This window comes from Amphiprion ocellaris, chromosome 10 (genome assembly GCF_022539595.1).
Source record: "Amphiprion ocellaris isolate individual 3 ecotype Okinawa chromosome 10, ASM2253959v1, whole genome shotgun sequence".
Lineage (NCBI taxonomy): Eukaryota > Metazoa > Chordata > Actinopteri > Pomacentridae > Amphiprion > Amphiprion ocellaris.
Window position 1 is genome coordinate 23,725,340 of NC_072775.1, and position 72,089 is coordinate 23,797,428.

At 39.0% G+C, this 72,089-nt stretch overlaps 3 protein-coding genes across 5 annotated transcripts; 2 read left to right on the forward strand and 1 right to left on the reverse strand.

Annotated features, from left to right (window-relative positions):
- Positions 1–834: 834 nt before the first annotated feature.
- fam110b (family with sequence similarity 110 member B) lies at positions 835–44,963 on the forward strand. 3 transcript variants are annotated; one of them, XM_023261657.3, is made up of 5 exons: positions 835–958; positions 30,364–30,511; positions 32,616–33,283; positions 35,258–35,670; positions 36,431–44,963. In XM_023261657.3, the coding sequence occupies exons 3-5, from the start codon at positions 33,161–33,163 to the stop codon at positions 37,338–37,340; spliced, it is 1,446 nt and encodes a 481-aa protein (XP_023117425.1). In that variant the 5' UTR covers positions 835–958; positions 30,364–30,511; positions 32,616–33,160; the 3' UTR covers positions 37,341–44,963. The 3 variants fall into 3 exon arrangements, with proteins under 3 accessions (XP_023117425.1, XP_035800061.1, XP_023117426.1); XM_035944168.2 differs by lacking the exon at positions 835–958 and adding an exon at positions 14,449–14,705; XM_023261658.3 differs by lacking the exon at positions 835–958 and adding an exon at positions 23,495–23,601.
- A 4,599-nt stretch (positions 44,964–49,562) lies between these two features.
- LOC111562873 (THAP domain-containing protein 6-like) lies at positions 49,563–50,727 on the reverse strand. The gene is made up of 4 exons (XM_023261650.1): positions 50,717–50,727; positions 50,354–50,546; positions 49,886–49,999; positions 49,563–49,775 (listed from the first exon to the last, which is right to left on the reverse strand). Exons 1-4 carry the CDS (start codon positions 50,725–50,727, stop codon positions 49,563–49,565), a joined length of 531 nt encoding a protein of 176 aa, XP_023117418.1.
- A 5,711-nt stretch (positions 50,728–56,438) lies between these two features.
- atg10 (ATG10 autophagy related 10 homolog (S. cerevisiae)) lies at positions 56,439–64,267 on the forward strand. The gene is made up of 7 exons (XM_023261662.3): positions 56,439–56,942; positions 59,175–59,281; positions 59,384–59,536; positions 59,790–59,940; positions 61,987–62,084; positions 62,173–62,270; positions 63,194–64,267. The coding sequence occupies exons 2-7, from the start codon at positions 59,177–59,179 to the stop codon at positions 63,315–63,317; spliced, it is 729 nt and encodes a 242-aa protein (XP_023117430.1). The 5' UTR covers positions 56,439–56,942; positions 59,175–59,176; the 3' UTR covers positions 63,318–64,267.
- The last annotated feature ends 7,822 nt before the right edge of the window (positions 64,268–72,089 follow it).

The window sequence follows — 72,089 nt, forward strand, 5'->3', positions numbered from 1 at the left end:
GGGCGAAGGCAGGCTTCAACCTGGACAGGTCTTTCACAGGGCTGTTTAAAAATCACATAGCAGTATTTTTTTCAATTACAACACGGTGCCATGGTGATCCAGGGGTTAGGACTGTTGCTCCAGCAGCAGTAAGGGTCTGTTTTTGGAATCAGAATCAGAATGAGTTTTATTGCCATTGTTCATGAGGTTCACAAACGAGGAATTTGACTCGGTGCAATGCTGCTACATTAAACATTTAACAAATAGTAGAGATAAAAATAAAGTAAATACTATAATAAAAGCTAACATCTATATTAAAGATAAAAATAAATACTATAATAAAAGCTAACATCTATATTGAAGATAAAAATAAAGTAAATACTATAATAAAAACTGACATCTAAGTACACTGTACAACAAAAAAGTGACTAAGTGACAAAAAAGTGACTAAGTGATCTGTTTTAGATCTGTAATGGACTAGAGATTTGCCTCTAGCCCACTGTCATCTGGGATAGACACCATCACCCATGACCCCTTACAGCATAAAACGTGTAACTAATAGATGGATAGATGTTTTACAGTATTCATTCGTGATACAACACAGCAGACAACAAAACAACTAGAAAATCATTTAAAGTGGTTCACTGATACATATTTTTAAAATTAGCATATGTTTGTTCTTTCTACATAGGAAATAATGTAATGCTGTGATATATATACACACACACATCTGGGCAGCATTATCAAGGTGAATCTTCACTCACATCCTTACATAACCGTCACAACCACGTTGACTGTTGAAAATATTGGAGTATTATGTTGAAGGTGTTGACCGGAAGCTCCAGTGCTTTTCCCGGTGAATCGACAGCGGTGTTGCTGGCTGTAACAGGATGCTGTCAGACTCAGGCCGAACAGACGCACCGACCTAACGGAGACAACCCGCAACAGCATCCTTTGTTTTCTGGAGCTGGAGAGCAAGGTAAGGACATTAACTAGCTTGGTAGCGATGGCAACCTGTCTGTCTGCCTTACCAATGATGACTGAAACATTACTGAGGTCGCTGACGATACGCTGGAGTTGTGTTTTTTTCTCTCTTCATTTCCAGTCATGTCCAAACTATGGCTATTGTTCGGCGTGCTGTCATTCAGGCAGCATATAGGAAGATTTCATGTAACGCTGCATTAATGAGTTTAGCTGAGGGGCTAACGTGCGGCTGGGCTCTGTGCTACTGTGCTGTGTAAACAGCTGCTGGAGTTTCAGGTGGCGGTACGGGGCTAGCTTGCAGCGCAGGAGCAGACATTGTAGAACATCCATGGCTGCTGCTGAGGTGGTGCTGGGGGGGAGGAGGAAGAGGAGGGGGGAGGGACGTTGGGGGGGACATTGCGTTGCACCACCACCCTCGGCACGCGCACGCAAACACAGGTGCAGCTGGTGTGTGGGTGCTGATGTGGGTGCTGGTGTGTGGGTGCTGGTGTGCAGCTCCGGACACATCCAGCCACTGAGCAGCTCTCTGCTAACAGCACACAGGGCCGGGCCTGCTGTGTTTTGGGGCTGTTGGACGCTGTCCGGGCTTTAAAAGGCTTATTGACTATTATGGTCAGCCTGTGTTCAAATTCCCGTGGACACCCCACTGTTTATTCTAGATGTGGTGGTTATGTTGGTATTTTGTGACAGCAGTACTTCAGTATTGGTTCCAGTATGGTTTTCAGTAAGGACTAGATCACATAGCTGAAACATTTATCATGACAAAATCTTTTATTTAATTTCATATTGATAATTGCTGCTTTTTTTTTTACTGACCTATTTTTGAAAACAGATCAGGAGGTGGGAAAAAAAGTCAAAATTTATTTTGCATTCAACCACCAAGTACATACGCTACCGTACAAAAGTTTGAGGTCACCCACACAATTTCATGTTTTCCATGAAAACTCGCACTTTTATTCAGGTGCTAACATAATTGCACACGGGTTTTCTAATCATCAGTTAGCTAACACAATGTAGCATTAGAACACAGGAGTGATGGTTGCTGGAAATAGACCTCTGTACCCTTATGTAGATATTCCATTAAAAATCAACCGTTTCCAGCTAGAATAGTCATTTACCACATTAACAATGTCTAGACTTCATTGAAAAAAAACTTTCAAAAATAAGGGCATTTCTAAGTGACCCCAAAGCGATAGATAGATAGATAGATAGATAGATAGATAGATAGATACTTTATTAATCCTGAGGGAACAACAAAAAACAACAAGAAGACCAAACAGGCAAGTTAGTGACCAGATTAACATTAACATTCAATTCAATTCAGTTTTATTTATATAGTGCCAATTGCAGGTGAAATTGTCTCAAGATGCTTTACAGAACCCATATGCCTGAACCCCCAGAGCAAGCCCTAAGGTGACAGTGGCAAGAAAAACACCCTTTTAACAGGGAAGAAACCTTGAGCAGAACCCAGGTTTTTATGTGGGGGGACCCATCTGCCGCCTGGCCGGTGGGTTGAGAGGGACAGAAGAGGTAGAGAGGTAGAGTATATACTAACATTAAGGTTAGTATATACTCTAAAAAAACTTGCTGTTCAATACTATAAACAAAACACTTCTCATTTTAGAATCTATAGAATACTAAATGTATTAGAAGTCAATATACAGTATTTACACATTTCAAGGCATAGTGATTTAAAGTGATCTAAAGTGATTTGACAGGTAGTAAGGAAAGCTGTTGTAGTAAACTACATAAGGTGCACAGACATTCTACAATCACATTGGATCAGTCTTAACAGTAGTGCCAGTGGTAATGGTATTGCTGGACTAAAAACACACAAAACTACATGCAACTATATGCATATCATAATAATTAACAAGGACAAAGAAATGATATCAGCGTATACACATTATGTTATAATAACAAGTAAAACTCAGAAGAACAAGGAAGGGGAAGCTGCTGCACTGTGATTCGCCTCGACGTTGTTTAACCTGACAGGGCCCTGCTCTGGTCTTCATGTGCGGCAGACCAACAGGAGTGTAGCTGTAGGTGGTGGGGACACAGGGCCTTAGATGTTTTTAGACTGTGAAGCCCATCTCCCAAGGACTTCCATTAGGGGAGATATGTGGGCGCCAACGGAGGTGATAAGAGGCCTTGTTTGCTGCTAACTAGTGAGCCGTTGAAGACTTGCATGGAAGCCTGAAGGAAGGCAGCACATGTTAAATTTGTTCATGCAATCGAACTTTGCGTTTTCTTTCGTGTTTGTTGGTTTCGCAGGGAAACAAGCGCTGTTATAAAAATGGACAATCCATTGACAAAAAAAAACGAGCACAACTGCCTGACTGCACGATCCAAATCCTTGGTAGCAATTGAAATTTTCGATGTGGTAGGTTGCTGCCCAGAGGTTGTTGGTTTTTTTCCCCCAAAGTGAGGAGAGTTTTTAAAGCAGTAGGACACAGAAGAAAATCTGAAGCCAAAACCTATTTATTTAAGATGGAAAGTGTAAAGAAACATCTTTAACAGGGTGAAAACAAAAAATCACACTGTCCAAAATTATTCATACAATAATAAATTGCAAACCCCTCTTTTTTTATCATAGCTTCCAAGTGATTTTTGTAATTGCTCACAAGATTCTTGCAAGTATCTGCAGGAATTTTGGACCCTTCCTCCTTTGCAAATGTTTCAAGATCCTTCAGGTTGGAGGGTTTATGTGCTGTCATCCGTTTCTTGAGCTCCATCCATAGGTTCTCGATGGAGTTTAAATCAGGACTCTGACTTGTCATTGTCCTGGAACCATTTCTTTACCACCTTGGCTGTATGCTTCGGATCATTGTCCTGCTGATAGGTCCAACGCTCCCCCAGGTTCAGGTTCTCTGCTGCCTGCTTGATGTTTTCTTTGAGAATCTTGATATGCTGATCTTTCCTCATGATGCCTACCACTTTGACCAAGTTGCCAGGTCCGTTTGCAGAAAAGCAGCCCCACAACATGATGCTTCCACTTCCATATTTCACAGTCGGGACCGTGTTCTTTGGCTTGTAGATGTCGGCCTTCTTTTGCCAGATGAAAGCCACATCTCTGTGCCCAAAAAGCTAAATTTTTGTTTCAACTGACCACAGAACTAGATGACCAGAAGCTTTTGTCTTTCTCTACGTACGTCTTTGCGGAGGTCAGACGAGCTTTAACATGCTTTGGTTGAAGCAGGGGAGTCTTTCTTGGGCAACTTCCATAGACTACTTTGATGCAGTACCCGCTGGAGTGTCTGCTTTGATAGAGTCACACCACTTGCACTCAGTTCCTTCAGGACAGGCTTAGTAGTAGTCCTTGGATTGTTTTCAACATCTCACTTAATCTTTCTGGCAAGCCGAGGTGACACTACTGACTTCTGACCGTGTCGTTTGAGGTTTTTGACTGTGTGAAATTTTTGGTACATCTTGATGATACTTTGTACTGTTGCCACTGGCACCTGAAATTGTTTGCCATTTTTTTGTACCCTTTTCCTTCTTTTTTGGCATTTACAGCGTGTGCTCTCAGGTCTTCACTGAGTTGTTTGGTCTTTGCCATGGCAAATCTTGCGTTGATTTGAAAATGACTGAAATGTCACAAGCAAGTCGACTTTTATACTCAGAAATGTTGAAAACAGTAGTAAACTCTTTAGACCCTTAGAAAGAATAGTTTGTTTGAACATCCTATGGCGATCTGTCTTGATATCACTGGGGTATGAATAATTTTAGACATGGTGACTGTCAAAGTTTAATTTAACACCTGTAACAGTGTTGCTTCACATAACATAATTGGTCATGGTTCTAGACTTGCCCACATTTATGTCAAATCTGGGGTGAAATACTGATGATTAACTGAAAAAATTAAGAAATTCCTTATATTTGACAGAGGTATGAAAAATTTTGGGCTTAAGTGTATAACGCCAGCCTACATGTGATGAGGCAGACAAGGTGCCATAAGACTGAAGAAGAAAGAAGAGGGCACAGACAGGTTTCTTTGTCATCACCACTAAAGTCTCTAATTCTTCAAAATCCTACCCAAAATATTTTCAAAAATAAAGACAGGTGTAGCATATTTTGAATGAATTTAGACCATTTGAGCCAATAGTGCAGTTTTACCTTTTGATAGCAAGTTCATTATAATAATACAGAGTCAGCACTGACTGTACTGTTAAATGTCACGCAGTGCAAAAGCTCTTTGTAGCCCTGGGGGTCCACTCAGAGAAGAGAAGTTGCGAGGACAGTGGCTAGTTCCTGGACGGCTGCAGCTTGTGATGATTTATACGGGGCAGTGGATGAGCACTGATGGCTTGCTTGGAGCACACACAGCTGACTTAATGTAATGTCAAAGAACAGCGTTATGGCCTGTAAAAGACACATTCAAGCCTACACAGAGCACTGCAGAACAAAATGGACAGCAAATTCCTATTACTCAATGATACTAGTTGTTTCTGTGTGAGACATAATGTTGTCATGTAATCTAGTTTGCTATCCAGTTGCTTGTCGTTATGAAAGTACGGTTCAAAGTAGGACTGAAATGATTTGTCAAGTTATTTGAGTAATTTAATTACTAAAATTCCTCGAGGCAAAATTCTCTGAATGACGGCTTTGTTTAATCCACTACATAAATGACCTCAGGTCACTAACTGTCTGATCGCAGTCCGAATCCGGACCCATACTTCATCCTATACTCAATTACATCCTATAATCAATTAATTATGATGAGACTTTAAATTTGACAGGACGCTTATATTTTAACCGAGAACTCCAGCAATTCCAGTGTATCGCGAACAGTTGTATTAATGGAGAACAATGAGGAATATAAAAATTTATGACGCTTAAAAGCTTCTACTGTAAAATATGTAAGACAGGAATTCTTGCAGAAAACTGTTCATGTGTTAATATATTTATTTTACCGATCATTGCAGCTGATTATTTCTAACAGACAGCTGCACAATAAAACTATCAAACTTCATATATTCGAACATGATATTGTACTGAAGTGCATGTAGGTCTGACACCATCTCGTAATGAAAGAAATCACTTTAATTTGTGGCCACAACAAAGGGAAACTAATGTTACTGATAGAATATTCTCTGTAATAAATATTAACAAACTAATCAGTTTTCTTATTTGTGTTCTATCAGCTGCAGTACCAGCAGTTTAAATGGACTAAACACAGACATATTTATGTGATTTCTGCATCACCAAATAAATACATGTGGGTTTCCCATGGCTTTAGTTTTAGTTGAATATCCCTGTACTATAATATATATGTACAATACATCGCAGATGTCCACTCATGTTCCACCAGGATGGTTATTTCTGTTGCACAGCGTGTTCACTTCCGATTTTGATGCTGTAACGCACATGCCAAGTACGGAATCCGATTACTCAATTTAATTGCCAGAATAGTTGATAGAATACTTGATTTGTAAAACAATTGATAGATTAATTGCTGCAGCCCTAGTTCAAAGTGGTTATTAGGAGCTCTTGGTTTGGGGGTCATGTGAACAAACTTTTGCCTGCTTGCCTCTCTTGATGGTATATTTCAGAAAATGTCATTCACAAAATTGCAGTAAACAAAACAATGGCATTTATTGCAAAAAAAAGTCTCTACTGCCAACATTAATTGGTGAGAGACATGTAAAACTAGGGCTGGGCACGTAGGTACAATTACTTGCGAGAGGGCCATAGTTATATCTTGTAGTCACATAGCAGACTGTTTTTTCAAACTACACTCTAGGGGATTTAATCTCTTTTTTTAGTTGTGCTGAAATTTGCAGCTATAAATAGACAATTGTCTTCAGATAATAAAATATCACATATGAATTTCAGGGTATCTTCAATTAGAAACCTATCCAGGTCCGCTGTGAATTGATTTCATTCCATTTTGCCATCTCCTTTATTAATGTAATATTGTCAACGGAAGACCAGAAGTGCCTTGGTTTATCCAGATTGTCAAGAAATGCACACATTTTAATTTGATCTATTTCTATATATTATTGGTATATGTCAGAGTAGTATTGTTTTTACTGTGGCTTCACTGTGTATGAACTTATGTTAAAACTACAGTAGACTGCACAATTATCCCCCACTTTAGCATATAACATGTCAGAAGCTCAACTTTTAAGATAACCATGTGTGGGTTAGTGCTCGTAAATGTGTTTATATTTTGGTGCTTATTTTAAACCTTTATTATTATAAAACATATAAAATTGCAAGGAAGCTGATTTCTGATATCAGACCTTTAAATTAAACATAAGTGTAAAAATAGTACTATGATTTTAATGTGATGTTTTCATAAATGCATGGTTTTTCATTTTAGTTTGGTTAATTAGCAGCTCTTAGTGTTGCCTTTTTCTCTGTAGTTAACAAAAACTTGAAGGATTAAAAGTATTCTGTAAGCACCATCTTTTTCTCAGTGTTTTCCATGTTGTACACACTCATATATCCTACAGTCTGCTCTACAAGTTAGATTTTTGGGTTTTCAAGCTCCTTGACCTAGTTATGGAGTGAAGGAAAAGTCATGGAAATTTACATGAAAGCCACAGTAAGAGCCTTGCTGACAGTGTATTGCACCTGTGTGAAGTCTTGATGAGTAATGCTAGATAATTTAGCACAGGCAAACACAGTCAGGGATTTTCCAGCTTTGACTGGGGCTTTAGGTCCATTGCTGCAGTGTCCAGGAACAGCTAAGGGATGATGTGGTCAAAATTGGGCAATACTAGTGGATGCAACACATTACAAGATAAGCTACAGTTGAATGATGTTGAAATGATGATTAAAGACATGGTTTATGTGTCGTCATTTACTACAAAAAATCATACCTTTTCGCCAACACAAGTCAAACAATGAGGCAACCACTTTCTGGGGAAATGGTATATTATTCTGTTCCTTTAGGGGGTGCGCATTGAATGACAGTGAACAAACTGGTATTATTGTTGGACTTGTGATATTATCAATGAACGGGTAATAGAGTACTGAGACTACTCACTATTCATACTAAATGTTAGCACCAAGCCCCTGCTGGCTTTGTACAGTGACTTTTGCAAGAAGGTTTATTCAAACTGGATAGCTTTGTCGTCAGTGAAGACAGAAAGCGAGAAAAACTGTGTTACGTTCTGCAGCTTTAAAGCCACACACACATACAGTGCCATGTAAAAGTATTTACCCCCCTACAGAAATCTTCTAATTTTGCAGATTTGTCACACCTTAAATCTTTCAGATCATCTTTCAAACTAATTTTGATGTAACACAAAGATAACCCAACAAAACACAAAATGCAGCTTTTGAATGGTGATTTTTGTTTTTAAGGAAAAATGTTGTCCAGCCCATCCTGCTCTATGTGAAAAAGTAAGTGCCCCGTTAGCTACCAATCTACTAAATGACCCAATTCATTTGGCAATTGGGTTAAATTTCACCAGCCATACTCACATATGATTAATGCTGCGCTTGTTGAATCTAAACATTACTAAATAGAACCTGTCTGGCATTGTGAAGTAGCTAAAGGGTCTCAAAAAGTAGCATGATGCCATGTTCTAAAGAGATTCAAGAAAAGATGCCAAGTAAAGCCATTGCCGTGTACAGACGTGCTCATTAGTTTACATACCCTGGCAAAATTTGTGAAATACATTGCTTCACTGGCCACACTGCCTGTAGACACCATGGTCCTGTTATCACACTTGAAGTTGTTTTGTGGCACTTGTCCAGGTTTCTGGGGGTTGAAAGGTTGTTTTCTCCTGACTAGATCCATGCTTGTGTTGTATGTACTCTCAGATGTATGTCACTTTGGATAAAAGTGTCTGCTAAATGAAATTGTAGGAATTGTAAATATTTTTGATCATGGAAAAGCTTTTCTTTCATTTATGGTTAGCTGTCAGACAAAGATCTGTTGTGTAGGACTAGATGTTGATATAACTGATCATGCAAGCAGCCCTGATCAAAAGTATACATACCCTTGAAATTTTGGCCTGATAATATGCATGCAAGTTGACACAAACAAGGTTTAAATGGTTAGTAAAGGTAAATGTCCACACTTGTCACCTGTTTGAATGTAGCTAGTGTCTGTTTATATATATATATATATATATATATATATATATATATATACACACACACATACACACATACACACACACCTGTATAAATACACATCCGCACAAAGATTTGCAACCTTTTTTTCAGTGTGCAAGTTTCAAATTTCACATGGTCGTATTTCGTATTGTGTGAGCTGTATTTGTGTCGCTCTAACCAGCACAGGCAGCTACTGTCTCATCCCATTGATGGAAAGTCGTACTTTTATAATTTTGGTGTACTGTAGTATTTGCACCTAAAAATACTGTCTTCTCATGAAATGTGGAGTGCACCCAAATGCACTGTTTTTTTCCGTTCATAGAAAAAAATTTAGAAAAAAATCACTTGATTATATATTGGACAAATATGGCATTAGAATGCCCTAGTTTAACTCTGTTCAAGGTCACTTTTGGTCACACACCTGTCTGAGCACCACAGCTACCAAGCATCTACTACCGCAGCCTCCAATGTTTGGCAGTTAGGGAACATTGATAAATTGTAGCATCTATCAATTAGAAAATGTTAAGCAAGTGATTTGTTTTGCCAGTGACAAGGTAGCATATAGTAATTTACCATCTTTTAATCTTTTAACCTTGTGCAGCATTTCACTGTCCCCACACATACCTGCAGACACACTCTTGATTTAGGTTTTCCTCTCAACATGTCATTTAATTCCCTTCTCTGACAATAACTGTTGTAGCTTTAGTTAGTTTAATGATTTCTATACATCAGCCCCTGACTTTTCTGTGTCAACTGATAATTTCCAGAAAATCAGTGCACACACTCTTACTGTTACACATGCACACGTGCTTGTACACACAGACATGTACACATACACACATGACACTGGAAGTGTTTGCATATATTTCATTTGTTTATATTACCATTTGGAAGATACACTGTGTGTGAGGTCTTTAAAAAGTGCTTCCTGAGTACCTTCTTTTTTTTTTTTTACGTAGGGCCTTTTCTCAGTACGGCCGAGTAGCCTCTTACAGTCATTCTGTATATTGACTCTCCACTTGTACCTGGAACTAATCTCTTGTGTTTGTACAGAAAGTGATAGGGGTGTTTCATGACGCATGCAGACACTATATTATACCTATGAATCTATAACTAAGTTAAAAACGTATATTTAGTTTATTTATGCTCTTATTTATTGATTTTCCAAACTACAAAATGGTGTTGAAGTGGTTTACCATGCACTTTTGATATTCTGTTGTATTGTAAAGAGATTTGGGATTTGCAAATGGCATTGTTTCAAATTTAGATTTGAAATCGACTTATTGTTCAGAATGAGATTGTGTGTGTCTTTGTGTGTTCTTCGCATATTTTGACAACTGTCCAATATACTTTCTACTTCAGATGGGGCAGGTATATCACTATGGCCTCGATGAAATGCAGTGTTGAATGTTGCGTGTGTGCGTGTGTGCGTGTGTGCGTGTGTGCGTGTGTGTGTGTGTGTGTGTGTGTGTGTGTGTGTGTGTGTGTGCGCGCGTGGGCGTGTGTGTGTGCACCAGGATGGTGGGGGAGGGACTTCCAGATGGCTGCCCCAATCAGATTAGAGATGTTAAACCTTTCTGCTTTGGCACCCCTGATAACAAAGGCGGGTGCTGTCATCATTCTGTCCAACAAAAAGCTAAAGTGGAGCACCAAGTAGCTGAAGCTACGTGGGCTCCCCTCTCCACACCTACTGTCAGCAACAGTTCTGCCTGTGTGATGATTTTGGCATTTAGCTTCAATGTATCCTGCTGTAAATAATGCTGTGTAACTTTATGTAAGAGTTAAAACTGTTTCCCTCTTACAAATAATAGGATGAATTGAAAGAATCAACGGTCTCTATCAATTGAATACACTGTGGGTTTTGCTGTTGTAACCTTTGGTCTGGTTGGTGAGCAATTTTCATATATTGATGTGGCTGTGAAATGCTGTGTTTCCCGTTTATTGTCCTATTCCTTTGGCTAAGTCACCTTAGCATTATGACTGTTTTGAAAGAAGATTTAGGTGTAGAGGTTGACCAATTTATTTTTCTGGTATTGATGTGATTGCCAGTAATCGAAGAACCTGGTACTTGAAATTTCAAACTGATATACACTACTGTTCAAAAGTTTGGGCTCACCCAGACAATTTCTTGTTTTCCATGAAAACTCGCACTTTTATTCATGTCTTAACATAATTGCACAAAGGTTTTCTAATCATCAATTATCCTTTCAACACCAGTAGCTAACACAATGTAGCATTAGAACACAGGAGTGATGGTTCCTGGAAATCGGCCTCTGTACCCCTATGTAGATATTCTATTATAAGTTAGCCGTTTCCATCTAGAATAATCAGTTACCGCATTAACAATGTCTAGACTGTATTTTTGATTAATTTAATGTTTTCTTCATCAAAAGAAACAGTTTTTCTTTCAAAAATGAGGACATTTCTAAGTGACCCCAAACTTTTGAACCGCAGTGTACATTTGCAGTAAAAATCAAAGTCTTGCTATCAAAATTTAAAATTACATAAACTTAAAAAAAGATGTTAAAATGCTCTTGGTGTGTATGTGTTTAACTTGTTTCAAGGATTCAATAAGTGGCAGGTTAGTATATGTTATATGTAGATAACTTAGTTATATCATGTCCTTGCTCTCAAATATAGTACAAACAAATGTGCTTATGTTGTGGCAAACATTTTTTCGCCATTGGAGTTAGATGAGGTCATGTGAAGGACAATGACAATTGTTTAAGTTTTCTTTATCTTTTTAGCTGATGTACCAATATGGCAAACATCTTCAAAGACAAAGACAACATTTCACTAACACTAACTAACGTTCTATTGCAAAAACATCAGGCATTCACAAGGATGGAGATCAACAGCAATTGTTGTAAATGATCAACTGGATTTCCTGTAAAATATTGAAAGTGGGTGAATAAAATGAGTACTGAAGTACAGCTGCACATCAGCTGCAAGCAACAGTGTGGAAGGTGAAGGACCATGAATGTGTAAAGAGCTGATGTTTGTGAAGAGTTCTCCCAGTTCTAAGTAGAAATGGAGATGTATGAACACATTTTGGGGCCATGACTAGCCACAAACAATAGACCTCCAGTCTGTTGTTTATGACTTATTGTCACATCTTCACTTTTAAATTCAACTACTGATTTAAAAAATAGCTTCTTTCAAAAATTAGGGTCTAGGATTTGAGGCTGTTTGTATTCAGTAGTCAGTATGGTATTATTTCAGCTTTAAGTTGATCTCTGTGTTTTAAGCCACATTTTATAAATGTCAGGGAAAATCCTGGTTCGTGGTTGGAGGTTCTGTTCGATCATTTACAAGATGGCTTTGAGACAGGAATTACTCCCATCAGCCATAACTACTTGTGCTACCAAAACAGCTCGGATCTGTTGGTGATGTCTTATAGTGTCTGGCACCAGGATGTGGGCAGTGTATCCTTTGGGTCCTAAAGGTTTCAGGGAACATGCCTCTGTGGGTGGTTGGTCTGTAGCAATGTTTCGGTGAGTGGTACTAGTCAAAGTCACATCTACACAAATGTTAGGACCCAAGATTTCCTACCAGGAAATTGAACTGTAACAAAATGATCAATGTATCTGACTTCACTAGACAGTTTCAATGATTTGGCTAATCTGTGCATATATTACACTATATACAGAAGGCAGAGAAAGTACATTACTGCAGCTAGTATGACTTCACCTGAAATCCATTGTTTGCTTAAAAATTAGAATTCAAATTTAAAGTTAATTTTAGCTTACAAAGATAACAACAAGAAAAGCACTCAGAGAGCGCAGTACTCCACCAAGGCTGTTCATTCCCTCATATGGCATTGTCAGAAAATGCAGCCCCCCTTTTTTTTTTTTTTTAGAAATGCAGCATTTGTTTATTTGTTATTGATGTTCAGAAATCACAGCAACACAGAAAGTGGCCATTTAATATAGATGTATCCACAAACAAAATGACCTTGCACTGAGCACAGGTGTGTGTTCTGCATGTGTACATTATGTTACAGATACTGAATCATGTGACCTAAATATGCAGCGGGCGGCGGGAATTGCCGAGACTCAGAAACACCCCCACAAATCAATTGCTTCTTCTATCATTTCCGACAGATAAGTCTCGAAATTGTTTTACGTCAATGTCTGTCAATCATGTTATCGTCAGCAGGCAGCTGACATAGTGTTCACTTGTAGTCATAGTTACAGTGACGCCATGCCGCTATCTTGCAGATACAAATCTTTAAAAAATTATTGTGGATCCAGACTATAAGCCGCATCACTGCCAAAATCTAATCACTTGGTCCTTGTGTCAGTTCTGACCTCCTGTGAAAACTTCATCCAAATCCGTTAGTCCATTTTTGAGTAATGTTGCGAACAGACAGACAAACGTACAAACAAACCAACGCCAATCGCCACGTATCTCATAATTATGTATCACATGGACACATAATATGTGATATGACCGTATACTGTGATACAATATAAGTCTATCTTCTGCCATACCATTTATACCACATTGTCCCTTTAAAACAAGTTGGTGTATGGTTTCATTTTGTGTCACCCAAGATGCTGATTCAATTGTGCGTGTATGTCAATTTTTGTGTGCAGGCCTGTGTGTGTAGGTATTGGGTCACTGGATTGAGGCCACTAAAGCCAGAGTTCAGCCAACTAACTGTCTATCTGTGGCACTGGCGCCTGGATTAACCTTTGTGCTGCGTTGATCTAGTTAACAATAATTCTGTGGCAGTGCAGCTAGTACTATCACTGATCCTAGAGCTGACCTCAAGGGTGTGCAGCAGAAAAGACAAAAATTTTGGACAATTTTCACATTTATTTATTTATTGCTCGAGAGCAGATGTTAAAAATAAATGGCCTCTGTGAACTTGTTTGAAACCTGTTTAGAAGTGTTTGGACAATACTGTCTCTTGTTTCCTTGTTTGCTTCTCGTAGGGATTAGTCTCTGATCTGATGTTGGCATTGCTTCTTCTGGAATTCCAGCCAATATCACGCTGCCCTGAAGCACGCTACAGGCCTAAATACCAAGCTGCTTTTTCTTCTCTCCTCCTCTTCCTTCTTTCTAGAGATGTCAGCCCCTGTTTGTTCAGCAGTCAGTCTGGTCAAGAAACAGAAGCACTGGCAGCATCAGTTCAGAAACTAATCTAACTGAAAATAAAACTAAAAGATTGAGGAATGGACTGTTCTGTCAAAATGGTTTCAGAGATGTTTACTGAGCCTATTAATTTCTGGTGGGCTGGTGAAGAAAAACCTGTTCTCGATTGTCACGGTGATTAAGGGGGTAGGGTAAGTCTGTAAGACTTGATCTGTGGCAGAGGTAAACTCCTTAGCTTGGGCAGACATCAGCTTAGCAGTTGTGCGTCTCTTCTTCAGTGCTCCCTGCTGCCTCACAGGGTTGCTTTCCTTTATTTATCAGATTTTTTTAGCGGTACAATAATCTTTGGTTCTTAAAAACAAACACCTCTTGAAATGCAACTTTTTGTCTTGATTTCTGTTAGTGAAATCTGATTGCAAAACTTTCGATGCTAATTTTTGACTCACCGTGAATCAAGGCAGGCCTGCTGTTACCATGGGCAATTCTGTGTACTGTGATTGCGTGCTTTATAATTCGCCAAGTTATCAAATTCCTGATAACTGTGTGGAATTCCAGGAACTGCTCTTATGGTAAGTCCACTGGTTTGAATGTAGAAGCTTTATGTTCTCTGGACCTAATTATATGAGTCTCTTGTTGTAGGTGAGCACAACCGAGATTTATTGAGACTGACTGCATTTCATTTGATGATGTCACTGTGTGTCATGGGAATACTTTAACTGATAAACACATTAATCAGAAGTAGTCTTCATGATTTAAGAAAAATCAGGCAATACATTTAAAACGTTTAGTAATTAAACATGGTTAGCCGTATTGTTAGCAGACAGGTTAATTATCGGGCTGCAGCTACAGTACAGGAATATTGTACGTATATAGGATAGTACAGCGGTATTCAACTAAAACTAAAGCTGCGGGAACCTGACATGTATTTAGTTGATGATGCAGAAATCACATAAACATGTTTTTATATTTGGTCCATTTAAACTGCTGGTACTACAGCTGATAGAACACAAATAAGAAAACTGATTAGTTTATTAGTATCTATTACAGAGGATAATCTATCAGTAACATTAGTTTCACTTTGGTTTGGCGCACGAATTAAAGTGATTTCTTTCATTATGAGACAGTGTCAGAGCTACATGCACTTCACTACAATATCATGTTTGAATATATGAAGTTTGATACTTTGATTGTGCAGCTGTCTGTTAGTCTGTCAGTAACATGAATACATTAACACACATTTAACAGTTTTCTACCAGCATTCCTGTCTTACATAATTTCCAGCAGAAACTTTTAAGAGTAATAAATGTTATGTCCCTCATTGTTTTTCATTAAAACAACCTATTGACTGAAGATGATGCGATCGGTTTATTTTGTGCGGAAAATGAGTCAAGTGATGTGTTAAACATCCTCGAATTTGAAGCAGAAAGTTTGAGTTAACAAAGAAAGTAACACCTTCGTACCTGTTAACTCTGACTGATGTTTTAGTTTTTGTCAAGCCAACTGACACAGATAAAGCCAGACTATGTCCAGCTGCTTTCGTAGTTCAGCCTCTGATCTGATTAACACCGTAAACGCTAGAAAAGTTGCGCCGGTGAAAATACAAGCGTCCCGTCAAATTGAAAATGCCCTTACAATTTATTGATTATGGATCAGGGTCCGAATAGGATGAAGTCTGGGTCCGGATGTAGTGGAGACTCAATTCAGTGAATTTTGCCTCGAGGAATTTTAGTAATCGAATTACTCAAATAACTCAAGGAATCATTTCAGCCCTCGTTAATTAAGAGCCCATTTTTATTTACAGTGAATGCTGTATTTGTGTTTGTGATGGCAGCCTTCACTCGTTGAGCAAAAAGAAAAAGATAAGGTTAGAGAACCTGTCTGGTGTTTGTAAGTCTTTTGAAAGGCTTCTGTTCAGTTTCAGTCAACACACAATCTGCCAGCAGTGACATAAACCGATTTCTGTATTTCCTATATTATTCCCTTTATCATCACACGCTTATGTACTTATAGTATGAAATGTGGGATGGCGTAATTGCTATTGTCATTTTTTGTTGATGAATTATAATCTGTAGTTTTTACTCAGCACTGCCCACACAAACTATTACTAGTCCAGTATTGAGGATCTACACCCATGTCTTCCCTCTAAATACCCGTTGATTCTCTCTTCACCAGACCTGTGCGAGAGGAAACTCGCTGGAAGAACATTGTGGACTTGTAGAAGGGTTTATGGTTCATGCCTTTCCTATTAATATTTCATTTCTATATATACTCAATATTACAGAAGTTTTATTCTTTAATATGCCTTCCCTCCAATTAAGGGTAGCAATATTCACTTCTCTCTCCATATCTATTAGGTTAATACAGCCACACTATATTCCTCTCCTATACCAGATACATGACTCTCATCTTTTGCTTGTTAAAATGCTTTTGTTCATCATCTGTGATATCATTTTTACACTCAGTCAGACATACTGTCTGCTGATTGGCTGTTGACAGCTCTTTCAGCAGGAGAGTCAATCACACTGAATTGTACAGGATAGATCAGACAATATGAACCTGCATCTGGTTCAAAGGAAACTAATCCAGGTTCATTTAGGATTGGAGCAGAAAACAGAAACATGTTTTGTAGTCTGACATTTACAGCCTGCCATGCTCTTATGAAGTCGCTAAATAAATATTCAACTGACATCTTTTAGAGTGAATCCCAAATATTTATTGAACAGCACTGTGTTACTGTCTCCCATGCAAAACCATCAATGTTTCATTTGACTATCTTTTCCTCTGTGATTGGCATGCAACCTGTTCAGGGTGTTCCAGCCTCTTGTCCACTGCCAGCTTGGATAGACTCTCCTGTAGGAATACACTGCTATGTTTTTTTTAAAGGCCAATATATCTATTATTGCCAAACAGGAAAGTCCATTAACTGATACATGTAACCGATATACACAACCGTTGAAAAGTTTGGGGTCACCCAGGCAATTTCATGTTTTCCATGAAAAGTCACTCTTTTATTTATGTGATAACATAATTGCACAAGAGTTTTCTAATAATCAATTAGCATTTCAACACCATTAGCTAACACAATGTAGCATTAGAACACAGGAGTGATGGTTGCTGGAAATGTTCCTCTGTACCCCATGTAGATATTCCATTAAAAATCAGCCGTTTCCAGCTAGAATAGTCATTTACCACATTAACAATGTCTAGGCTGTATTTCTGATTAATTTAATGTTATCTTCGTTGTAAGAAACTGCTTTTCTTTCAAAAATAAGGACATTTCTAAGTGACCCCACACTTTTGAACAGAAGTGTACGTTAAAAATTATGTATTAACAGCATGTGATAGCAGGGAACCTCTAATTCTTAACTGGGCTCCTTATGAATAATGGTTATTATAACTAAATATGTACAACAGAAATAGGAAAATAGGAGTGATGCCATTTTAGTGTGACATGACTCTACGGTGCTCTCCTGTTTATTGTGAGATTGATTGATTGAGGTCAGTAACAGTGTGTCTTCTGCATTTCTTTACACTGTTCTTCTGTGTTCTTAATCTTTCTTTGTTCTTTTTAATTACCACTAAAGTCTATGTCCTGAAACATTATCAATTATTGTTTACCAGACACTGTTTCAGGGTAATCTGTGGCTTAATTGGCTGCTAGCTGCTAACCATTAGTGTGATCTCAGCCACTATGAGAGCAGCTAATTTCCTGATACGAGGCAATGGCTGTGCGTCTTGTTCAGTTTTTACATGTTGTTTCTCTGCTAGTCTGATGTGTCTGTCAGAGTAGGGTGTTAAAGTTAATCAGATTTAAGAAGATGTTATGGTACTGAAGATAAAGTTAACCGCAAGCTAAGAAGTACAGCAGGCCTCTAAGCAATAATCGTAGACTTGTATCGTCAGCAACGTAAGTTCCACCTGCACCACTTGCTAACACCTACAAGTAAATTATTGGGGTCTTTTCTGTATATCTGCTACACTATGCATGCTTGTGGAAAACTGAGATGGTTTTTTTATACTTTCAACCATGTCTGCTACCTCACCTACCCAACACAGCAATTACATTACTTTATGATAATTGGTTAATAAAAATACCAATACCACTTATCTGAAAATGTCAAATATCACTGTGATATCAGTTATACATGCCATATGTCTATTTTTGTTGCGTTCAGTCACCATGATGACTAGCTTGCCCCTGTATGCTACAAGCTTGTGTGCAATACAGGTGAAACTACTGCAAATTCATTTTAAGAAAAAATGCAATTATTTTTTGTGTTAACGGGACAAAGTGGAACATTTTCCGATCAGATGAGCTTCTTATTTTGTTTGTAGGCCGAAATGAGCACTGAAAATATTCATGTCATGTTGACCTAATGAATAAACCACATAAACTGAAAACTTAGACACCATTTGACAGGGTTACATATCAGCATTTCTTTTTTTTATACTTAAGAGTCAACATACCCCATCCTAACCTAATGCTAAAACTAATAATGGAAGTACAAAGGTAGAAAAGAATAGACAATTGGAAACAGATCGACTAGGAAACAGAGTCAAGCTGGTCTTCTTTCAACTGACTGTTTGATTGTGTAACTCTGAGAGCACAGCCCTTGTAGAATTACATCATATCATTGGCATTTCAGTTGTGTAACAATTTGATTAATAGAATTCCTGACAGCAGCACTAGTTTACCAAACTCTGGCTGCATCCAGCCCCTGGTCAAGAGGGTCAGCAGATGCAGGCTGACCCATACAAAGAGATAGATGTCAGTCTGAATAGAATATAACAAAATGAGTGGACGCAAACTGAACTTATACCAGTTACAGATGTACTACTTCCTTCACCCACTTTCTCTTAAAAAAAAATAAAATAAAAAAAACCCGAACACCCGCAGGACCATTGTACAAGCCCAGTTGTGACAGTTTCACTGGCTGGGGGATTCACTCTCTCGGTGCCACACTCTGCTCAGGGACGCACCAACTGGTTTTTCTCTCCTAAATTTGATTTAGATGCTTCAAATCTTTCTTTATTATTTTTAGTTGTTACATGTTTGACAGTGGCTTGGTGGTTAGCACTTTCGACTTGCAGCTAGATCTGCGGTTCACGTCCCCCACCTTCCAGGGATCTTTCTGCATGGAGTTTGCATGTTCTCCCAGTACATGTGTGGGTTTTCTCCGGGTATTTCGGCTTCCTCCCACAGTCCACTAACATGCTGAGGTTAATTGGTGACTGTAAATTGGTCACTCTAAATTGTCCGCAGGTGTGAATGTGAGTGTGATTGTTTGTCTGTATATGTAGACTGGTGACCTGTTCAGCGTGTCCCCTGCCTTCACCCTAAGTCAGCTGGGATAGACTCCTAATGCAGATTGAGCAGTGTATAGATGATGGATGGATGGATGGATGGACATCTTTTACAACTATCTGTTTTCTCTAAGTATGAACAATATTGATAATATGGATCAATGTATGACAAACATTTCTTGAATATGAATAGGAACATAGGACAAACTGTCCTGAAATTTTTTTCTTGTGTTGTGATGATTCATTCTGTAATCATTTCAAATGGAGCCAGCACAGTGCCATTGCCATGCTTTATGTCACATTTGCATTTCCATCCATCACAAACATCTGATGGACAGGAAGGAGCAGTTGTCACTCAACATTGTCATTCTCCTGGTCTCTTCCCCCACATTTCTTCCCGACACTGCACAATCTGAAAAAAAAAAAAAACAAATCTCTCTGTTGAACGAGCAAACCTAATTTATTATATCTAATCACCAACAATGCAATATTGGTGTGTTACATAGGGCAAATCACATCCGGCGGGCCAGATCCAATTCTTAGAGAAATACTGGCAGGCTTAAATAGACATAGTTCAATAATGTATCTACATTTTTTGTAGATTTTCATTTTTGTCCTGGTGTTTGTTATATATCTGTCATTAATGCAGAACCATTCAGCACATTTCCCTTCATTCTCTGCCTCTCTCTGTGTTATTAAAAGACTGACTTAGTGCACTCTGTCTCAGTGGGGATCTCAGTTATATAAAAATGTAATAATGCTGATACCATACACACACACATATACACACACTGCCCGTTTACTCTAGTTGAAAGCCTGTAATAAGATTAGAGAACAGTTGAACAAACTGGGAAAGAGACAGAGGAATGGGCAGGTGACAGCGGGGTTATTCATTTATCATTCACTATTTGAGCACACAGTACACGGACAGTAGACTTACTCATTGGCATTATGCATTCCCTTGATTTTTACCTGAACCTTTATTATCATAGCCTAATCTAAGCCTACTTGTACCATCTACCCTAAAGCCGAGTCTTAGAAACAGCTGCCTCTACCTGGTGGGACTTCAGTTTTTGTCACCTCACTGACATAGTTTCCCATGGATTAGTGTACAGTCAGGTTAAAGTCTCCACTGGAAATAGTAAACATCAACACACACACACACACACACATACACACACACACACACACACACACACACTGTAGCTTTGTACAACTTAGAAATCCAGGGATTTCATACAGGGGTCCACAGATTGATACATTAATTCAGAAAATCAATGTAACACTCCTTGGCCAAAAAATACATCTGAACCACATTTATTGAGCAGTTTCTCAATAATTTAATGTGATGCAATAACAATTTGCTCTTGTTCACAGATGCTCTGTGTGATTTGACAATTTTTACAAATTTAATATAAACCACCAAGAAAGATGTATAGATGTACAGCAAGCACAAAGAGACAAAATCTCAGTGTCTCATTTTTGTGTCTGAAAATGCTGCATTTGTGGTAGCTGCTTTGTTTCTGTTTCATTCTGGGTGTCCTCCTATGCTGCAGAGGTGGCAGACTTTTTTAATGTTTTCTTTCACGTTTATGTATTAATTGTGTAGGACAATTGATTAACAGGAGGGTACATACATAACAGCACAAGCTAGAGACACAATAAGCTTGAGTAATAAAATTCCCAAGTAAGTAAAGTAGACATACACTACTGTTCAAATGTTTGAGGTCACTTAGAAATGTCCTTATTTTTGAAAGAAAATCTTTTTTTTTTCAATGAAGATAACATTAAATGAATCAGAGATACAGTCTAGACATTGTTAATGTGGTAAATGACTATTCTAGCTGGAAACGGCTGATTTTTAATGGAATATCTACACAGAGGTACAGAGGAACATTTCCAGCAACCATCACTCCTGTGTTCTAATGCTACATTGTGTTAGCTAATGGTGTTGAAAGGTTAATTGATGATTAGAAAACCCTTGTGCAGTTATGTTAGTACATGAAAAAAGTGTGAATGGTAGTGTATGTTTAGACTTTTCTATTTTACTACACATGCCAGAATGTGTATGTGTGTACAGATTTTGTGTATAAGGATATGGGGAAAAAAGAGAAGGAAATGAGCAAAAATGGCATTAACAATAATAAAAAATAATGGCAGGCCCTTTTATATAACTGTTCTGAGAGACCAGTTGTTTCATAATCTGTTCATACTGATGTGATATGTACAGAATTACAGCGTCCACCCTGTAATCCTCTTCCATGTCAGTAAGTAGACCATTTATTTAAATATGTATCAGATAGTTTTATTGGGTTTCATTCATTACCTTTAATTTAATGCTTGCATTTTGACAAAAAAAAATATTGTACATCTCTCTGACTCCAGCTAAAACGTATTGCTTTGTGTTTGGAAAATCAAACATACTGATGTAAAGCATTTTCATAGCAGAGTGTAATACCACACATAGGTGAAGTTCAGTGAAATCAGAGCATGATTTTTAAGCAACACTTTCAATATCAAATCAATAGTTGACTGACTGAAACTAGGGGTTGTCAAAGTCTGACATGGTGGACCTCCTCTTAGCACCTATATGTTATCTGTCACTCCCATTGGTTTTCTTTGTCTTCTATTCTTTGTCTTGCATCTATTTCCGGAATAATGCATTTGGAACTGTAGTTTACATAATGCTTTAGAGACAGCAATGAGTTTAAGGTTGCCATTGTTTCAGTTTGTTAGCAGTGGAAAACAAGTCAAGCCTTCTTTTTTGCTAGTTTGTTTATATTATTTGGAATTGGCACCAATAAAAGTAGCTTACTTGTGCACTAGTAATTGCTGTGTGCAGTGGACTCACGTGTACAGATTAGGGATTGACCAATATGTTTTTAGGGCTGATGTCAGTGTTGATTATTGGTAATCAAGAGAGGTCAATTACCGATATATGGAACACATTTGGAATGCATTAAATGTTATATAATAACAGCATGTGATAGCTGAGAGTCTGTCATTCATAACTAGGTTTCTTCATTCATAAAGATTACTATTACTGAATTTATACATATATACTGTACATTAAATGGCATGTATTAAGAAAATGTGAAAGCAGGAAGCCTATTCTTCATAACTATGTACCTTCATTAATAGTAATTACTCTAACTGAATGTGTCCAACAGAAATAGGTATGATGATGTCAGTATGTTACGTGAAACTACAATGCTTTACTGTGAGATTGATTGATTGAGATTGATTGTCTCCTGCAGTTATGTCTGTACTTCTGTTTTTGTTGATCTTTCACTGTTGTATTATTTTTATTGTTCATTAGGCCAGTATCTTAAAGCATTATTAAATATTGCCTCCTTCACTTAGCCACTAGCCATTAGTGTAGCCTTAGCTCCTGTCGAAGTAGCAAAATTCCTGATTTGTGGAGATGGGTGTGCTTCCTGTTCAGGTTTTGCAGGTTGTGTCTCTGCTAGACAGATGTGTCTTCAGAACTGACTGTTAAAGTTAACCTTAGATTAGGAGGATGTTATGGTACTCCAGGTAGCGTTAGTCACAGGTCAAGAGGCACAGCAAGCCTCTCAGTGATAGCCTTACCGTAGCGCTGTTGGCAAAATAAGAATTTCATACACTAAATCTGCAAACACATGATGTTTGTCAACTACAGCAATTGCGGAACTGGGGCATGGAACACATAACATTGCTGCTTCAATGTGTTAGAATGATGGATCTTTTTTTCCCTGCTTCCTGCTCCATCCATGGTTTTTTTTCCCAAAATGTACATTGAGGTCTAGGACAAGACAAAGTAAAATCTACAAATATCTGCAAACATGAGCTTTGACTATTACCTTTTTAAAAGCCTGTAAATGCTGGTGGTATGGTTAGGTACCGCATAGTGAACAGCACACTTAGAATTTGACAGAAATATCAGTATCGATATCTGTCATGGGTTGGACCCTGTCGTGGGGCCCTTGCTGTGGGCTCCTGCTCTGTGGCAGGCTGTCCTCCTCTGTACCTGCTGATAGTGTGTGGGAGGAGGAGTGGAGCAGGAGTGGATTAGCAGAAGAACAGACTAGGGTGAGCTGATGGATGAGAGACTGAAGGAAGAATGGGGAGAGGAAGGACAAGTTACAGGAGAACCAAGATGACTTTGTTGTCTCTGCAAAGGTCAGCATTAAGAATTCATTAACTTGTGTGTGTCCGTGTTTGTATGTATGTGTGTATTTGGAGTGTTCATGATTATTCATTATCAAGGACTGAATTGATGTCAAACAATGATTAAGTACTCGGGTATCTACAGTTTTTTTTTTTTTTTAGATGACTGTACTGTGTGAACTATCATCACCCTGATGGTATTGTATCTCTGGTGGTCACAATGAGATTTTGAATGTTTGATTTGAATGTTTCGGGTAGTCTATCGATTATTCTGGCGATTAATCGAGTAATCAGATTCCACGCTTGGCATGCACGTTACAACAGAAATAACCGTCCTTGCGCATCATGGGCAAACATCTAGCATTCTTGTCTTCCATAATTTCCAGCTGCAGCTTTTTACCATCATAAATTGTATGTTCCTCATTGTTTTCCATTAAAACAACCTGTTGACTGAAGCAGCTGAACATCACTGGTTCATTTTGTGCGGAAAATGAGTCAAATGATGCATTAAATGCTCTTGTTTTGTGTGGATGCGTTTGAAGCAGAAAGTCTGAATTAACAAAGAAAGTTGAAAACCACCTTCATACCTGTTAACTCTGACTGATGTTTTAGTTTTTCTTGAGTCAACTCAAACAGAGGAAGTCTGACTTCATAGTTCAGCCCTCTGATCCGATAAATGCCGTAAACACTAGAAAAGCTGCGTGTTTAAAAGAGAAGCATCCTGTCAAATTTAAAATCCCCGTATAATTTATTGATTATAAGTCCAGATCTGAATAGGATGAAGTCTGGGTCCGGACTCAGACCGTGGTCCATCAGTTAGTGACCTGAGGTCTAGTATATAGTGGAGTAAATGAAGCCTCGATTCAGAGTTTTGCCTCAAGGAATTTTAGTAATCAAATTACTCCAACAACTCGAGGAATCATTTCAGCCCTAGTGGATATGGTAATTTGATGTGTTTTCTTGAAACGAAGTGAAAAATTGGGACGGTAATGAGGAAGTAAAAGGACGAAAGGAAGTGGACATGGTAATATAGCATCAGTGTCGCTGGAATGCTGTAAAAGTTGAGGCCAAATCAGCTTTGACTAGTAGTGCATCATGCTCTTTATGCAGTCACAGTTGTCAGTATGTAGCTTTGTACTGTTGGCTTCCGTTGATCAGGGCTAGTTTTGTGAGTATCCTGAACACACTGTTTGGATTTTTGATGATTTATCTCTTGTTGGTTTGGCCAAAATTAACCTCTTCTAATACAAAAATCTGTGTTGCTGCACAGTTTGTAAACAAATCATGATTTTCTTGATACTGACTACTAACTTAGATTTCCTGTCGATGGCATGAAAGACGGCGAACTTCACACTTGACTGGCCAGCAGTGAATCTGAGGCAGTATTTCTCTGGCTGTCTTGCAAATCCTGTCTCCCTTTGTTGGATTAGTATACCCTTGCTCCAATTTAACCCACTATGTTCAAACATCCCGACATATTATTTACAAAAGTTGTAACAAAATCAGTGCACATTACATCTGTGAAAGAAGAAGAACAGGGAGAGGAGGGAAAGACAGAAGGAGCTCAGATAGTTCTGAATGAAACAATGTTAAAAAAGTTCAAAGAGGAAAAAAGGTTGAGTAACAGCAGCCACAACATGGTCCAGAACGCCGTGTTCTGTAGGACTAGCTACACACTAGTGATGTAACATTTGTGTTTTTAATACTGCTGAATCAGGCTGGAGGAGCTCGACATCCATTATCACTGAGCTGGAAAAGACCCCATCACAAACAGACCTGTGCACACACACACACACACACACACACACACACACACACACACACACACACACACACACACACACACACACACACACACTGACAGACAGCTCTGACATCTGCTGTCTTCTCATGTTTAAGTGACAGTGGCTGTCTAACAAGCTGAACACCTTCAACATGATTCAGTTTGAAAACCTAATACCCAAAGTGGTAGTTCTGAAAAGGTGACAGGAAAGTCCCACTGTAAAACATAAATGTTGTTATGTATAACCTTTGTGTGTTTATTGTAAATAGTTTGTGCTTGCTGATGCAGTACTTGCTTTGTCTACATAAGGCTGCACTAATCAATACTCTATGACTACAACAGTCAGTGCAGGTCCCAGAGCATTATCATAAATTTCTCCTCATTCACAAAAGCTACCCAGCTACTGGTGTACATACTTCCCTGCCACTGTATTTGTGCTGCTGGTGTGACAGTCATGAAGCTATATTTTGGTTAGATCACATGACTTTGAAATTTAAAACTGGACTGGAAATGAGCATTAAGAAGAAAGCATGTTCCTTGTTGGGACTGTCATAAGTCTATACATAACCTTTGTGGACTTCATAGAAGTGTTCAATACGGTCAATTGTGAATTCCTTTTCACCATACTTGGAAAATTAGGCTGCCCCCCAAAGTTCAGAAGTACTATGAAGAAGCTATATGCTAATGTTCATGCTAGACTCCTGGTTGATGGTGTAATGACATAGGCTTTTCAGTATAACAGTGGCATTAAGCTGGGCTGCAAACTGGCATCTACGCACTTTGGAATTTATGCAGCAGTCCTACTATGGCTCACCTTATAAAAAATCAAGCACACTTGCAGTATACAAATCAGATTCCACCATGGTAGTGTTCTTTTCAGTTCACACAGGCTCAAAGCCAACATGAAAGTGCTTACAGAATTAATCAGAGAGGCTCAGTATGCTGATGACATTGCAGTTTTCAGTAATACACTGCTCAAAAAAAATTAAAGGAACACTTTTTAATGTAAGTATTGCATCAAGTCAGTCAAACATGTGGGATACTGTGCTAGTCAAGTAAGTAACAGAGGTGGTTTTTAGTCAGTTTCAGCTGTTTTGGTATTCATGAAATTAACAACAGGTGCACTAGAGGGGTAACAATGAGACAACCCCTAAAACGGGAATGAGTTTACACGTGAAGGCCACTGACATTTTTTCCCTCCTATGTTTTCTGACTGTTTTTCACTAGTTTTGCATTTGGCTAGGGTCAGTGTCACTGCTGGTAGCATGAGGCGATACCTGGACTCTACAGAGGTTGCACAGGCATTAGTTCTCTGTCTGTGTGCATGCGTAGGCTTTCTCTGTGTTCTCTGGCTTCCTCCCACAGTCCGAAAACTTGCTGAGGGTGACTGGTAACTCTAAATTGTCTGTAGGTGTGAATGTGAGTGTGATTGTTTGTCTCTATATGTAGCCCTGCGACAGACTGGTGATCTGTCCAGGATGTCCCCTGCCTTCACCCTAAATCAGCTGGGACCCTAATGAGGATTAAGCAGTGTAGAGATAATGGATGGATGGATAGATGATCATGTGATTTCATGGTAGTGCTGTCACATGTTGCCAGATCTTAGCAGTTAACTACCGACCAGTAAGTTATCATTGCTTCAAGATTAGCCTCAAACTTATGACGCTGACATACAATATGATCACATACAGAAAGTATTTCACCAAGAGTCAGCATCTGCCCTTGAGCATTTAAAGGGGAAAACTTCTCTAATGCAGATCCAAAGTGCAATGTCCTGCAGAATAAACAGAAGTTTTGACAGACTGCTGTGAAGTGTAAACTAATACGTGTTGCTGACTTTTAGGGTGTGTAGCTTGTTTTTCCCCGTTAATGAATGTACAGTAGCAGAACCACTGCTGTTTGTGTTTCCCAGTGTGTAGTTGTTGGACAGCTAGCAGGTTATTTGGTAGGACTCCAGCTCCCACTGAGTGACCATCTGGACCTCTGGGCTAGTGAATATACTGCACTACAGTAGTTATTGATGTGGAACCAATCAGTGCAGAGCCAAGTGGTGATATCAGCTAGTAAAAGAAAGAGGTTAGAAGGTACAATTCTGCAATGGCAACAGCTGGAGGGAAAACCACACAGTAACTGTAAACTGTAACTGTTCCTTCTGGCTTTTGTTATGTTCCTTGGTGTGTTTGTGTGTAGGTAGGGTAGGTTGTGTTTTTTTTTTTTTCCTGTTTTCTCCCCTTTTTCTCAGGGAGTGGCCAGATGCACCTGCAGCTACTTCACAATCAGTGGAGACTGATAAAAGCCAAGTCACCCTGATCATCGTTGCCAGTGGGCCAGATCAGCTGCTAGTGTGCTGAGTCAGTGTCGTAGCGTTCTGCTAAAAGCCAAGAGTGTGGTGCTTTGATTTGGGATTGGCTTTGTATTTAAGAAGCTCGCTTTGTGTCGAATTTAGTTTTCTTATTTTTTGTAAATAAATTATTTTTTGTTACACGATCAGTTTTCCTACCTCTTTAACAGTTTTTCTTTATATTTTTTACTCCCCTCATTCCCTAGTTCTCGGGAAAGTAACATATTAGACACACTGTTACAAAAAGAGTCATGATCAGCATGTAATATTTGGTATTTAAAGTGTAAGACTAGGCTCCACAGAAAGTTTCGTTACATTGTAAGAGACCCTTACAGTCCCATTCAGCTGTCTGGTTATCTCGTCCTCACAGTGAAGGCAGAACAGCGCTCTGATTTCTGCTTTGGACAGATTTCCAGCTAACTGTGTAGAATGTATTTGTCATTATCCAAAATATTCTTTCTCTTTGTAGCCTGACCACATGCATCTGATTGAATGCTTAGAATTAGTTTTCAGCTTTTTTTTTTTTTTTTTTTTTTTTTGGTCTTCGGCAGTCATGATTGGTATAGATACAGTCACGTTTATACATAAAAATGCCCTCCATCATTTTGCTGTCATCTTGTGCATTTCTGTAAATGTAAATATAAACTGCACTCATGAAGTGACACAACATCTCCATGTCAGATGTGCTAAGATGTAGAGAAAAGGTGAGCAGGGTGTTTCTTCAAGCGTAAGAGCAACATGTAAAATTTCAATCTGATTAATAGACAGGGATGTATAGCTGAAAGGGGCTTTAGAGGGCCAGTGATGCGTAAAACCAAAGCAAGGACTAGATAATGCACAGAACCAGTGAGCAGGGTTGACGGTGACTGAAGTGGGCACTTTGAGATCTAGTATTTGAATCTGATGTCGATGTGTGGTAATATGAACACTTTCACTGAACAGTTGAACCATGTTTGTAGCCCATTTTAGTAACTGCGCTCCCTTCACAAACAAGTCTGAATAATACCATAGTAAACAATTTGGAATGTGCATAAAGGCAATGAGGTGTTACAACCGAGGCTTATATGGTCATGGCAAAGAGGCGCAAATTATAATTTCTCATTTATTTTAATATTTTATGTGATATTTTCAAATAGTTTCAACTGGCTCTGTACTTGTATTTCAGCTACACCAGCACTGAAGAGACAGAGTGGTCTGAAGGAGGCTCAACTTCAGTTGGAATTTCTGTCAACTTTGTCACTGCAAAAGGATTTACACTCCACTCTTGTGTACTTCGTCTACTAATCAGGGAAATATTCACACAACTGCATGTGCATTCCACTGAGATGAGCCCTGGGAACTTCTAGCTGGATTGCAGCAAACTAAGAAGTATGAAATGTAAAAAAATGTAAAAAACTAGAGCACAGCATATGAGGAAAAGAACCTGGAGAATGGCACCTGACTTAAACCTTGTATGGCAGGGATCTACTACCACAGAGTGTTATTTGTGACTGTTGGTTGGAGAGCCTTACACCATCTGCAGAGCAGCGGAAGCATCTCTGGTGCTCCGTGTGTGTCCAAACAAGGGGTGTTGAGGCGCTGTCATGAGCTGTAGGTCACCCATGGTTTGGCAGCACTGAGCCCAGCACAAAGTCACTGTCGCTAAGTGCATAAAATGAAGGACAATAAATGCGTTGTGTAAAAATACACTTCAGCTTGCAGTTTTGGTCAGTTGTCTCTCTTTTTACTCTGTTTTCATGCCAACTTGTACACACTGACCATTTTTTAGTTATACACTACCGTTCAAAAGTTTGGGGTCACCAATCCCTAAAAAAACAATTTCTAATCATCAATTAGCCTTTCAGCACCATTATCTAACACAATGTACCGTTAGAACACAGGAGTGATGGTTGCTGGAAATGGACGCAGAGACATGAGAGAGAGGGCACAAGCAACTGGGAGGAAAAGGTCCGTCTACGCGGAACTAATTAGCTGAACTATTGTTTTAACATCATCCTGTTTTCGCGACGCACAACAATACTCAAACTGTGCAATTACAGTAACCGTCCCCTGTTCATGCTACTCCACCCACGATATTAGCTGTCAATGGTTGCGGAGAATGGAGAAATATTTGACCAGGACTGTTTCGACCCTGGGCCGCTGCACCCTTCCTCCTCTGTTATAATCTGTATTGTGTTCAGCTGCAAACCTGTCAGACACCTTCGTCCGCCCCTCCTCCGTGTTGTTGCCCCGCCTACAACCCCTGGAACTGAATTTGAATTGGACCAGGAGGAATGCAAAATGCTCGTTCATGCAGCATTCGGTGGCAGTATTTATTAGGAGAGGTTAAGCTGCCCAGTGTATTTTGGAACATTTGTGCTTGTGGTTAGGATGTGAGTGGAGGTAAAAGCTATCCAGACTTCAGAAGAAACACTACTAGAGAATTCTTTGCTAGTTTTCAGTTAGAGGTGCTGCTGCTGTGTATTTTAGTTTAGAGTTTATTTTCTTTTAGTTTTTATAATATCAACTTCTGAGCTATGTTCGCTTTCTGTTATGTTTATTTCAATAGCACTCATCTGCTTTTAACCACCTCGATTTCTCTGTTGTTGTGCCCATACTCTCTTTTAAAAATAAATGAATGTTTTGACATCTGTGTTTTGTTTATTTACAGTGTTGACGTCGACTGACAACCTGCAGCATTTACAGGAGAAGAAAGAAGCATCCAGCTCCAATAGCCAGTAGCAAAAGCTTGGAGCATGGAAGGAACCAACAGATTGAAGCAGGACTCTTGTGCTCACCACTAGGACAGCTCCGAGCTGGTAACACCTTTCTGTTGCTTTGTTTTGTTTTGTTTCTTTCTCTCTCTCTCTCTCTCTCTCGCTCTCTCTCTCTCTCTCTCTCTCTCAAGACTATCATGTGTTTAGAGAGATAGTTTGTGTGTGTGCATGATGTGTGCCTGCGTATGTCAGATGATTTGTAATTTTGAGTTTTGAAAGCAATAGAAGTGCAGGCTAATCAAAGCAGTATTTCTTCGAAACAGTAGTTATACTGTATATGAACGTACAGAGTACAGCTGCCTGCCTCTATGCATGCTCCTAATCCAAGTTAAGACAGTCCTTCAGTGTATGTTTATCAATGTTGTGTTTGTTGTAAACTCGATGCAGATGGCCAATTTCACTGCTGAAATTATATAATCTGTTACAGTCACAGATCCCTGAAAAGCCTGCATTAAAAATCTCAGATTGTAGTGTTCTTTCCTCAGTGCATCAGACATCTGAACATTAAAAACAGAACCCTAGCCTTCACCACTCCAAACAGGATCAAAAGAGTGATACTGACACAACTACTTTTGTTCCATCAATTTAAAGGTAAAGTCAGATATTCCAGTATAATACACATTTTGTCAAATTATGTGAATATCTGCTCACACTTTGCTAACTATCTGTTCTCTTCTGAAAGAACAATTTCATGTTAGCACACAGTCCTGACTCTGTAACTGCAAAACAAACTAATTGACTCAGACCAAGCTACACAACACTTTTCTGGAATGTCCTCTGCATGTTTGTATTCATGCATGCAGGACAGGAGGGAAGGGGGCAGTGGGATTGACACAGACAGGAAATCTGGCTCATGCTAACCGTGGAACCTGTTTAGATTTAATAAAATTTTATTACTCCACCAAGGAACGCGCCGGCGTTATGTGACGGTCGGCGTTGGTTTGTCTGTCTGTTGTCTTCAACTTAAATAAAATATAAATATACTAATAACCGAGTCCACAATCTCTGTACAGGAACCTCATAGAAATATTCTAACAAGCGATGTTCAAAGGTCCACTTTCTAGGTTTTATAGCCCTTAAGTTGTGTCCGGATAGTACTTGCAAAAAAACTGCACTGACAGCTTCATTCAACACATCAGTAACACCAACCTACACAACACTAGTGAATATGAAGAGGGTGGTAAGGTGTTGTTGCTACATGCTTGTGTTCACGGGGCGTCTACCAGCTATAGCCGCATGCACAGACCAATATTTGATCCTGAACTCTAACCACCACTTACACTACCCAAACTCAGTGGTGACGGAAACGGACACTATGCACACTTGCACTTACACCGTCCTGCACAGAGTACAGCATCAGGTCAGTAAGCAGGAGGAAAGAGCAGGAGGGGCCGCCGGTCTGTAGGTCATCAGGTACAAGGAATGGAGAATGAAAATATTAATCTAAGTAAAATCACAAAAATCCAGCACATCCCCCATCACTCTGTGGCATGTTTACTGTCCGTCCCTCCTCAGTGTACTGTTAGTAAGGAGTCACCACCACCATGCCAATTCACAAATGCTCCAGGCCAGTCTTCCTAACATCAATATTTTGTACTCATCAAAGTGCCTCAGGCCCCTACACTTGCCACTTCCAACACTTTGATTGTGAGCAATGACTCCTCACTTGATACCTAATATATCCCCTGGTGATTCAGGTAGTTGCACAGGAGCTGGAGCCTATCTGAGCTGACATTTGGTGAGAGGTGGGATACACCCTAGACAGGTCACAAGTTCATGACTTGGTTAACACTAAGAGACAGACACTATGCACACTCCCACCTACAGGTAATTTAGAATCACTTGTTAACCTGTCATGCATGTCTTTGGACTGTGGGAAGAAGCTGGAGCACCCAGAGAAAACCCACTTAGGAACAGGGAGATCATGCAAACTCCACACACAAAAGCCCCCGCCAACCAGAAGGTTCCAACTCAGAACCTTCTTAGTGGGAGTTAACAGTGCTAACCGTTGCCGTCAAGTGTAATCTAAGCGTGTTTCTGTCTCCAAGCTATTGCTTCTCTGGTTGCTCTGTTTGTGATGTCATAGCATGACTCTGACCACTTTGACTGTTTCTCTCTCTCTGTTTTTTGTATTTTTCTATATCAGATCGTGTGGCAAGCTGAAGAGGAAGCTAAACCGAGGGTGGAGAGGCAGCAGGGCTGTCTTTTCCCATCATCCACGGCCTTCCTTTGGCCCTTCTGTAGCACTCATCAACACCACTGCCCTGTAACACTCATCAATCTTTGTGCTGCTTTTCATTCTGTTGTTGGAGTTGCTCGCTCTCTTCTTATCTACTTGTCTTTTCATCTGGCTGGATTAATAGGTCAGCAGAATCTAAGCACCTCAAACCAGTAAAAACCTCTCACTACAGGTCAGTGAAGTGAGCTGTTAAAGTTGTAGAGCTGCCAGCAGAAAGCAATCATCCCAATGCAGAAGCATATGTGACTGCAGTACTTCACCAGCCCCCCCAAACCTAGAGTCTGGCTCAGTCCCACAGGTGATGAGGAGGGCCAGGGGCTTCATGTCTTTCTAGACTTTCTCTTCTCCACCTTTTGTCTTCATGCTTTGGGGGTCCTCCAGTGTCCCCGCCCTCTGTCAACCCCCCCGCACCCACCGCCACCACGGCCAGCCACCCCAGTCGCCTCGTTGCCATGCCGACAGAGACGCTGGCTCCAGCCCTGCCAGATAGCAAGGCTGCTGGCCCTGCGGCGCCCTTCAGCTCCTCTGTACCCCTTCGCATCCTCAACAAGGGCCCTGAGTACTTCAGGAGACAGGTACTTTGTGTGTGTCTGTGTTGCAATACATATACTGCTGTACAAATTCATCTCTTATAGGGGGCGGGTGTCATTATAGTCACCCTTATAGCAAAACCAGATCTTCTCATGACCATCCTACCCTGAATTGATCTGCAAGGTATTGAACCTCTTTCCATCTCTTGTGTACAAATGAATTCTTTGAAAAATTCTTGCTTTTCATCAGGAGTAGGTTATGTGGTTTAAATGCCTTGAGATTGTTGAGATCTTGAGGCAGTTTAGTGATTGGGTGATCATTTAGTGTAGTTTCCACCTCAGAGCATATTTTTTAATCCTTCATCATCCAAACTTTGCTGATGAAGAATAGAACCTGATCTTGAAGGTGGGTTCAAATCCACTTGATATGTTTCTCCACTAGAGCTCTTTGAATCCAATGGTGATTTAAAGCTGCACAAGCCTTCTTCAATTCACTTTCATTTCCAACAAAGTTGTTACTATTGTCAGATCTAATAAGATTGACTTGTCCTTTTGTGCCGAATCACCTGCGTATTAATATACAAATCTAGTCCAGAGAGTATGGGAACTCCAAATGCCCCGCTCTGTTTGCCGTGATGATTGGATGCTCTGTGAGCTGCCTCAGGTAACCTTCCTTATCTAGTTTAAGATCGTCTAGGGACAAAGTTTGACCTCCCAAGCCACAACAATGAGATTTGTGAAATTACAGAATTTATCCTCCACATCACCGTGAAAATAGTAAAAAAAAATTTTTGCTTGAATATTTATTCATTAAAGATTTGTCTTTTTGTAAGCAGCATAAAAGGACTGTGATTTTGTTATACAATCTTGTGATAGTTAAACTGAATCTTAAAAAAGAAACCTAGATCAACAGCTTATGCACAAAAGCACAGGGATACTGATAAGCATATTGATTATGCTTTCAAGCAGTCAGTCAGCTTTTTCAGATTTCGCTCCTGCTTTGGGTGCTGTAGCTGTGTGTCTTTTATTCTGTATTATGTCTTTAAAATCTTTCTATTTCTATTTCTCTAATATTGTGTTTTGCTCTTTGTTAGTAAATTACATCACTCTGTTGACAGTAGATCTGTCCATGTTTGTGATTGGTCATCTGTTACCAACTTCTTCTCTTTCACGTGAATGCATCAGAGTGTGCAGAGGGTTTATAAAGCCTTAAAATATCTATAAATAATAAAATAAATATAAGGTCGCTACTTTGTGGCTTTTCGCGTGTCGTGGGAGTTTCTTTAACCTGACTCCCACGATAGACGAGGGACCACTGTACTAGTTTTACTGAACTTGCTTCGTTGTTCATGCCCCTGGTCTGCCGTCACCACAATGATTATTGAAAAGGCAAAGCAGTGTCGACCCTTCCTGAGATTTCTCAGGAAGAACATCCTGAAAAAGAAGATGCTGCTGGCTTTTTACCGGAACATCAAGGACATCGTAACATTCTGCATCTCAGTATGATTTGCAATGTTGCATGTTCAGCTGCAGTCAAAAACACTTTGCTTCTATGCATCTCACACTTTATTTAATGCAAATTCAGTATCTACTAATAATGTTTACTGTTGTGTAATACCGTATTTCATGTAGCTTCTGATTATAGTCTACACTCTAGTGCAATAATACAGCTAAACCTGTGCAACATGATATCAATATGAAAGTAAGTTGTACTCCTTTATCCATTCATGTTACTTACAGTGCCTCATCTCTACAGTCTGCTTTTTGGTGGTATTGATACTATGTACACAGTACTGTTTATCTGAATGGCACTGATATAAGAAAGCCATACGCTTGGCTGCTTGCAGCTATTTATGGCATCCTTCACTTAAAAACTCTACTAGTGATACCTCTCTCCCGATACATGCAGAGTTTGCTTCAACCTTGAAAATGTTGGGACAAATGGACAGGATACAGTTGTATAGAAAATGAGTGAGCCATATTTTCATTAACATGTACCATTTTTAATCTGTGTCTCAGGTGGAGCCGAACCCAAAGCGTCTCAGTGCTGTTGAGAGATTAGAAGCTGACAAGGCCAAGTATGTCAAGAGCCAGGAAGTTATTAATGCCAAGCAGGAGCCAATCAAACCACCCGTGCTGGCTAAGCCTCCCGTTGGTCACACCCTTCTGTCGAAGAGAGGCTCTGGGATTGGTGGAGGAGGAAATGGAGGTGGAATACCTTTTAAAGCCTCCAACAACAACGCCAAGTCAGACACGTGTGCAACAAGCAGTGGCAGCAGCAAACGGGAGAATTTAAACTTGGAGATCCTAAAAAATCTGCTAAACTCATCATCCTCCTCAGGAGCAGGATCTGAAGGACTAGGAGGTGGAGCTAAGAGTGCTGTGCTGATGAGGTCATCAGGGGGAATGGCCAGGAGTTGGACGCCATCTGGGTAAACTAATATACTATATCTGCATCTTGCATAAATGACATAGTAATGTTTATAAGCTGTTTTTGTGGTCAGACATGTCAACTTGATGCACGGCATAACAAAAAGACATCACATGCCTAATTTGCCCACACGTGGTCAGTAACAGTACACTCTTCCTACCATTTGTTCACTTCCCCTGTTGTGTCACACCTGCATTCGCTAAAGCTTCATGAGCTAAGCTCACAGAACATATACGTCTGACTGGGCCATTTTCTGGACTAGTGGTAAAGGTGGCAAATTACTTGACTGATATACACTACCATTCAAAAATTTGGGATCGCTTAGAAATATCCTCATTTTTGAAAGAAAAGCATTTTTTTTCAATGATGATAACATTACATTAATCAGAAATACAGTCTAGACATTGTTAATGTAATAAATGACTATTCTAGCTGGAAATGGCTGATTTTTAATGGAATATCTCCATAGGGGTACAGAGGACCATTTCCAGCAACCATCACTCCTGTGTTCTAATGCTACATTGTGTTAGCTAATGGTGTTGAAAGGCTAATTAACGATTAGAAAATCCTTGTACAGTTAGCAAATGAATTAAAGTGTGAGTTTTTATGGAAAACATGAAATTGTCTGGGTGACCCCAAACTTTTGAATGGTAGTGTAGATATTAAAATTATTCAGCCAGTGTTATTAAATAGTAAAATGTTTAGTTCTTAGCCCTTTCTACTGTATTTCATGGATGTATATTTGTGTTTTCTGCTTGTAGGATGCCCTTAACCTACCGATCTACAATGACACTTAATGAACAACCATCAGACATAGCTCCAAGCCCCAGCACCTCACACTCCCTGCGATCCTTCTCCCATTCCCTGAAGGTCCCCCCGATCAACAGCGGGGGGCGTCGCAGTCCACAACAGGGAGCAAACCTCAATCTCAGCAGACGAGTCCTGGATGAGAGAGGAGGTGAAGGAGGAGTTATCGAACGTTCTCGCTCCCCACTACCACCTCTGCTCACCTCCCACTCGTCTTCCGACCTTCTGCGACTGTGTAACGGCAAGCCACTCCGCACAGCACGATCCAGTAGCTCCTCAGCTCCACCCCTTCCTCCAAAACCTAACCCTGCCTCCCTCCCCCCTCCTGCCCTTTCTTTGTCTTTGCCCCCGACTCGTCCAACTCCATCTCCCTCCCCCTGTGATAACACCACTCCTCAATCGCTACCGTGTGATTTTGGGTACCCTTCCAATACAACAGCTGATCCCAACCTGGAGCTTGAACTTGGTTCATCTGTGGCTCGTCGCCCCTCACTACACAGATCTAAATCAGACCTGTCAGACCGATACGCCCGGGCTGGAGCTGACGTGGAACGCTTTTTTAACTACTGTGGCCTCGACCCCGAGGAGCTGGAGGGGGTTGGTCCAGAGAACTTTGCGAGAGCGAACTCAGACATTGTCAGTCTGAACTTCCGATCAGCTTCTATGATCTCCTCCGACTGTGACCGATCGCGACGATCTTCCAATGATGGGCTATCGGACGGAGATGAGGGTGAGGATGAGGAGGAGGAGGCCGGGGAGCGTGTGCCATATGGCATCTCAGCTGTGGAGCGAAATGCAAGGGTCATTAAATGGCTGTATAGCATTAAACAAGCCAGAGAGACACAAAAGGTCTCACATGTTTAGGATAATGGAGGTACTGTAATATACAGACAAACTGCCTTGTGTCTCAGAATTAGTAGGTGGACCATCATTTTTCACAGGTTTAGAAACTGTAATGTTGGGGCTGAACTGCAAATTTGTCAGAAATGTGTAGATGAATGGATGGAAGATGTAACCCAAATGAGGTAAGAAAACAAAATGACTGAAAGGACAAAATAAGGAAAAGGACATTAATACTTCTAGGTTTAGAAGAAGATGAATACTAACAACAGAGAGGAATTAAACTTGGACAGTCATATGAATAAAATGTACTGTCTCAAGAGACAGAGTAACGAGTTAACTGTCTCTCTATGGACAGTATAAGCCAACAGACTAAGCCTGTTAGTTTGCTCAAGCAACAAGAACAAGAGCTAAATGCACTACGAACATTCAAGGACCCAAAACATGACCGCCTCACCACAGAGGAATAAAGGCCTTTCTCACAGAAGAAATTTTGTCTCATCAATCATAGGTATGACTGACATTCCAATAAAGTGTAGTATGATTTCAGACCTCTAAATCGTTACATTTCTGATCTGTTCAGCTCATCTTCCTGTATAGGAATATGATAGCTAACTAGCTGTCTCTTTAACAAAACAAAAAACTAACATGACAACAGATTGTTGTAAATTGAACTAAAATACTCAGACTGACTGGAAATCCACACTGAAAAGTAAAACGTGAGCATAAATGCTTTTGAAATGTTCTGTCTGTTTAATTTGCTGTGTCTCCTGGAGAGCTCTGCAGTCATCCGCTACTCCAACTGTCTCCACATGGCTGAAGGCAGACATTTATGGAATAACAGCTGTTTCATATGGACTACACAGAATTGTTGTGTCTCAGTCAGACATTACAGAAACACTGTAGTTCACTCAACAACAAAAAAGAATGAAACTGACAGTTAAAACAAAAAAGCATGTAGGGTAGGTGAGCCACTCCTCATGTGGGTCATGAAGTTAGTGTGGATGGGTAGATGTGATTAAGCGAATCTGCAATAAGTCTGAGGAGTGATGGATACCTGAAAACACTAAAAGCACTTTCTTGGATCAATAGCAGGACTGATACAAAAAATTTAAATATATAATTAAAACAGTTACCAACTAACAAGTTATTTTCAATGCACCTGAATGCAGCCCGTGTATCCTAATCCTAAATCATGTTGTAGGACGAATGTGGTACTGTTTATTCACAGTGCTTCCACTGCCTCTCTGAGTGACCAGCTAACAGCTAACTTCATGTTGTGGTAATATTACTGTAAGGGTTTTATTGACAGTTTTTATTTTTCGGGAGTGATGATCTGCACATCACAACTCTCTACTTTCCTTCATTTTACTTTAGCAAAAAAAGCAATAGCCTAGTTCATAGCAACACAGGGATTGTAATGTAGCCAAATGACAGTGATGTTCACAACAACTCTGCTGATGTACAACGCCTGTTGCTATTTCCTATGAACAGTATTTTATTTATTTTTTATTTTTTTAAAAGGTGACAATCTCTATCGACTTCTTGCAAAGTTAAGGCCTTATAACAGCTGCTACCATTGATACATTTGCTACTGATTGGTCAAGGCAAAAACTTAAAATGGTATTTCAGTCTGACTGTAAGGTTTATTAAATATTTTAGTTCTTTTAGTTTGTTAATTTTTTGAGCTCATCTCGGTCGAAATGTCAAAATGTCTGCTGTGAGAAAGGCCATTATCATACTGTTGGTGTTGACGAAACAAACTTTGGAAAAGGTGCTGACATCTTTGCAAAACAGATATGAACTCTTTGTAAAAGTATTAAGTCGGAGATGCTGGTACGCTGTGCGACCATATTGACGTCAGCTCAGTGAAGTTACTTGATATTTGTAATAGATGACTGTTAAAGGAATTATGGATTAATTGAGTGCTAGTGGAGGCTATCAATGAATCAAGTTGTTAACCATGACATTGCAAAATGTTCAGGAACCTACATGGTGGTACGCTAGCCTTTGCTAAGCTTTAGGTTGTGCTAAGCTAAATATTGTGCTAAATGAAGGTCTTGGTGTGTGTAATGAGTGAAAGATGAAGGAAACAGAATTACACCCAGTAGCTGGGTGGATACACACATAATATAAAATATAGTCTTACGAGCATACAGCATTAAGGTTACACTATCATATTAGGCTGGTTTTTGCCTTTATTGTCAGATTTATCATCAACCCATTCATTTCACTGGAGAGCTTTAGTGTCCAAAGATAGGATGTGGTTATTTGGAGGCTGTTGCACACTGACAAAAACCCTGGCATTTGTTATTGAAATAGAAATGTGGTCAAATGATTAACTTGAACGGTGCAACACATCATTAATGGCACTGGCTTAAGATGCTCTAAAACATGACCTTTATGATTCAGGTTGAATTCTGATGTGTTTAGGCTGTTGTGATCAGTGCCATTCAAACTCAAGACCAGCTGCAGATCAAAGAAATGCACCAAGACAGCCTAGGTGTTCTCAGTCAGCTTCCAATCAGACTTTGTGGTTCCCTTTTGGTTTACGCATGTGGTAGTACGTATTTGGTTTTAACAGGAATTTAAAAAATAAACTACTGTTAAATGTATATGGTACATACACTATCGTTCAGAAGTTTGGGGTCACTTAGAAATGTCCTTATTTTTGAAAGGAGCATTTTTTTCAATAACGATAGCATTAAATGAATCATAAATACAGTCTAGACATTGTTAATGTGGTAAATGACTATTCTAGCTGGAAACAGCTGATTTTTAATGGAATATCTCCATAGGGGTACAGAGGAACATTTCCAGCAACCATCACTCCTGTGTTCTAATGCTACATTGTGTTAGCTAATGGTGTTGAAAGGCTAATTGATGATTAGAAAACCTTGTGAAATTATGTTAGCACATGAATCAAAGTGTGAGTTTTCATGGAAAACATGAAATTGTATGGGTGACCCCAAACTTTTGAACGGTTTTGTATGCCTTTTCAACAAGTTCACATCAATGATCTTTTACTTTAAGCATTTAAATTTTGTTGAACTTTTATCTCACCGGGTTGCTGAGTGGATGCTAGTTAGCCAATCTTGTGGACATTAGTGTGTCCCACTGTACAGTACTTTTTATTTAAAGAGAAAAGATTTTATTTATTTAACAGTTGTGAGTTGAAAGTGTGTAATTTTCAAATTGCAAGAACCATCATTTTTTGTGTGTTTTAAATCAGGAAGGTCAGGGATGTCCAATCAAAAGAGCAGCTGTTGCTGTTAGGTTTAGTCAGCTGTAATTGTAAAGACCTGCTTGTTAGTTCAGTGAGTCTGGCAAACTACTGCAGGAAATTCTCACCTGCTATCTTGTGAGTGTACTTTCTGCATGCTGTATTTTGTATGTAAGATAGTATTCTTCTATAATTTTGATAGAGATTTGAGAGCAAGTTTAGTCTTAATGCTCTTCAAAAGGACAGCACTTGAACACAGTGCACAGAATTTTCTGTGTAAATAATCTGTGCCATAGTGCCATTGCATTTTCAAATACAAACAGGTGTGTCTTCATTTTATGGGTCAAGTTCTAGTAGTGATAAATGATCGGGCTCTTCAAACTCACGGAAGCAAGAATAATTAATTCCCTCATCCATAAAAAAGTGCACACACTCCTGCTCCTCATTTCTACCTGTCCACTATACATGAGATTGGCTTAAAGTCTCAACTAAAAAATGCTTATGACCAATTAAATGCTCAGTCACTGTTTTTTTTTTTACTTCAATGCAAACCGAAAAGAAACAGTGAAATGTCTTACATCCAGACAGGTGACAAATTAAACAAAAACCGATAATAACATGTCTCAGTAAGGGTTTTGGTCACAACCTGAATGTGCCTTGCTTGGTTGATGGTGATGGAGAACACTGTCTAGCAGGTTGGTCCATAATCTCCCATAAATTCTCAGTTGGGTTGAGATCTGGTGACAGTAAAGATCGTAACATATGATTCACATCATTTTCATACCCATCAAATCATTCTGTGACCCCATGTGCCCTATGCATGAGGGCAGTGTCATCCTGGAAGAGACCACTCCCATTTGAATAGAAATATTTCATCACAGGATTAAGATAATCAGAAGAGTTTTGTATTGATGTGCAGTGACCGTTTCCTCTAACAGGACATGTCTCCTACCGTATAACAGAGCCAGGGGTTTGAGTCTTTCTTTATTTTGTCACCTGACTGTATATCCACAGTTTAGAATTTACGAAAATGTTAAAGAAGCAGAATTTCCAGAGTATGTCAGTGATAGCACTGGACACTAAAGCTCTCCTCTTAAAACGGTGTCAGTCAAAGTCTCATTATGCAGTCCACCAGGCACTATAAATCTACACTGAAAGCAATATTAATGATATAGCGACATATTACAGCACAATATAGTGTAGGAAGGTGGATGGGAGAGTGTGATCTTGTATGTCAGCGTTTATGGTTGTGTATGCTGATTGCCTCCTCCAGTCCCACACACACAGAAGGAACCCCAGCAGTGCTTCTGCATTACGTCAAAGAACACTACAGGCTGCGCTCATGATGAACAAGCTTGTGGATGCTCTGCTTTCTCTCTCGCCACATCTTTGTCTGTCTCAGTCCTCAAAAGCAAGCCACAGGAATCCTGTTGCTTAATTCCTGTCTTCTTCCCGATACTGAATGAGGATGGATTACCAAGTTTGCCTCCGCCCTCATCCACTGTGTACATATCTGCAAGTTGCTGACGTGATTCAAGGCCCGAAGCCATATAGATGAGAAAACAGCTTCTCCATCAGCAGCTACCAGCTGTCAGTGTGTGTGTCTACCCCTCCACCTCCCTTTACCTCACCTTTAATCTGCTGCAGGTCTGGGCCAGTGTGTCCAACAACGGCAACAACCCTGCTGGCTTCACTTTACTTCACACCAAGGACCAGACAATATTGCTGGCATGGTTGAACCACCACCGAGGCAAGTTTTGTCTATTTTGGAATGAACATGAAAACATTATGGTGTGTAGAGAAGAGCTGAATGAGATGACCCAGTAGTAGTTTAATGTTGAGTCCTCAGAGAGTTTTCCAATTCCAAAAATTAAGGACAATTGCAACCAAAGAACACTGACGACGTATTAAAATCTGAATGCTCATCAGTAATAGAAATTAAAGTATATGGATTTACATTTGGGTTTTCTTCAAATATGTTGCAGTGCTCATAATGTACGATTCAGTACCTGTATAGCTGAAATGATAGACAAAAGTGTTGTTTTAACTCTTCTAAGGCACATCTAAGAAACAGGTTACTTGACTGTGCATGTACACTACCAGTCAAAGGTTTAAGAACACCCCAGTTTTTCCAGTTTTTTTTAACTGAAAATTATGCAATTCAATTTCTCTGAAATGAAAGCATAGAAAAACAAACAATTGAAGTTTAAAAAGAAATCATGGAATCAATTTATAAACCGCAATGTATTCTAAATTTTTGACTCCTCAAAGTAGCCACCTTTGGCAGATATAACAGCTGAACACACTTGTGGCATTCCTTACACAATGGAAATCAAATATTCTTCAGAAAGTTCTTCCCAACTCTGTTGCAGAAGTTCCCATAAGTTTACCCCAGTTTCTGAGTGCCTTTTGATGTTGAAGAAAACTGTACTCACTGACACCTTAATTGACTTTCTTTACAATTTCTCTGTAGGAAAGACCTACATTTTTAAGTGTTATGATGGTCTGTCTCTCTTCTATTGCTAATTGCCTTTTCCTCACCATTTTTATAGCAACACACTACTTTCTGCTGTACAATACAGTTCAAATCATGCTCTGGAGGGTATGGTACCACACTGTGTTCCAGCACTACTTTTATGCAGACAGAGGGGGTTGTAAGTCATCAAGAAAAGTTGGGACACCTGTAGGATTTGGTAGCATCAACTTTCAAGGCTTGGTCAACCTCCATTGCTGCAGGACAACTTTAAGTTGTTAATCCATTTCTTGTTCCATGAAAAAAAGCCTTTTTGAATAATTCTGAAGTGAGCATTATTTTTCAGTTTTGGGTAACCTTTTATTTAACCTCTGGTAGTTCACCTCTTACCTTTGTACAGTTTCAAGCTATTCATTTGACTTGAACTATTTGAATTTCTATTTTTTTTTTTTTTTTTTTAAAAACTGAAATATTGGGGTGTTCTACAACTTTTGACTAGTAGTGTATGTACTTACTGGACTGAAGCTATAACCAATAACGCATCATTTAGTAATTCCCCTTTTTATTGGAAAGTAACTTTTGTCTGCTTGCCTTCAATTCCAGGCTTAGCAGCCCTGACCCACACACCTGTTGTTGTGTGGACCTTATTATTTTTTAGAAATGTGTGACCCTGTGTTTAATATCACTCAGACAAACTAAAGCAGCATGCATGCACACAAGACATATTGTTCTCTACAACTGTGAAAAGCACAATCTCTGAAGTCACATGAGTTAAATGCAGGTTAGTTTACCACTCAAACCAAAAGGGATTAAACCCTTTGAAACAGCATTTGGCTCATGCAACACCAAAACTCTGGAAGATTAAATGACAGGTTAGTGAAGCCTCAGTATGCTTCAAAACAAAGTCCTCTTCAAGTCCTGCAACAGCGTCTGAAATCTCATGTCCAACCCTGTAAACAGAAATGTGCCTGGCAGGTTTTATTTTTACATTTATAAGGCAGGCTAAATCGATGGGTTAGAAATATGTACAAAATAATTACTGTGACCGATGCTAAGTAATAGTTTGACATACATTGGGGCATGTGAATATTGTGTCTAGAAAATCCAAACTAGTCCTTCAAAAACACTAAACGTATTGTTCCCAAACTGTCATGAAATGCTTCTACAATCATTATTATTCTCCTGACAATGGTTTATTGGATTCCTGCACACAGTAATCACAGACCCATGTTCACGAACAAACTGACATTGACAAAAAAGCATATGAGGTGTAAGAAGTTTTAGCTTTTAATACATCCCATTTTCTTCCTAAATAAGACTAGAGTTGAAGTGAAGTGAAGTGAAGCCAGCTGGGAAAGACCTTTCCCAGTGTCCTCGCTCTGAGCTCAGGGCTGTGCTTGCATGTTCCCAACCTCTCATTCTCCTGTGTCTTCCCAGTGTCCTCTCTGGAACCCTGGAGATCCTGCTGCTTCTCACTGTCAGCATTAATAAAGATGATATAGAACTGTTCTGGCAGCACCATCATACTTGACTTTCATTTCTGTGTACATGGTATATGTTTTTCTTTTTAAATCTTTGACAGAGTTCTTCTGTGGTTCTTGTTGCTTTATTTTCTGTTCTATGTGTAAATGCTGTAAGAAAAATGGAAAAATGTATATATTTGATTTAAAAAAAAAAAAAAAAAAAGCAATGTGTTGGATTTCAGTTTTTCTCTGTCTGAAGGTTTATGGTTACAAAAGATTATGAACAAAGAACTGCTGTTTTGCTCTTTGCCCGCAGTACCGAACCGTCTGATCGAACTGGGCACGATTGTTTCAGAGACTTAAGTGTTGACCGTATTTTTCACCGTGGAAACCGTTAGCTTTTGCTTGATTCAAAAAAACAACAAAATACTGTTCATGTTAAGTTTCTTTTGCATTATTTCAATAAATGGCTTCTTTTGCCATCTCTTGCCCCTGATGTTTTTAAAGTGTTAATCTAACGCCATTGATCAAACTTTTGCTGAAAGGTGGCCACTCTGAAGATTGTATCCAACATTACAAAAGTAACTTTGTGGAAAAATGTCAATGTAAAAATGCATCTTAAAAGAGCATTTCCTGTTTCAGTGACAGAAGTATTGTACAAATATTGACCAAACTGTCAAAAATGAATACTGTTTAAGGAGGTTATCACTGCAGGATGGTCTGACTGCACCTCATTATAATTCTGTTAGAGAGGAAAAATGCTCTTGCATGTCTGTATAACCCAAAACTAATCACATTTCGCTGGGCGGTGTTCAGCCCAGGATGTGGCAGCCATGCCCCCTGCAAAATAGTAATATGGAAATCTTTAGATGGAACACAGTCAACAACTGTCATTAAAAATGGCTAATTCACATAATAAACCGAGCTGGTTGCCTTAATGCACGGTCCAAATTAAGCCTTATTTAGGGTTTGTTGTTTCCTGAAGCAAAGAGGATTTTGTAGACCTGCAGATACAGAAAATAACAAGACATAGCTGTGTGAAATGCACAGAAGAAATAACAGATGTATACCCAAGGTCTGCATGCAGACGCAGTAATCACAGGATAAAGACAGACAAGACAAAGATCTGTCTTTATTTCCACACATTCCTGAGAGTGAAGATGAATCCAACTGCAAACTCTCTGGACTGGCAGACTGACACCTACACACTTTAATGAAGATAAACTGAAATCATCCATCCATCCATTATCTATACACCGCTTAATCCTCATTAGGGTCGTGGAGTGCTGGAGTCTATCCCAGCTGACTTAGGGTGAAAGCAGGGGACCCTGGACAGGTCACCAGTCTATCACAGGGCTACACAAAGAGACAAACAATCACACTCACAATTATCCAGTCACCAATTAACCTCACTGTGGGAGGAAGCCAGAGTACCAGGAGTAAACCCACGCATGCACAGGGAGAACATGCAAACTCCATGCAGAAAGATCCCGGGAAAGCCGGCACGCGAACCAGGGATCTTCTAGCTTCAAGGTGAAGGGCTCACCACCAAGGCAGTGTTCAGGCTTAAACTGAAATCAGAATCTTTTAATTATTACACTGAATGGTTCTGATATTGACAACAAATACCTCTCCTTTTCTGCTGCTTATGGGCGTCCAGTTTGTGTTATTTCACTATTTTTGAACCAAAACATGCTGTCTTAAAAACCCTGAATACCTGTGACCCCATGATGACAACATTCATAGAATGTCAGCTGAGATCCATTGAAGGATAATCAAAATGCATCTATCCCGACGGGAGAGAAATCACTCATTTTTACTCCATTGCTGTTTTGTATCCCTTCCTGTATACCACTGATTCAGCGGCTGTACTCAGCTCTGATGTGGTGTTTGCTGCCATCTAGTGGTTGAAAAAACAGACAACATGACAAGAATATTTGAATGATTTTCACCTGAAATGACAGAGGTTTTTTGACCTTTCTGTAGGATTTAGTTTTTTGACAAGTTGACTTGTTCCTTGGTATGACAGCTCTAAAATGTTACACAAGATTGTTTAGAATGTGTTTGACAGCAATAACTGAAATGATGTCGACAGAAAGTCAATGAATTAGATTTTCCACAAAAAACAATGTTTCTTTAAAGACCCCCTCTTGTGAAAAGCACACTTTTTTTAAAGCTTGTTAACTATATACACTACCATTCAAAAGTTTGGGGTCAGCCGTTTCCAGCTAGAATAGTCATTTACCACACTAACAATGTCTAGACTGTATTTCTGATTCAATGTTCTCTTCATTGGAAAAAAATGCTTTTCTTTTAAAAATAAGGACATTTCTAAGTGACCCCAAACTTTCGAATGGTAGTATATGTCAAGTTCATATGGGGTTTTCTATATGACTAAGACTTGAGCAAAGTATACAGTAACATCACGGCTGAGCATTTCCAGCTTTAAGCTGTAGTGTACTGATGAGTCTCAAAAACGCATTCACACTTCAAGGGTTCCATTTATGACACACCTGTCAGCTTGCAGAGTGGGGCTTTCTGCATCATTATCCCTCTTCACTTAAAACACTTATGATTCCATCACTCCAATACTACAACTTACCATTGTGTCGTGCAAAGTAGTGGAGTCACAGGTGGAGTTTTAAGCGAGGTCTAAGCGAGCAGGAATGGATAGGTGGAGAAAGAGGCTGGGAGTTCGTAGATGTAGAGCGATGTAGAGTTAGATCAAAGCAATTTTAAAACACGAGAGTATTATTTTTACAGAAAAAAGCTTCTAAATACGAAATTCTGAAGTATAGACATGGGTTTTTAGAGCATAACACAATGACTGGAGAGTAACTTCAAAAATGATTTCACAATAAAAAAACTTTTTCATAAAATGTTTCAGGACGGCTGCACAGTGGCTCGGTGGTTAGCACTTTGCTCTCCCGGTTCGCGCCCCAGCATTCCCGGTATCTTGCTGCATGGAGTTTCCATGTTCTCCCTGTACATATGTGGGTTTTCTCCAGGTTCTCCAGCTTCTTCCCACAGTCCAAAAAACATGGGGTTAATTGGTAACTCTAAACTGTCCATATCTGTGAATGTGAGTGTGATTGTTTGTCTGTAGCCTTGTGATAGACTGGCGACCTGTCCAGGTGTCCTCTGCCTTCGCCCTAAGTCAGCTGGGATAGACTCCAGCCCCCCCATGACCCTAGTGAGGATTAAGCAGTGTATAGATGACAGATGGATGTTTCAGGACAGTTGTAAGACTGGAATCAATAAATTGTGTGATGAGACAATAATCTAACTCATGAAACCCAAACGGTTTCTGTTTTTGTTTTTTGCTTTACATTTAATATCACTGTTGGCTAATTTTTCACAGTAATGTAAAATATGAACAGCACAACCATGAAGAAGAAAGCACTCAGAAATGTCTTCTATGGAGTATTATAAAGTCACGATACCATAAATCTAAAAAACAACTCTAAGTTGGATTTAATCATTTATTTTACAAAAAAAAAAAAGACAAAACCTAGAATCAACACATCCAACATTTTTCCAAGTGCCCACAGATGTTATCAATACTAGGAAAAAATGGAGGCACTACATTCTACACTATATTGCCGGACGTATTGGGTAGTCTGCCTTGATACGTGCATGAACTTTCATGACATCCCATTCTTAATCTGTAGGATTGAATGTGGAGTTGGCTCAACTTTTAGAGCTGTAACAGCCTCAACTCTTCTGGGAAGGCTTTCCACAAGGTTCAGGAGTGTGTTTATGGGACTTTCTGACCATTCTTCCAAAAGCACATTTGTGAGAAGGCCTGGCTCTCAGTCTCTGCTCTAATTCATCCTAAAGGTTTTGTATCGGTTTGAGGTGAGGACTCTGTGCAGGCCAGTCATGTTCCTCCACACCGAACTCTCTAATCCATGTCTTTATTGACATTGCATTGTGCACTGGTGTGAAGTCATGTTGGAACAGGAAGGGGATATCTACAAACTATTCCCACTAAGTTTAGAGCATGAATTGTCCAAAATGTCTTGGTATGCTGAAGCATTAAGAACACGTCTCCACTATTCTAGAGTCCAGGGCGGCTGCTTTACACTACTGTATCCAACGTTTGCATTGCACTTGGTGATGTAAGGCCTGGATGCAGCTGTTCAGCCATGGAGACACACAGTTCTTGAGCTAATCTGAAGGCCACACAAAGTTTGGAGGTCTGTAGCTGTTGACTCTACAGAAAGTTGGTGATTTCTGCACACTTTACATGGCCTACCACTTCATGGGCTGAGTCGCTGTTGTTCAGAATTGCTTCCTCTTTGTTATAATACTACTAACAGTTGACCTTATTATATTAATTATCGAGGAAATTTTATGAATGGACTTGTTGCTCAGGTGGCATCCTATCACAGTGCCACGCAGGAATTCACTGAGCTCCTGAGAGCAACCCATTCTTTCACAAATGTTTGTAGAAGCAGTCTGCATGCCGAGGTGCTTGATTTTATCTACATGTGGCCATGGAAGTGATTGGAACACCTGAATTCAATTATTTGGAAGCGTGTCCCAACACTTTTGTCAACATTTCTGTTTCCAGCCTCCACAAACTTTTTTTCTCTACTCTGCACATCAGCTGTAAAAAGATGTTTCACCATGCTGAATGTATCGTCAACAACTTCCTCCTCTGTTCACTGTTTTTGAGCCATGCCGCATTTATTGTATTGATCCAGTAGGTTTTGCATTTTCCTCTCTGTCTTTCTTGTCATCTCCTCTGTGCTTCTTGTAAACACAGCCTGCAGTTCACTTCAAGACAAGGCGACATGACATGCTGATTTTTGATGAAACATAAGAATTTTAAACTTAGATTTGGTTCATTTTTCCTGACAAAACTGCACAACAAAAATCATTAGTTCAAAGACCGCCTTTACTTTCTGAGTCTCTCAGTTTTTTCACTTTCTGGCTGATAAACAGTGTAATTTCTGCAATGATTTTCCCAAGAAATCATGCTTTTCAAACCCTCTACCTGCGTCTAGACTTCAGAGAGTTAAACCAGTACGAAGTTCTCAGACATACACATTTATTCATTATAAAAAACGAGGCTGCACAATTCAACCAACAAGAACAACATCAAGCTTCTGCTGAAGTTCCTCTGTAAGCATGCGTTTCTGTTTTAAATCCTTCAGTAGCGTCTTCATTGTCTTCTTATGTCTTCTTTCCTGGTCCTTAGCATTTCTTAAGTCCCTTCGCAATTCCTCCAGCTTTTCCTGAGCCTCAGTTAACCGTTCTTTTACTTTAACTGGGTCAAGGGCATACAGATGATCCTAAAGAATGTAAAGATTTAATGGAAAACTACTAACAACTATTCTCCTCATGTTTTATGTGTCATACCATAATGTCAGAATCCTGCAAAGTAGTTAAAAATAACACTTACTGGACTTTCACTCACGGACTTGTCAAGATCCTTTGCTAGCTGAACATCCAGGACATCCAGATGTTCTACTGTAGTCCTGTGTGAGGTGTGGTTTGAGCTGGATGTACTGGGTGCCTTGAGATAAAGCACAAATCAGTTTAAGTAAATGTGTACAAATTGTAACCATGTATTTTTGCTATTTAGTTTATTAGTGAGACCATGAGATAATCAAAATTTCTGTTACTTTATACACCAATCAGCCACAACATTGTGACCACTGACAGGTGAAGTGAATAACATCGATCATGTTGTTATAACACAACGTTCTGCTGGAAAACCTTGAGTCCTGACATTCATGTGGATGTTTGACATGTACCACCCACCGAAACATTGCAGGTCAACAACCCCCCACCCCTCAAGGTAGCAGCATGAAGGAGACCAACACAACAACACATCGGTGTAGATATACAATTTACCAGTGATACCAACCTTGTGAAGTTGGTTTGTAAATATAAAAACTGAAGGGATCACTCCTTCCCTTAAACGGGTTGTCTGTCCAGTCCTGTCGAAGTCTTCTGACTTGAAATGATGGCTACAGACGACTGAGCGGTCATTTGGCTCAAAGTCCCTTCTCCTCAGTGCTACTGTCCATATTTGTCTTTTAAGTTTATCTCTTGGAAACCTGTATACAAGAGAACTCCGTCAGAAATCATATACATTGCATTCCTGCATGCTGTTTAGTTACAATTCAGGCACATGATGAGAGATGAGGAACATTACCAGATAAGGGAACTTTGTCTTAAAGGGGCGGACTGAAAGAATGCTGTCACTTTAATGGACTGATAAACCCACCGATGTTCCATGTGATATGCTTTAGGGTCAATTTATTGTTTTATGATACTTTACTGAAGTTAACGGTGCTGCTATTCCACAAATGTGCACAATTCTTTCTGTTTGGAAACGCACATTTGGATCCTGCTGCTGTCTGAGGCTGCAGTATTAAGTAAACTCAGATGGAATAGTTCTGAACAACTGGAAGGAACAGACATCAGCTAATGTTGTGGGGAAAAGAACTTGGATTGCATTCATCATTGATAAGTCTTGGTGTCAGTTATCATCACAGTAAAGTTTTATTATTATGGACATTTCATTTTGCTGCCTAACAGTTTTGAAATCATAGAGCAAAATAAGGTATGAAAAGGTGAGTTGTGATTTTGGCACATAAACACTGAAGTTGTTGGATGAATATTGGTGGTGAAATGTGGAAAAATCCTGCCATTAACCACTTAATTCAACTCAAAGTACAACCGCTTGTACACATCTATCTGTTAATGTGACAGTTTAAATCAGATTTGCACCATGTTGAAAGTGATACAAAAGTCTTACTAGGTCCAACCTAGTAAGACTGCTGGTGTGACTCTAACAGAAATATGATCAGGCTGAGCATTCAGACATGAAGCTGACACGTTACTTTGCTGTCAGTTTTACGAAACTAAGTGCATGTATGAAAGGGGTTTGTGAGGAACATTAACGGGAAAGTGGCATACACTTAGTGATGGTCCTCTGATACCTGAGGCTTCGACACATGCGCTGTAGCTCATGAAGCAAACGTATCGAGCCACTGTGCCGAGGCGTGGTTTGGTCACGTGACTCGTGACGTTTGAATCACTTCAGTGACGTTTGAAGCACTCAACTGCTTCGAATCACCTGATTGGTTCAGTTTGTTATGTGAATCACTTCAGCGGGATCGAGTGTTCCGGGATAGGAGATCCCTATTTAGTGTCGTTCATTTGAATTGTTTTTCGCAGAATAGATTGTTTTTTTTGCTGTTGTTTTTGCTTTGAGAGTTAGTAGTATGTCAGATTTCGTATTTCGTAGAGAATAGATAGATAGATAGATAGATTATATATATATATATATATATATATATATATATATATATACATACATATATATTCCCAACTCACCACCCCCATGACACAACACCTGGCACAGAACCTTGTCAGGTGCTTAGCTGACAGACTACAAACCAAAGAAAAGAACAGTTCACTGACTGTTGCTACACTTGTGGCTCTGCAGTTCAAAACTTTTGGATTCACCAATCAGAGTGGCAGCCAGTGTGAAAGAACGTTTAATAACAGAATGCACAACAATTAACATAAAGAATGCCAAGCAGCAGTCATCTACGTCACAAGCACCACCACAGCCTCGTCCTCCATCACCAGCAGCACCTTCCACAGGTATTTTTTGTCTCTTCTGAATAGGGAATGACTGACATTTCTGGTGATGATGATGATGATCTTCAATATTTTTCAGTTCAACTGTGGAGCCTATTAGACGAAGACGCAAGTAGAGCCTGGCAAATGCAAAGCGCCACAGCGAGTGCAATTGTAGAAAGAACGGCAGACCCACTGGCTTACTGGGCCACCCACAAAACCGTTTACCCAAACTTGTACAATGGAGCCAAACATTTCCTGTGTACCTCAGCCTCATCTGTGCCGTGTGAACAGGTTTTTTTTTTTCTAAGGCTGGGGAGATAGTGAGTAAAAGAAGGAACTGCTTGAGTCCCAAACAATGTTCCCTGTAATTTTTCATGAGTCTGAGCAAACACACAAACTCCCTGAGCGTCCCTTGGACCACTGTGAGCAACATCAGACGTGTGCACTGTGGTCACACCAGCATCACATCCATTCAAGTTACATGGTTCATTAAAAGAATCAAATTACAGCATTTACATTTCTGTTAAAACACTTTGTCAACAGGAGCCAGTTGAAGGCTGCAGTGATTTTAGTGACACTACAATGTATAAGAGTTAAGTTATTGAATATTTGTCTCTCTTTACTGTTGCAGCGATTTTGCAAATTGCAGACGGATCCTGTTCACTCCATAGACACCAATGTTATTCCTGTAGCTTGAAAGACAGCTACTTTTGATAAAACTGGGCTTGTAGCACATTGTCTGCCTTGCAACAATGGGAAAGAGGCACCGTTTATGTTTTGACAACCTATATCTAATGAGTTATTGATGCTGGAAATCCGAATCTGTGAATATCTTTCCAACTTTACTGAATTTGGGGCCACTACCACCTAAGGAGTGATATATTGAATTTTGAAAAAAGCATTTAGCCATACTTAAAGCTTTAAGTGCTTTATTAACACGGAACTAAAAATTTTGTATTGTTTTATTATCACAGGTTCTGTCTGAAAAGAGGTGGCATCATTTTTAACAGTGAAATCAAACTAATAAAATGTAATGACCAACCAGTGAGCAATACTGGATTCTGCAAAAACATAAACAACTTTTTTTTAAAAAATCTAAATCTTATCTTAACACAGTTAATGTATTATTTTTGTGTGTATGCATGTATTTATTGATTTATTTAGTACTGTTAACATATCAGAGTTCTGAGTGAATTTTTCTTAAGATAGGCAAAGGCCATTTATTGATTACATATAGGCTGTTAAATGTTTATTAAAAACTAAAAAGCATTTAAAAAAAAACAACTTAGGCATTTAATGAGTCACTAAAATACTGTAGAGTACAGACCACATCAGCATGATTATAAGCATCCTCTGGTAAATGAACAACCAGATACTGATGTCTCTCACCATATGGACTTCAGGAGATGACTGGGGGATGATAAACTGTGACCTACTGGTTGGGTTCTCTCTGTTCTCATGTTTCTTACATGTTTGTCCCCTGACAGCTGGGTCCTAATGTTTTTTGAGCAACACACCATACTATGACGTTTTTACAATGATGGTTCTACTATGGAACCAGTTTGACATGTTCAGGTGTTCTTTGTGTGAAAACTCAGAGATTTCAGGTATCAGAAGGTGGTTTTCAACCTTCTTTGTTAACTTTCTGCTTCAACTTTAAATTAAATTTCCTTGACTAACCCAGCCCTCTGGACTTCCAGTAAGCTGTGTTCCTATTGGCTGTCCAGGTGGCTGCTTGGTGTTATCAGGAACACCTGAGCAGCTCAGTGTCTTCCTGCTTTATTTAGCTGCAGACAAACATTTCCTCTGATTCTCTTCACCACTGAACCGGGTTTGGCTCCATTGCTTTAGCTTGTTTTTTAGGCGTTGGCTTGCAGCTTCCAGCAGTAAAATCGTCTTTAATGTGTTTCTTGGTGTGTTTTAGGGCTTTGTACTGGATAGTTGTCTTGGTAAATGTGGTTCTTTAGCCACAGTTAGCACATGGTACTAATGTTTGCAGTGATTAGTGGATTTGGTGCAGCTGAGTTGTGTCTTTATCTTGGCTGTAGTGAGTCTTTAGAGGTTTTTGGTCAGACACATTCTGTATTCTTGTTTGTGAACCAACGTTGGTTGTCCAGAAGGTAAGAGTTCCTGTCCTGATTCTCTGTTCTCAGAGGTTCTCTGGTAGGCTGCAGGAGACTTTAGTGTTTGGGTTGTACTAGTTTGGTTTTTGTATGGTTTCATTTGGACGACTATCTTGAGGCCCTCCATGTGGTTTAGTGAGGTTTTCTGGAACAGTTCTACAAAGCAACCTGCAGCAGAAGAGACTTTGAGAGTTTTTAGGAAGTTCTGGAGACCAGACTTTAGAGCAGCAGAAACATTTGTCAGCAGTTTGAGCAGGAGAAGGTGAGCTTCAGAGTAGAAATGAGACGGAAACCTTCTTGACCCGTGTGGTGAGGTCCTGTACCAAGAGTTTGAGCAGGTTGTGAAGAGTCTGTAGTTCTTTTGTCTGAAAGCACAAGAAGAGTCGACTCATTAAAGGAGAAAACAGGAGATATTGTTGGTTCTTCTGTCGCTCTGCAGTTTCCAGTTTCCTTAGACAGAATATCAAGTTTATATTTTAAATGATTTCCCATGTGAGCCCAAGAAGACTTCAATAAACTCCCTCCATCCCCTGGACACAACATATTTTATTACCATGTTAAATCTTTTTTTTTTTTGTTTGTTTGTTTTTTAATGTTTTTGAGTTTTAATCATAGTTTTTTCTCTTTGCTTGTTTAGTTTTGTCATCTGTGTAAAAGGTGCTAAACAAATAAAGTTGAATTGATAAACTGAATAATTGACTAACTCATGATTGTGACAACAGAAGTATTTTAATTGTGATTTAAGGGTTTATTTCATTTTTAAGGTTGGGGTTAAAATCTTGACAGAAAAAGAAGATTAAAGAAATAAACTACATAACAAAAAGCAATTAAATCAAACAAAAAAAATTAATACAATAAAACTTTTAAAAAGTTTTATTGTTAAAAAGATTTAAGAAATTTAAGATGTAATTTTGTAATTAAACATTTAATTTTCTAATTAAATGTTTTGTCTTTTTAAAGGTTTAATAATCTAATTAAATGTTTTGCATTTTTTTAAATGTTTAATATTCTTGTTTAATTTTATTTTTTAAATGTTTAATTATGGAAAATATTTTATCTGTAATTTTTAATATTTGTATTTTAAAAATGTTGTTTAATTTCATAATGACATGTATTGTATGTTGTTGAATTATCTAATTCAATATTTTGTCTGTTTAATAGAGTTAAACTTTAAATACAATTAAATTATATGTACATATACCACCTTTTAATGTTTAGTTTTCTTTTTAAATGCTTCATTGTATTTTCTGTTTAATTCCTATTTGAAGTTTTATTGTCTTTATGATGTAATTTTCTAATTAAACATTTAATTTTTTAATTAAATGTTTTGTCTTTTTAAGGGTTTAATAATCTGATTAAATGTTTTGCATTTTTAAAAATGTTTAACATTCTTCTTGTTTAATTGTATTTTTTAAATGTTTAATGATGGAAAATACTTTATCTGTAATTTCTAATATTTGTATTTTAAAAATTTTGTTTAATTTCATAATGACATGTATTGTATCGTGTTGAATTATCTCATTCAATATTTTGTCTGTTTAATAGTTAAACATTAAATTACATTAAATTATATTAAACAGACAAAAATATTGAATGAGATAATTCAACACGATACAATACATGTCATTATGAAATTAAACAAAATTTTTAAAATACAAATATTAGAAATTACAGATAAAGTATTTTCCATCATTAAACATTTAAAAAATACAATTAAACAAGAAGAATGTTAAACATTTTTAAAAATGCAAAACATTTAATCAGATTATTAAACCCTTAAAAAGACAAAACATGGGTACCCATATAGCTCAACAGGTTAAGCAGGTGACCCATGTACAGGGGCTGGTCCCTGACGCAGCGTCCCGGGTTCGAGTCCCGCTAGTGACCTTTTGCTGCAAGTCTTCCCCCGACTCTTCTCCCCCGTTTTCTGTCTCTCACTACACCTATCCAATAAAAGGCCAAAAAAGACAAAACATTTAATTAAAAAATTAAATGTTTAATTAGAAAATTATATCTTAAAGACAATTAAAGTTCAAATAGGAATTACACAGAAAATACACTGAAGGATTTAAAAAGAAAATTAAACATTAAAAGGTGGTAAAACATTTAAAAAGAAAAACTTTAAAGATTTAATCGAAACATTAACAGACTGAAGGTTCAAACTAACAGAGAACTACTCAGGAACTTAGAAGATATCAGTCCTTGGACTGTCTGGAAGTTCAATCTAACAGAGAACTACTGTGGGACTTAGAAAATTTCAGCCCTCAGACTGTGTGAAAGCTCAGGTCCTGAGGACTCGGGAGGTCTGGAGGCTTTGAAAGTCTTGGAACTGAGGGTTCAACCCTCCAGCACAAAGGCTAAAGTCCAACCTCCTGAGAAAAACGATCGAGTCGAGACTCAAGTTAAAAAAAAAACTCGAAAATGGCAAAAAAAAATAGATGAGAAATGCGCAAAAAAAAAAAAAAAGTATCGCGCGCAGCTTAGAGGGAACAGTGGTCCCAAAACTGTTGATAAATTATTTCTCAATAAAACCTCATAACCAGTTACATAAGAACACCCTCTTTACTGACCTCTTTACCAATAAACCCCAAGACATACTTTGCCAAAATCCATAATAATCCTACGCTACAACCCGGAAGAGGCGGTGCTCACGTGATCTCTCGACCCGGAAGATAAATATTGTTGTGTTTTCATCAGTATGTGCAGTACAGTCAGGATATCAGCCGCCGTCCAGCAGTAAGTGACAACAAAAAGCAGTGAGATGCATATGTACATACACCACTGTGTTCTCCTTAAATGCTGTATATCTGGGGAGGTCCGTTTAGTTCGGAACGTCTCGAAATTTTGTTTGTCAGAGTAATCAGAAGTGAAACTAGTAAAGGTGTCTGTCCCTGTCAGTGCATCGAACTTTTATTTCTCTGTCTATCTACTAAGGCTGAACCCTTTATAGAAATTGTGCTTTGACTTGCGATATAATTCTGTAAATGCAACTTCAGTGTAATATTCACTGTCAGTGATTTAAAAGATATGATGAGGCATTTCCATAAGATATAGGAATGAATGAATTTGTACAACAGCTGAATGACAGTTAAAACCTTGTCTCAAACCTTAAATCTATACACAAACACCATGTACCATGGTGCCATCAAATTGATCTTATTTGCCATTTTCATGAAAAAAGTCCATAGGAACTCATGTGGTATTCATAACCTTGTTAAACTTTCATTAATTGTAAGTAAGATATTAGAATTTTACTTGTATAGAGTTCTTCTTTTCTGTTATGTTTTGTTACCTTTAACTTTGGCTTTCTAAATAGTTAGCCTCAGTGGCCAAATGCAGAGAGTAACATCCATGTTAACTTAACTTATGGCCAACGTTACCACCTGATCACCAGGTATTTGGTGTACATCAACCTGGTGTAATTCCATTAATGTGGCAGCTGTGGCTCAAACTGACATTCCAACTTTCACTCTCATCCTGTGCTGTAGATGTTGGCTGAAATGATGAGTCACACAGAACAGCATGTGAATGGTGTGTATGAGGCTGACTATAATGGGCTCCCTGCACCTTCTCAGAAAAACACAGTTTTACATGAATTCTTTTAAATGTTTGTTTTCCTGTTTCACCAAGAGTAAATACAGAAGTTAGCCACCTGGAATGACAGTTCCACCCACAAATACAGGTAACCAATTAACTGAATGACCTACTATTGTCTTCATAATGGTCCACTGAGTGAGCCACCCTCATATTTTACAGCTTTGAGACGGTATGGCAAGTAAAGGATAACTTCACACATGCCTGTGTGGATGAATATGCCAGTGACTGGGTCAGATGGCAGATATCGCTGGATGGAGAGCTCCAGTTCAGTTGGCAAAATGGTCATTCCAGGCAGCAAATTTATGTGTATGCCCGTTTTTGTTTCCATACATAAAAGCATCATTAGTTATTGCTTTCCAGACACTATTTCAGCGTAATCTGTGGCTGCGTCCTGACTTACCGCTGCCATTAGCTTAGCTTTAGCCAGTTTCCCTGTGCTTCTTGTTTACTTTTTCTAGGTTGTGCCTTTGCTAGCACGATGTGTCTGTCAGTTAGAGCAGCTTGTAAAAGGTAATCTGACTTTGATGCTACAATAGTCCAAATAGCATTCGCCACAGGCTAAGAGGGACAAGAGTTCCAGTTGCACTGACACCAACAAGTGATTTCTTTTCCGTAATTTCTAGAATAACGGGTAAACTGGGCATGACTGTAGGAGATTGTGGTATTTATTACAAATTAAGCAACATCTGCTACGTCACTTTTTAAAACAAAGCTGCTCTGTCATATGCACCCATCTGTCCTTGTCTTTAATTACCAGTAGGTGCTTTTAATGATGATTGGTTCAACGCTCTTGACAGCCAACCAATCTGACAGTGCAGTGGGCAGGACATTGCTTGAGACCACGGACTGGCTGGAGGGAGAGACAACTGCATTGGAGCAAAAGCTGCTGTTTAATGTATTTTCTGAATATTAGCTTAATACAAATAACGTCAAAATTAATCAAAAGCCAAATGTTGGCCCTGTTAATCAGCCAGGCCGATAATAGGTCGATTCCCAAGACCACAGTGACTACACAGAGAGGCAGCTGCATCAGTGTCCAAGTAGAGTATTTAATTTATTTAACTGATAATGAGCTAATGAAAATAACTGCAGATAATCGGGAAAAATTCCAAACATCAGCCCTGATAATTGACCAGGCTTGGTTAATCCCTTTAAGATTTCATCTTTTTTTTGAAAGCTGCATAGAACGCCAGCTGTTTTGTGAAATGAGCCCTGAACTTCTCTGAATCCTTATGACAGAGGTGAACAGTGAAATGTTTGTTTGACCCACTGAGCCACAACAACCGCAATTATGGGAAATCCAACAGGTTCAGATAAACTGGAATTCTCCTGAAGTTTTCTTCCTTTGTCCTTCACCATGTTACCTTACAGAGATGAGCAGCTATGTGCTGGATGAGGAGAAGTTCCATCACTGCTGTCAGCTCCTCCTTCAGCAGTCAGAGCAGCTGAGAGATGGTTGGATCTGGGAGGTGGTTCAGGTGAGGAGGTGCTGTCACTCTTAACACTCTTATCACAGAATAAGCCTGAAAGCCTGCTGTCGTCCATGGATTGCTTAATGGTTGTTTCCAATCTGGGTTCAGGGTTCCGAGGAGGGCTACCTGAGGAAGACGGCTCTCAGGTCAGTCACCCTTGACTCAGAATCCGCACAGAAACAGGAAGGATCGGGTTCAGACTCAGAGCCACACACTTCCTGTCCCTCCAGCGTTGAACCACATGGACAGGAAGGCGAACAGGTGAGACATTCGGCTTGTAACAATACCTTTATTTTCCAACTGTGTCTTCACTAACTATCACTGAGCCAGTTAATCAGTAATTCTCCTTTTTACAGTTGATTTAACCTTTAATTTAACATTAAACTAAGGATTTGCACTCACTTTCCTACCTTCAATAATTTCCTAAATGACAGAACATTGCAGACTTAGTTTGAAGCAGCCGCATACACAGTTGCTGTACATACTGAACTCCGCTGACCCTCCTTTACCACAGCCTGACTGCATCAAAGATGACACAGATGATGACGATGCTGGGATCTGCACGGTGACTGAAAGCAGCAGCCAGGTGCTCCAGTTCGAGTATCACATCCTGTACTCCTGCAGCTACAGTTCTCCTGTGCTGTACTTCAGAGCCTTCACTCTGGGTTAGTTCCATGTAAAACAGCCACTGCACATGCACTGTTATCATAAATTTGTATTGTTTGATGTATAAAGTTTGAGTCATCATTTCAAATGAATGAGCAAGTCATTTTACATATATATTAGAAGGTTTGACAAGTTATTCATCCTCTTGTTTGGGGCACATATTGAAGCATATGGTTTTACTTCCAGTCAGTACCCACATACCATATTAGTGTGACCTGCACTGTATTGCCTGAATGGTGTGTGACACCAAGCACTTAAATACTCTGTACTTTCAGTGGTTTGGACACTGTTATATATAGAGGGAAAATAGACTCATCTGGACTGAAGCGGCTCTAACAAGAAAAGCACTCAGACAGCGAAATCTTTAAACAATTTGTGGTCCACCGCAGTCGATTTGCAGTAGGATCGCAATCATGTGATCATCAGCAGGCAGCTGATGTAGTGTTCACTTGTTGTCATAGTTACAGTGACACTGTGCCGCTATCTCGCAATGATACAGAAATCTGTAACAAATCCGTGGATCCAGACTATAAGCTGCATCACTGCCAAAATCACTTGGTCCTTGTGTCATTTCTGTCCTGCCCTGAAAATTTCATATAAATCCATTAATCTATTTTGACTAATATTGCTAACAGACAGACAGACGGACAGACAGACAAACCAACACCGATCGTCACATAACTCAACCACGTTCCTTGGCGGAGTGATAACTTTCTATAGCTTGGTGTCTTTCTCTCTGATTTTAAAGCTACTTTAGTGAAGCTTCTTTTAAAGAAAGGAAACCTAGATGCATTACCATCCACGTTTTTAGACCAATGGTTTATTTTGATGTGTTTTTACTAAAGGGATTGTATTTACATCTCTGCTTAAAAATCTGTTACATACACTACCGTTCAAAAGTTTGGGGTCACTTAGAAATGTTCGTATTTTTGGAAGAAAGCATTTTTTTTCAGTGAAGATAACATATGTATCAGAAATACAGACTAGACATTGTTAATGTGATAAATGACTATTCTAGCTGGAAACGGCTGATTTTTAATGGAATATCTACATAGGGATACAGAGGAACATTTCCAGCAACCATCACTCCTGTGTTCCAATTGTGCTAAGTGTGTTGAAAGGCTAATTGATGATTATAAAACCCTTGTGCAATTATGTTAGAACATGAATAAAAGTGTGAGTTTTTATGGAAAACGTGAAATTGTCTGGGTGACCCCAAACTTTTGAACTGTAGTGTATGCCTTTTACCCATGGGGCTAAGTTTTACATACAAGTCTGTATTGGTACTAGAGAAAAGTAAACCCATCACATGTGCACACATGTTCATGAATTTCTAAATGCACTCATATGTTAGCAATAACAATTAGCATAGTGTCATGATATTAGACATAATTAATCATACAAAGGCAGGGAATATGTCAGTGTGAAATGGACTGGCCTTCAAATGGCTCTTCACCTAGTGCCAATGCAGCTTCTGTATATCATCTTTTAACGACTGACTTCAATTTTATATAGAGCATAACTGTCAGTGACTTAAGAAATACACTGCCTGATTTGGTAAGATGAAATTTACCCATCACACCTCACATATAGCTTTGAAAGTATTTTTAATCAGATTTAAATCTCAGACAGTCATAATTTCCTGTGCTTTTACACCACTTTCCCAGGAGAAATAATTCCATCAGCACATTGTGATTTGTTTCCATAAAAAGGTTGAGTTGATAATAAAGGCTTGAAAAATTTTAACATTTTTGACCATTGATGTTCAGTGCTGCAAGCTCTTCCATGAAGGTTCCAGGGGCTAGTACTTTTAAAAAGTACTAGCCTGACCAGGGGCTTTTTTAGGAGGGTAAAATTTCCTTGAATTTAATTGTGGACATGCAGGCAGAGAAACTGAGTCTGTCAAAAGTTTCCCCTTTTACCTGAGTAGAAACACATGTATTTCCACCATAGCAGAGAGTCGGTATACTTATATTTCAGACATGTCAGTACTTTCAGAATAACCTCGGAGATGTTTTTTCTGCCTCTTCTATCTCATCTATCAGAAGGGAGAAGTCTTTCACTAGAGGAGGTGTGGAGCTCAGTTCATCCAAATTTCAGGCTTCGTCTTCAGAACAGTCCTCTGAACACAATCACTCAACAGGTAAAAGCAGTCCTCAGCTTTGTTTTTTTTATCATCGTCTTCCTTCTTGAAGATTTACTCAGGTCTTTTCTCTGTGTCTGTATATCAGGAGCATCCCCTGCTTGGTCAGCCTTTCTTTGTGCTCCACCCATGCAGGACGGAGGAGTTCATGAGACCTGTGCTGCAGGTGGCTCAGGACCAGCACAGGTATGAACACAGCTGGATTCATGGACCCAAAAAAGACAGTGAACACATGATGGTGTCTGCAGCTTAGTTGTGTCTGTAGTGTCACTCTGTGTATTAGGGCCTTTCCATTCGTTCAGAATTATAGTGTGGAAATATCATTGTAATTAATTAGATATTAATAATATTTTAATTTGTGATTAATTTGATTGATTTTCTATATATTTTCTTATATATTGTCATTATATATACTACCGTTCAAAAGTTTGGGGTCACTTAGAAATGTCCTTACCTCTACATAGGGATACAGAGGAACATTTCCAGCAACCATCACTCCTGCACCATTAGCTGCATCGTGTTAGTTAATGGTGTTGAAAGGCTAATAGATGATTAGAAAATGATTGGGCAATTACGTTAGCACATGAATAAAAGTGTGAGTTTTCATGGAAAACATGAAAGCAGTGTGTATATTTTAGGCATTCAATCATGTAGATCTGCTGAAAACTACTTTGAATTCTTAATAAATTAAATGTCTGTGGGAGTTACATTTCTGAAGTTATTGAACCCTCAAAATGACTTGTCAGGTAGTTTTTTTTTTGCTGGTGAAAATACAAAAAATCCCTAGGTCTAAAAGATATATCTCAAAATTCTGCCAAACTGTTTTATTGATCTTAACAAAATCTGAGTACAGTTATCTGAAACGACATGGAATGACCCATGCGGTGAGCTAATTAATCAATATCAGAGTGCTGGTTGCTGACATATACAGTGCTGTGAGGGCCAGCAGGGACCCAACTACGCAGTTTTGCCCAGCGGTCCTCTAAGAGATTGATCCAACCATGGCGTCACCATGGCAACAACCCAGCATTTCCCCTTGGAAACATGTCTGTTGTGGTCTCTGCTACTCAGAGCGTTTCTGTATTTCCTTATGTTTTCTGTGTGTTTAGGCCAGTGAACTACGTGTTGTCGTGGCTTAGTGTGGTCGGTCCTGTGGTGGGACTGGACGTCCCTCTGAAGTACTCCACTCTGGTCCATCCTGCCTCCTCAGTCAGCAGCACCGAGCCGGACTGAGAATGAAGCTGCTCTGGCTAACTTAGCATCACCAGCTCTGTGGCATCTGTCTGCATGCAGATTAGATCATCAGGCATAGTGAGTCTCCAGACTTTCAAGGCCTTGAAGTTTGTCTGCGGGGCAGTTAGTGCTATTTTTATTGCACGTCTTTGTTGGTATGCTAGACTACAGTAAAAACTGAAACACTACTGACAGCATTGGATCATTTCGCCATTTTTATTTGATTTTGACAACATGTTTTCTACAAAGAAAAAAAGCATTTAATGCTGTTATTAGGTGGATACCTTCTGCTGTTGCGGTGGGTCTTTGGTGCCCTCTCTGTGGGGACAAAGTTTACATGGACCTGATTACAGCTGACTGAAGAGCAGCTCCAGACCTCACCTGTCTGACAACAGGGATGACTGGCCTGGAGCTCCTGACCTGCTCTCCAGCTCTCACCCTTCTCTCCACAAACCAATGTGGCTAATTGTTCCCCCACCCTGTTTTTTCCTCCACCCAGACTGTAGCAATCAGCACAGCAGGTTTAAATCTGCAGCCGACCTCACAGTCAGAGCGACTGGGATATTAATGTGAGCAGTTTGCCTTGGTGCCTGTCATGGTTTCTGTGTTCTGTGGAAAAATTTAACTTCTGTTAGCAGCTGATTACCTTGCTTCGAAGTTACTTGTTGTTTGGTATTTTCTCTGATAAGTGTTGTTTATATTTTTTTACTTGCACTCATTTGTTAGTTACTTTTGTTAGTCAGGTGGATGTTGCTATTGGGTCTAATTTTGGCTAGGGAGTCTGGTTGTTTTCTTTTGTTATTTTGTCTTAGCAAGTTTTGTTTCTTTGTTAGCCTTTATTGGATTTTAATTGATTGTTTGATTTAGCAAACCCCAACCTGCCCTGTTTTATTTTCATCGCCACTTCTTTTTGTTAATTATGTCATTAAGCAATAAATCGCTTTACTATACCAAGGTATCTGGTTTTGTTATGTACCTTGCTGATCCTAGACAGCTGCGTTGTCATCCTGAATTGCTTGTATTTACACAATGTAATCTAAAAACATCTGTCAAGAAATTATTTTTTTACAACCGTTAAAACTACACGACAAAAGTGTGTTCCTTAAGTGCTGCTATCAGTAACAGTGGTTATTGGTGTTTGTGTGTTGTTGCCTAAAGCTAGATAATTTTGCAAGAGCCCTTTAAATATGAAAATAAATCAGTAAATCAGCTTCAGTAAGCATTGCAAGTTGCTTAGTTTGCTAACTCGCTCAAGCTTGCTAAATAGTCAAATTTTAGCTTTAGGTAGACATTCTATAAAGGTATTAATATTGCGATGTATGATACATTAATTCAGTTTTCTTAAATACACTACCTGTCAAAGGTTTTAGAATGCCCCCATTTTTTCCATTTTTTTTTTTTTTAAAAACTGGAATTCAAGTAGTAGCCCCCCCTGCTACTTATCTTGCACCATCTGCACACATTTCACCTTGTCCTCGTGAACAAGGTCAAAACTGTCCAGGCCACACAAGGTCTTAAACATCCACTCAAACTACTACACACTACTAAAGTGCAGTTGCCGTTGTGCAATAAACTTTTGTCATGCCAGTAAAATGAATAAAAACTCTTTGGTGTTTTGGTAAAAGAGTGAAAGTGTAGCTTACCACAAAACAATGCCATTGGGATTTCTGTTTCCTGTTGTACATTGAATCTCATAGGAGGAATCGTGTCACCACAGAGGACTTCACCTAAAAGGGCTATATACATACACAGGGTGTAGAAATTAGTGCATCACTGAAATCTAAAACTGACCTACCCAAGACTTTCCAGCTTCAGTGTCCTTCCCAGTGTCCTGGACACACACACACACACACACACACACACACACACACACACACACACGCACACACACACACACACACACACACACACACACACACACACAGACACAGACACGCATTGGGATGTCCAGGTTGTATTGACTGAATCTCTCAGTATGGCACCTCAGGGAGCTTGTGAGACAACAAGCGCACTTAGGATATTAAACTAGATGCCAACTTCAGTGGACTATAGCTTTTAAGTGATGTCATCAATTAGGCAGCATTGTGTGTCTGGTTCATGTCTGGCAGTGAAGTCCAGCAGAAGAGCAGCTTTGGTAAGACAAGCGGCCGCTGCCAGTCTATGACGTCATACTGCTGCACTCCCTGTAGGGTTGACGGTTCAGGGAAAATCCACCACAGACCCTAACAGGATCATATTAAGTGGTCTGAAAGTACAGAAATCAGTTTCTTATTTGTGTAATTCCTTTTAAAAAATTGTAGTATTTTGCTTCCATTGTTATGCATGCAAAATGTCAGAAGGGTTTCAGTAAATTTGGTTGTTATTACTCAGATCTTTTTAATTCACTGCTATCTGGGTTGTTAATAAGTTGCCAGATAATCGGAATTAGAAGGAAGCCTACTTAAAGTAAGAGTTTTCAATCAGCAGGAGGAGGAAGAAAATATCTTCAAACAGATAAAGTGCTACATTACTCACTGTCTTCCAAGAGGCATTGTTTCAAGGGATGTTTTGCAAAAACTTAAAATCTTAAAACAACTTTGGGCAATTTAAATCACAGAGAACAGACTTGAACCCTTTACCCCTCTTTAAAATGATCCTAAAACACCTATCCAAGGCATACACAGCACAACTAGAAAGCTGTTGAGCATTTTTTTAATGCACTGAAGTAGAAGGTTTTTATTTTTGATTCTTTTTTTTTTCTTTTTTGCAAACAGATGCCTGCAGGTGACTACAGTTGGGACCGCTTAGCTAAAAACACAAGACAGCAAGCAAGATGAATTTTTACTTAGTCCAAGTTCCAATCTGACAGCAATTCCATAGATAATGAACATTTTACACATTTTTTTCCAAGAGTATGTTTCAGCATTTTGCTAAAAAGTCACTTTGGCGACTCCTTATGGCATTTGGTAACCATGGTGACTTATAATAGGTTGCTGTTAAGTCCTAATTTTTTAGCTCCCATGAAACGTGACACTTATTGGTATCCTATTCCATATCCAGATTCACTAACAGTGTTGCAAACACGATAAATGAAGCATTGACACATTATAATGCTTTCCCCCTTCTTTAACTAAACTTTCTGCATGTAAAACAAGTGCTACAGCAGAAAAGTAGTTTATGTTAAAAGTAAGACACAGCAAACTTTTACAGCTAATTTTTTTGTTTACACCTTTTACAGGTTACTGGCAACATATATATTTGTAATAGACATGACTAGTCTCACCGTTTAAAAACCTTTTCAAAACATTTTCTTGCCTTTTGACAGACAGCACTAGCAGCAGGTCGTTATATTGACACAGCAAGTTCTTTTTTGTAGCTCTCAAAGCAGCATATCCTCACTGTCAGAATCTCATTGCCAATCAGAAACACCAGTCATCAGGTGCAACTGGCTACACAAAAGAGGAGGGGCAGTCATGTTCTTTCAGTGTGGACTTCTGTGGGATATTGTACACTGTGGACAGGACATGGAAACACATATTGGGTCTAGTGAGGCATCATTTGAAAGGTCAGACTGCAATGTCTATTTTGAAATCAAGATATCAGAAGTATTTACATACCTTGTGGAGTTGTGACAGAAAATATGTGAACAATTTGACACACCGTCTCACAAATCTGAAACAACACAACAGCAATCTGTGTACGTATTGACATAATAATGTGCTTTAAAATGAATACTTCACTGGATTAAATGAAGGGCTGCACAGTGGCTTGGTGGTTTGTACTTTCGCCTTGCAGCTAGAGCTAGAAGATCCCCGGTTCGCATCCCGGCCTTTATGGGATCTTTCTGCATGGAGTTTGTATGTTCTCCCTGTGCATGCTTGAGTGTTCTCCAGGTACTCTGGCTTTCTCCCACAGTGCATTTGGTGATTCTAAATTGTCCATAGATGTGAATGTGAGTGTGACTGTTTGTCTCTGTGTAGCCCTGTGATAGACTGGTGACCTGTCCAGGGTGAAGCCTGCCTAAGTCAGCTGGGATAGACTCCAGCCCCCAAAAGTACTCACTTTTGTGATTAGTAGCTTTACTACTGCTATATTTAGGTACCCACTTTAATAGCAGTGGCATAGCTGTGCACTTATAAACCACAAATGCAGACTTTTCGGTTCTATGACACCTGACTTCCTCACATCATAATTACTGACTACAGGCCTCATATTGTTTTAAGGGAAACAATCACAGTAAATCAAAATTTGACTTCAGGATGAATAAAAAGTTAATATTTTGAAACACATTTCTTTTATTAACTTCCTCACATATTCTCACTTTTTTTTTCTTTCAATAGATTTTCTAATTCGTACACTTGAGGAAACATATCTTTGTGACAACTGATTTTTTATTTTTATTATTCTTGCCTGAAACTAAAACATCATTCTGTGTTTCTGAACTATTATAAGAAGCATAATACAGAACCATCCATATGGAGTTTGTACCAGGTAAGGTTAACATTGTGGTTTCACAATTTTTTTTCTCTATCTGCTTAAAGGGATAAAATCAAGTTTTCTACCCCGTTATGATTCTGTCTTGGCAGTCAGAGTTACCCACCAGCTTGTCCATGACACCGTTTACCGATCATAATTATCAACACAAAATATCAAAACACACACACAAATATATACAAAACAAATGTATGAATGACATTTCATACATTATACATTTGAAATTAGTTTCAGACTACTTTGAGACCCCTGCTGAAACCGTTGATGCTGTCATTCTTCCTCAGAGAACAGTCTCTAATAAGAGTATGGATTGAAAATGTAATGTCTAAACTCTATGTTGCCGACAGACAAGAAGTCCCTCAACTCACTGTTATGGTACGACAATGCTATAGTAAATACTTTGTTAAATTCTTTGTACTTTGTTGTTAAGTGTTTTGTTGTAGTTTGTGTTAACCCTTTAGAACCCAGCGTAGCGCCGGCGCTACGTTTTGCATATTGATTTTTGATTGGCTGTAGATTTTAAATCAGATAAGATAGATCGATAATTCTTTTTGCATATAAAATCTGGGGAGTTACACTAACATTTCACACATTTACCAGGTCTCAGGGTGCTTTTTCGTTGCAGTGATGGGTTTGTAAAAATACGCAATAAAGCGCACACAACAAAACTCTTTATAAACTAGACCACCGGTATTTGGAGGACTTCTTACGTTGAAATAAGCGTGATCACGTTGTGGCCATGACCTGTCACATGATTCTTATGTGTCCATACCCGAGAGGCTCCTGTCCCCATCAACAGGAAGTGACGTTGTTGCCGGGAGTTGTAGTTTTTCAGCCGACAACTACAACTGTAGTTTTCGGCTGTAGCCTGCACAGATAGGAGCTCTCACTCCTTTCAGTCCCACTTTTTTTTTTTTTTTTTTACAAAAACATTCAGACACACAGCCCACACACACCAGACATCCACCACGGTCCGTGTACGGATCTGGTAATTGGATTTTCCGTTCTGAAACGGGTGTTGAAAAACAAAAAATGAGTGGTTATTTGATTTTCGTTTTAAAATACAAAAATTAAAATTGAAATACAAGGCGTTTTTCCTTTTCATGATCAAAAAGGGATATACGATTTTTTTTAATGCTTTGATTTTCGTTTTATATTTAGAATAACAAGAAAGTAAAATCAGTAAGAGACAGAAACGAAAAAAGGTCCGTTTTTTCATTTTCTGAGACCGGAAGTGGTCATCAGCAAGTGTGGAGCCAAACAGACTACGGTGCATAGACTGTACATACATTTTTTTCGTGAGTTTTCATGGTCAAAATGAGAGATCAGGTGGCCGATCCTAAATAAATCAATATTGATTTTTTATAGAGCGTTAAAGTTTTGCGAAGCCAGGGGGCGGGACTACTTGATTGACAGTCCGGTCTGGAGTGATTGACAGGTCCTATGGAGCAGGCAGCAGAGACTCTGCTCTCCTCGTTTGGATTAATTCTGATACAATAACTGTTGGTTTATTTATCGGTGGAGCAGCAGAACATTTTCCACAGACAGTTTTCCTGCCCGTTGGCTTGTTTTAACCAGTTTTCTACCTTCGGCTGATTCAACCAGCAGACACTGAAAGGACTCTGATAGTTCGGTAAGTAAATGTTTATTTTCGTATCGGTGCCGCTTTTAATGCACTTTATATGCAGCTTTAGTGTCAGATGTAATGTGTGCCATGCACTCCAGATGTTGGTGGAGTTTGTTTCAGTGTGTGTTGACCAGAGAAGAGAGTTAGCATAGTAAATATTAGCTTTAATGCTAACCGAGCTAGCTGCTCAGTCCTAGCCTGATTAAAGCTAACGTAGCATCAAGCTAATGTGTTGAGTTTCATGTAAACAGCTGAAGTGTGTTGTGTTCCTGTAATGTGGTTCATTAAGTTCATAAAACTGTGGCTGGTTGACATTAATGTAACGTTCAGGAAACTTAAATGTGATTAAAACAGGAACGTTAATGTTCTAGTTGTCAGTAATCAGCTTTAATTTGACATTAAAACAGACTGATAGTTTTAAATGACATCCGTTTCATTAATTTGTTGAAAATTGTCTCATTTGTTGTTGTGATGTTGCTGCTGATTCATTAAAAGCAGATGATCCGTGTTGAAGACACATTTAGTTCTAGTATCAGAAGTACAAGAAGGAAAATGGAAGTTTAGTTCTGCTGCATCAAAGATTTCAGGATTAAAATAACTAAATGAGTCTTTATGCCTCAAACTTTATTTTCACAATAAAGAAATAATGAAATAATCACAGATAATAAAAATATAAATAGCAGAGAAAACCTGAGAGAATAATTTCCTGAAAAGTCTGTGAAGGAAAAGCAGCTTTTTTATCCTGAAAGATCAGAATCAGCTCCAACATCTGCATCTGACAGCATCAAGTCAACCAGAAAGAAAAGAAAAAAGAATATGACTTCTTTCTGATCACATCTGTTCCGCTGCTCACACTCTGCTACTGCTCATATTCTTCACATTTATAGTCCACTTTTAAAAGTTCAGCAGACAGGTGTTCTGCTTTGGAGTGTGACGATGTCGTCGGTGATGTGGAGAGTGAAGTTTCCATTTCACCCACAGCGTGCGTTAGGGCAGCCGGGTTGGACTTGATGTTTGAAATACTGACCGACAGCTCAGATTTAACTGTCTGTAGTTTTGATGGGTGTTAAACTTTCACTCAAAGCCGCCAGGAGCTGGGTGTTTAAAATAACCGCCGTCTCGTTACAGAGTGAAAGTAGGAATTCCTCCTTAAAGTCAGAGATTGCAGCATCTGAGGGCCTCTTCAAAAGAAGACGTAGTTGATGAAGGCGTTCTGGAGCAGGACCAGAAAGACCACGACCAAGCAGCCTTGAGATCTTGGGCAGCGTCTCCCTCAGGTGAGTGTCAACGGTGTTCACGGTCAGGTCTGTGGTAATCCCGTCAAAAAACAAAACAGAAAAAAATCTAGATTATAAATCAACATGTAACCAAAGCACTCTGTGTATAACGCCATAGTATAGGATGTAGTTCAGAAAATGTCAAAGTATAGTATACTTTTCAAGAATAACATAGTATGGCCTGTAGTTCATAGTATAGCATGTCGGCAAAAAAACCCAACTGATTATTATGTAGTTCAAAAAGTGCAAAATGATAGGATATTGCCTAAAATTGTCATGTATATGTGGTTCAAAAAATGTCATAGTGCAGTATATTGTCAAAATATTATGTTTTTCAAGAAAACATCAGAGTATATGTTATCTAAAAAATGCCATAGATTAATATTTCATTGCACAAGTAAAAGTATAGTAATTTTTAAAACTGTTCAAATTCTTATATGTTGCTAAAAAAAAAAAAACTAAAACAAAAAAAAGTCACAGTAATATGTCAATTTAAAAAACCTATAGTACAGAATGTCGCCCAACAAACGTCATAGTATAGCATGTCGCTCTAAAAACGTCGTAGTATAGCATGTCGCTCTCAAAATGTCATAGTACAGCATGTCGCTCTAAAAACGTCATAGTATAGCATGTCGCTCTAAAAACGTCATAGTATAGCATGCCGCTCTAAAAACGTCGTAGTTAGCATGTCACCCAAAAAATGTCATAGTATAGCATGTCGTCCTAAAAACATAGTATATCCTTTGGTCCAAAAAACGTCATAGCATAGTATGTTGTCCAAAAAACATCATGGTATAGCATGTCGCTCTAAAAATGTCATAGTTTAGCATGTTGCTCTTAAAACGTCATAGTATAGCATGTCGCTCAGAAATAGTCATAGTATAGCATGTCACCCAAAAAACATAGTATAGCATGTCACTCTAAAATTGTCATAGTATAGCATGCCACTCTAAAAACGTCATAGTATAGCCTTTGGTCTAAAAACGTCATAGTTTAGCATGTCACTCTAAAAACGTCATAGTATAGCGTGTCGCCCAAAAAACGTCATAGTATAGCATGTGGCTCAAAAAACGTCATAGTGTAGCATGTCGCTCTAAAAATGTCATAGTTTAGGATGTTGCTCTTAAAACGTCATAGTATAGCATGTCGCTCTAAAAATCTCATAGTATAGCATGTCGCTCTAAAAATGTCATCGTGTAGCATGTCGCTCTGAAAACGTCATAGTATAGCATGTCGCTCTAAAAATATCTTACTATAGCATGTTGCTCTAAAAACGTCATAGTATAACATGTCGCTCTAAAAACGTCATCATATAGAATGTCACTCTAAAAATGTCATAGTATAGCATGTGGCTCAACAAAGTCATAGTTTAGCATGTCGTCCAAAAAACATCAT

What these genes read in the sequence shown, in the direction of transcription:
- atg10 (XM_023261662.3), top strand. Translation starts at nt 59,177, where the DNA reads ATGAGCAGCTATGTGCTGGATGAGGAGAAGTTCCATCACTGCTGTCAG. An exon ending in GGATCTGGGAGGTGGTTCAG is followed by an intron (nt 59,282 to 59,383) that starts GTGAGGAGGTGC and finishes ATCTGGGTTCAG; the next exon opens with GGTTCCGAGGAGGGCTACCT. An exon ending in TGAACACAATCACTCAACAG is followed by an intron (nt 62,085 to 62,172) that starts GTAAAAGCAGTC and finishes TCTGTATATCAG; the next exon opens with GAGCATCCCCTGCTTGGTCA.
- LOC111562873 (XM_023261650.1), bottom strand. An exon ending in TTACAAACCAACTTCACAAG is followed by an intron (nt 50,000 to 50,353) that starts GTTGGTATCACT and finishes CTTTATCTCAAG; the next exon opens with GCACCCAGTACATCCAGCTC. An exon ending in AGTCCGTGAGTGAAAGTCCA is followed by an intron (nt 49,776 to 49,885) that starts GTAAGTGTTATT and finishes TACATTCTTTAG; the next exon opens with GATCATCTGTATGCCCTTGA.
- fam110b (XM_023261657.3), top strand. Translation starts at nt 33,161, where the DNA reads ATGCCGACAGAGACGCTGGCTCCAGCCCTGCCAGATAGCAAGGCTGCT. An exon ending in CTGAGTACTTCAGGAGACAG is followed by an intron (nt 33,284 to 35,257) that starts GTACTTTGTGTG and finishes TCTGTGTCTCAG; the next exon opens with GTGGAGCCGAACCCAAAGCG. An exon ending in AGGAGTTGGACGCCATCTGG is followed by an intron (nt 35,671 to 36,430) that starts GTAAACTAATAT and finishes TTCTGCTTGTAG; the next exon opens with GATGCCCTTAACCTACCGAT.